We start from the raw sequence: 67,407 nt of genomic DNA, 5'->3' as shown, positions 1-67,407 counted from the left end.
CAATATCCCGTCGCCATGGACAAGGAATTCAGTACCTTCATCGATCATGGATGCAAGTTGGACCGCCAGGGTTATCCCCTTTACCCAAACGGATCGACTACTTTTGTGCTCTCTCCCGGTGCGGCCGTCGAAAACTTTGGAAATGTTGGGTACACAAAGACAAGTAGCAACGGTGCAAAGTCCGACGACTGGAAAGTAGTTCGAGTGTACTGCAAGGGAGTTCTAGTTTGTGATCGTGAAGGATGTGATTATACCGGCCCCCCACCAACTGGGAAAGGTAAAATTGATGAGCTGCTCAGCACGTTAGTCCCTTCTCTTCCATTTACCTCGTATCATTTACTGATTACCATGGTGTTGACGCCTTTAAATTTTATGTGATCTTGATCAGTAATCCCACCTGCAAAGGTCTGGCTGGTCGATGCCTTGGTAAGATTTACCAGCAGAAATGCTTGAATACGCAATGTTGCTTTGATTTTCATAAGAGGACCGGCTGGGGGCTCATGCGACACCGAGGAGTTCACGCGCATCCATGGCCATCTTCCAAGAAAGCAGAACCCCTCGCGAAAAAAGATCTAACCGAAGCAGTCCTGAAAAATCCAAAGGCAAGTTCTCTACAGCTCAAGGTATGTTCTCATACTTTCCTTCTCCTTGGGCTCCCTTTCTCCTTGGAAGCTGACCGCCCAATGCATCTCTCAGATTGGCAACACAAGCGGGCCTGGACAGGCAATCGACAGTGTGGTTAACATACATGAATCCTTAGGCAACTCAGACCGGCTGCGTCACCTTTGTCGCCAGATACTGCAGCAGATGGATCTTGGTTCGGACGGGGGAGACAAGTTCATGCATGACTTATTCCAGTGGCAACTGTAAGTATCTCGGATTTGGCCCATTTGTCAAAACTTCACGTTGTTAATTTTACAATCTCTGAACCTCACAGGAATGGTATGGAGGTCATATCAATCGCCTGCAAGCCAGGCCACAAACACATAACACTCCAGAATAATTGGATGTTGCAGCGGCTTCTTGATTGTGGCAAGGATGGCCATAACTTGTACTCTGGCGGATTAATCTTGGATGTTACTTACCGTTTCTTTGCGTCCGGATATCTGCTCACTACCTCAATGTATTGCGACGATATCGGCCGATGGATTCCCATACAACTTAGCTGGATCCGTGGTCTAAGAAAATCCTACTACACAGTTCACTTCACAGTACTTTTCCGTCAATTTCTCATTCCATCTCTCTTGCAACACAAGCGCAAAAACATGGCACGGAGTATCGTGGATTTCTCAAAGGCTCAGCAAAGAGGATTTGTGGCGGCGTACATGGAAGTCTTTGGCGAATCCAACCATGATGAAGCCCTGCGCAAACTGAAAGGATGTCAGGAACACTTCCGTCAATCAATCACCCAAGTCAAGCAAAACCGTGCTGTCATCATGGCTGACAAGCAGGTGAGATCTTATTTTATTTTATGTGTTTTCCTACTTTAATCTCATTCCAACTCCCCGCCAACACCCCCGCCAACCGTGACTCACATGTACATCCTCTCCAGGCGCTATTTGAATCCAAGTGCCTCGCGCTGTTGCAGCCGTGCAACAAGGACGGGCCTACTCACGACAAAAAAATAGATGAGATGCGTCGCAGATTTCCCAAGACCAAGGCGTGGCTGGACTGGTGGACAATGGCCGACATGGAGTCCATCTTATTTCCAAGCCGCCGCAAGATGCTGGAGGACTCACCCAATGGTGATGATGGTCTTCCAAGCTCAACCAATGCTCAGGAGAGCATGCACCGACTTGACTACATGTTCAGGTTGTTGAAGTGTCAATCTAGCACTGCTTAACACATCGTTGCTTACACATCCAATCACCATTGGGGCAACACCACACATCATCATAAGCATACATCTACTGTATTCAACTGCAACATAGCAATGTGTACTTAGCTCAATGGTTAGAGCATCACTCATGAATGCTGAGTATGTGAGTTCAACTCTCACAGTACACGAGGTTGTGGGTTCAACACCCACTTCACTTGGACCTTTCTTTTCACTTGTTCAATGCAGGTTTGTTTTTTTTATTTGTCTTTTACAATCTTTCACATTTGGATTGCAATTAATCACTAATATCTATGTATGTATCTTTACACTGTAGTGCGGGTAAGAAGACAATAATCACGGGGTTTTCCGAGCTCTATGCCTTTGTTAAGGCATTGGAAAAGGACCATCTACTTGTGATGCGGGGCATTCCCATCCGTTACGGGATCAAGGCCAAGGGTCAGCAAGACGTTGCCCAATTGATTGGGTGGATCAAACCAACCAAACAGCAGCGGGCTGCGTTGAACGATGGTTGACCACCTGACACCACTCAAGCCCTCCTCGATCATCCCAACAAGCGCGCAAAGTCTGGCAGGCCGCCAAATTCCCAGAACATCAACCGAGCGGTGCACACAACCTTTGTGTCATACGCCACTGAGAAGGAGGACCACTTGAAGAACCGGTGCTGGTTGGCGGCAGCTTTGGAATCTCTCTACGCGGTTTACAGCCCACTCTGGCTCCAAACCCCCGGCGGCAAAAAAACCGACATTTTCCACACTCTGGTCTTGCATTTCACCTCCAGGACAACTAACGAGCTCATCGAAAATAAAAATCTCAAGTCTTGCCTCACCCGCGGAGCTCACAAGCTATTTGAAGAGGCTTGTAAACTCCATCCACATTCGTTCATCCCTGGTGAGTATGCCTCATGTGATTTCTTCATGGAAATCCTCCTCGATCCCAAGTCAAACTCATCAAAGATCCTGCAAAGCCTGTTCTCAGTCCAAGAGTCCTGCGAATTATTGTGCCCCCAAAAGTTACACAACAAGAAAGTTACTCACCCCCGAGGCGAACGCCGCTTGGTTGCGCTCAAGCTCACTACGTCCATGTTTGCCGCCAATGGGATCAGCTCAACCAATGCGGAATCACTTATCACTCAGTGGACAACCTCTGGCCTTGCGGGAGCTTCTGGCTTACAATGCAAGATTTGTAACAACTCCCGACCCAAAAAAACTTGTTGAAGTCAGACCACCGATCACAAAGACCTTCCTCAGCCAAGTAGTTTGCTCGATGAAGTCTCACTTATATCGTTCCCTGATTCTCAAGCTCCACCTCACCTCTACTTCCACATCGACATATCATCCATTCGCAATGAAGATGAACAGCAGGATTTCATGGGCAAGATGATCTGGCCGTTCAAGCTGACCGTCTCAGGGGAGGTATATACCTTGATCTCACATGGATATTGGGGTGCAGATCACTATTGGGGTAAGGTTTTACATAACATTCAAGGAGTTACCGGTGTTTGGCTCCACAATGATCGAATCAATGCCGGCTTTGCTCAATTGGTTGATCCTCTCCCTGGAAGTATTAGTGGGGCGCATCCGCACACCAGCTGGTTGATTTACTCGCGGGGATGGACACACGATGAAGCAGCTTTTGTGGAACAAAGTGTTGAAAGGATCCGCCGCAACAACCCCAAGATCACATCTGTGATCCCGTTTTCTCACATGAAGAACCTTTTGAATATATCTTACAACGGTGATGTGACGGTGGACCACTTCAATCCGCCTACAACCTTTGAATCCCGGCCTCAGAAGAAACACGTATACCATGGCAATATCGGGGACAATATCAGTGATCCATCCTGCTCGAGCACCTCTAGCGAGGCAGCAACTGAAGATTCTGACTCTAGCGAGGCTGCCACTGAAGATTCTGACAATGGCAACGGTGAATCGGAACCTGAATCTGGCAGTGATGCCTCTGAATATGAAGCTCCCGGATGTCCACCAAGCCCGCCTAACCATAGCGAACCAATCAAGATACGGCTTCAAATGAACCAGACTCAGCCTCCTCAATTGAATCCTACGCCGCAAACCATTGCAGGGTCTGCCCTGGCCCCACCAATCACCAAATCCAAAAAATTCCTGCCTGGAAGGTGGCCACGCCCTACAAAAGCTCGGCCAGTTTCCCCCCCTGCATTGGATCCAAAGACAGCTCTTCCAGATTGTGGTATTGAGGTTCCCAGGTCCAGTCAACCCCTCTCTTCTGTCCAAAAACCCCAGTCTACACAACCGGTCAAGCCAACGTCCTCTGCAAAGAAGCCTGCAGGAAAACGGGGTCGTCCAAAGAAGGATCCAGCTGACGCTAGCAATGTCACCTTCCAATCGGCCCCGTTGACCGATGCTGACTGGGAACGCATTACCGCCCGTTTGGCGGCCAACTGGTCTGCTCATTGGAAATCAGAAAACGAGAAAATCCGGTTGCAGAATATTGGACAAGTGCGTGAATGCCCACTAGTAGAGGTAGGTCCGGGGCCTGGTTCGATCACCTCAAAATCTGTTAATACGGCCGCCACTCAGAGATTGTCTCAGCGATCGGAGACCGCTCAGAAAGACGCCCCCTCTCAGAAATTGCTTGCGGCTAAGAAAACAAAAGCACCCACCCAGCCAAAGGTGGGTATGCGCAGATCTTCTTGAAATGCAGCGGTTTGATTTGTTGTTCCTCTGCTTCCTATTGTTGTTCATCTGCTTCCTATTGATGTCACTTGACACTTGTGATTTTGCTTGGATAATTTGTTTCCCTTTCATTTTTTGGCGGGTTTGGTATCAATCTCTTCTTGTTTTTTCCCTCCATCTGGTTGTATGTTTGCTCTGTCTTGGTTTTTTTCAGGCTGTTGTGGTCTTTTTTTACAAGGCATTGTAAAAATGCACCTGATAGGAGAGAAATGTATTTTTACAATCTCTCTTTTACAATGTGCCCCCCTTCGTAATGGGATCTCATTGCAAAACTATTTGATTAGGGGCTATGATTCTTTTTCACATAGCCCATTTTTACAATGGGTGAACTTTGTAACAGTTAAGTTGTAAATTTGCAAAATGTATGGTGCCAGGTACATTTTTACAACTTAATTTTTGCATTGCATTGTTCTTCGGTCCCAGTAATTGTGCCCCATTATGTAAAATTAATTAATTGTGGGTTTATATGCAATTTTACAATTTCTCAATTTTACAATGTACCTACATTGTAAAAGAGGAATTGTAAAAATCAACAGCCCCATTATTAATCAGAACGGGGAAGTTAATTGAGGTGTGATGAGGAGGATAGTAGTGGGTGGTGTCTGATGAGTGGATTGGTTGGGGTTAAATAAAAGCAGATTGTGTTGATTGTGTTGTTTATATAATGTGTTATGTTGAAGGTTCAGATGGGTACAATCAGCCATTTTCAAGGTTATAGATGTGTAACCAAGTCCGATGAAGCTGATTTCTTCAACAGACTTGGTTGTTGGTGTGAAGCCAAGTCTGATGAAGCAGAATTTTTGTGGAAGTGGTTATCAATGACATTGAAGACAATTACCCAGGTGTGGATATCTTTCCAAGCAATCTGCACATCCCTAAGGGAACGCTGAACGGAGTCAAAGCAAGTCCATTGAACGGAGTCCAGGGATGGAGTATAAATTTATGGGGTCCTTCCAGCAGACTTGGAGTTGTCCACTCAGTCTTGATGGCCGCAGTCCTCCAGAGAGCGCGAGTATGCCTTGCTGAGGAGGTGTGAAGCGGCTCCAACTTCCTTCACCCAATGGCTGGTATACACCCAACAATCTGCTTGAACGGACTGGGTTATAGATGTCTCACCCTGTCTGTTCAGGCAGAAAGAAAATTGATGCCGGCATTACATGCATACCAACACCGGCGTTACTTGCATAGACAGATTTTTTATGGGTTTGTTTGGTCCCCAGACCCTATATCTTCAGTTATATATAGATAATGAGGATCAATAAGACCCCTTTGTATGGCAGCCTTGTTTTGTGCATTTTGAAAAGAAGATGAAAGGGAAGAAAATGCTGCAACAGATCATTTCCTTTTTCTGAATGTACTTTGCCTTTATGCTGCATAAGCTCTTCTCAAATGTTCAATGGATTTTTGCATTTTTGCAATGAAAAATGAAAAGATTTGAGAATCAGAATAGGTCCGTTACAAATCTGCTTCATCAGACTCAGCTGCACACCAACAACTGAGTCTGTTGAAGCAATCTGCTTTATCAGGCTTGGCTACATACACTCCAACAACTGACCATCAGACACCACCCACTTTGATGAGTATACTGTCCCACTCATCAATTCACACCTCAATTAAATTCAGTGGTTATCAATGTGTTCACTTTTACCGGTGACACATCTGGAAGCAAGTCCGTTCAAGCATCCGGTGCTGAACGGAGTCTCTTACAGACATGCAGTACGGATGGGTTGAACGGATTCCGTTAATCTTGCAGGCACACCATACAAAGTTGTGGGCGTGCCGCGTCGCCATTCCGTTCCAGAAGACTGGCACACATATTTCAGAGACACAGAGCTGGCTGCTGAGACTTGAGGGAGTCCGTTCAAGCAGTATTATTTGAACTGAAATGGTGATGTCTCACCCAAAGCTGCTTGAACGGACTCCTTAATACAAAAAGAGCATTGATGCCGGCGTTACATGCATACCGACGCCGGCATTACTTGCATGACATAAACTTGTACAGGATATTGACGCTGGTGTTACTCGCATGACATAAACTTGTACAGGATATTGACGCTGGCGTTACTCGCATGACAGATAACTGTACAGGTTTGTTTGGCCCCCAGAGGCTATTCCTTTAGTTATATGTAGATATATGTAGATGAGCCTGTTCCTATACACATGGATATTCAAAATGCACATGGACCAAACCACATTTGTTTGGGACCTTCTCTATTATCACCAATATCCAATTCTTGGGCGTGCTGCTACTTCCAGTCAATCACTCAATTCAAAGTTCAAGCCATGGATCCAGCCCATCCTCTCCTCACCAACATCAAATCAGTCTCATTCTCGCCCCTCTGGGCATCCGACATCCGCTCGATCTCAGTCCTTCAAATCACCAATCCATCCCTACTCGATAACAACAATGTGCCTTCAACTGCAGGTCTCTACGACCCTAGGCTTGGACCACTCAATTGGAAACATATCTGCCGGACATGTCATCAACTCAACACTCAATGTCCCGGCCATTTCGGTCATATTGAACTCAACATACCCGTCTTCCACCCACTATTCATGACACATGCATACCAACTCTTGAGATCAACTTGCTTCTATTGTCATCATTTCCTATGCTCCAAATTAGTTGTAAGTTGACAGTGAACCAATTTCCTTGTCAGATTTCTTGAACCATCCCGTTTTTTTGTCTTCCACTAAACTCAAACTTTCTATTTTTCAATCCCACCAATCCATTTTAGATTCTGTGATACGCTGCAAAGCTCAAACTTCTGGAGCATGGCCTAACCCTTGAATCAGACGCAATAGACAACTTTCCAACCTCGCAACCCATAAGTACTGGAAAAAGGGTCCCGGAAGAGGGTCCGGATCAGGAAAATGAAGATCAAGAAGCAGATCAAACCGCATTCAATCTCACCTTTTACCAAAATTCACTCTCAAAATTCGTGGCCAAATGTTTAAAAGCGCCTTGCACGAAGTGCAAGGCGCTTTGTGTCGTGCCCCCCGGCGGGCGAGGGACTTGTGATAAGTTTGATCAACAGCTGGACCAAGATGATCCCTAACCTAAAGCCTGGAATTTGGGGAGCTTAGCTAAGCCTCTCTGAGGCGGCGCAAAGCATCTCCAAAGGAGAGGCTTAGCCTAAATTGACTAAAGTTCCTCTCTATGTGGAAGGGGGACGCTGTCCCGCAGGGACCTCCGAAGGAAGGTGTAAACCCCCTCCTGTGTTGGGCTTACAAGATGTCACCAGATGATACAAGCCCTGTCACAGACTTGTATATAGCCCGTTCCCCTTCCTTCCTTGGCTCAGCAGAGAACTAACATGCAGTCTCTCTGAGCCAGGTAAGCTCTTCCCTTTTTTCTCTTCTTCCTCTCAAGGAGAGAACTGAAATGCAGTCTCTCTGAGCCAGTCCTAGCAATCAAAGCCCCCTGAGTTTGGTCCTAGAACTCCTCCTCCGCGCCCGTGCCATCGCTCCTCCGTCTCCAGCTCCAGTGAAGGGATTCAACCCTTACAGAGGGACTCATGCGCTACGTCAACCCTGCCTGCTGGCAGCAGGCAGGGAGTGCTGCTGGGGCCCCTAGTCCTTTGCATGGACATACATCCACAAGAAATTAAAAGAAGAGTTTCAAAAAGGAAGACTGAGAGAGGAGATAATAAGATGGTTATTTTTAGGTCTCAAGAACAAGATTATGTGTGGATGATGGGATGGAAGGAGATACAACAAAGATGGCCGGATGATACAGGTTTAGAACATAACAATGAAGTGATTTTGTTGATTTATTGTATAGCGGGAGATTAGGACTGAAAAAAAGTTGTGCAGCGTGTGTCAATACGCATATCCCACAAAAAATTGCACAAGGCAGAAAGGAAAGATCTAGAGATAATGAACCAAGTGATCCTGAGCGTTGTGTTGGGCATCCGAAGCGTCCTTCTTAAACAGACCGCCCCCGAGATAAGGATAGCCCATTCCCCAGGAGCTGTAAGGATTAAGCATGCCGTAGTTGAGCAGAGGGCTCATGCCGAAGAGCCCAAAGCTGTCCAACCCAAGCCCAAGACCCAAGCCCATGTCGTACCCGCCGCAGAATCCAGTGAGCATACCGTAGCACTTTGAGTCCGATTGTCCTTTGCCGGCTTGTGCAATGACGTCCGCCCGCGGAGCTAGAACTGGTGTGGAAGCGACAGTCTGGAGTAGTGCCAAGAGGCAACCGACTGAGAAGATGTACTGCATGGTGGTTTTGAAGGTGGGCACGGTTTGTTTGCGGAGGTGAAAGATTGGTGGAGTCGAGTGTATGGATCTGGAGTGTGTGGGGATGATGAGAGGAGGAGACTGGGAGGCATCAAGCGTCCCTTTATATAGCTTTCCGGTCATGCTTGACCAGCCCTTTGCTACTAAGGGCCTGTACCATACAAAATCTGTTTTTCCCGCGCGAGGAAAACAGTTTTCTTTTTTTCAATATTCAGTTTATCAAGAGGTAAAAACAGCCTCCCATAATCGTGTACCACAACTGCAGGCTTCCTGCACTTCTCTCCCAGCCCAAACTGTGTATGTACATACATAAATACATAACACATGGGTCCGGGGGGGATGGAAGGTCCTCAACACTAGACCGATACATTCATTGTGTATCGGTCCAAGATGAGATCCCATCAGACCAATACAATGTATCAATCTGAGGGGAACACTCCCCTTCTTCCTCTTGGACCAATTGTATATTGGGCAGAGAGGAAGAAGGGGAGGATTCCTCTCGGACCGATCCAATAGAGCGGTCCGAGAGGAAGGGGGAGAGAGCTACTCGATACATAGTATTGGTGGCAGAACCCTCTCTCCAACCGATCTAGTTGTATTGGTCGGAGAGGAAGGAGAGAATTCCTCTCAGACTGATAATATCAGTCTGGGAGGATAGACGGACCGAGTTGTTGGCTCGGTCCGAGGTGATCATGGGTTGGTCCGAGGTGAGAGATGGACCGATACATATGTTGCATTGGTCCGAGATGAGAGAGAGACTGATACACATGTTGCATTGGCCAAGAGAGGCCCCGGTGTCTTGGTTGGAGGGGGCTCAGCAGAAGGAAAACACACATGAGAAACAGGGTCAGACCTGTTTCTGGAAATTGATTGTTTTGAGCAAAAAACGAGTTCTGATTTCCCCCAGAAACAGGTGCTGTGGTACACGTTTTTGAGGGGAAACTGTTTTCCGTGAGGAAAGTTGTTTTCCGGCCAAAAAACAGTTTTTTGAGCCGCTATGGTACAGGCCCTAAGATTCGATATCCCGGGTTTCTCCCCCGGTCAGATTTCCTTTCCACGCGACTGGGTGGAATTTCTCATACACGGTGTGTGTGAAGGAAACATGACTCTGTCCTGCTGTCATTAATTCGGTTTATCCGTGTTCGATGTTGCCACAAGATGCCTTCGCGGGACCAATCGGATCCATCGGCGGCGGCCGGCTTCTCATCCTCACCCGTTCATGAGAGCCACCAGTTGAGGGACACTCCATCCGTCACCGCTTCACGGATCATGTGCCCTCAATTCAACGAGCCCGGATCGGGTTTGTTTGAACACTAGTGCGCGCTTGAGACTGCGAAGGTCAACTGAACAGAGCGCTCCTATCGGCGCCATGCTCCGGTGGCTTTGTTGAAACAGAGAGTCAGCTAAACACCGAGAGATACTGCCCTTGTGGGGATAGTTGATACACAAAAGCGGATATGGGAAATTCTACTACTTGCACAACACAGAATTTTGAACCACACTTCTTCAACAGAGCTTCAGCTGAAGGTGATGTGTGATCCCGGCGGCAGGCCGATGCCGGTGACTGTGAGTACCCAAATATGCCAGCAGAAAGCTATATAAAGGGAAGCTTGATGGCCTCCCAGGCTCCTTCTCTCTCATCATCCACACACACTCCAGATCCATACACTCGACTTCACCAATCTTTCACCTCCGCAAATAAACTGTGCCCATCTTCAAACCCAACAAACCCACCATGCAGTACATCTTCTCAGTCGCTTGTCTCTTGGCCCTACTCCAGACCGTTGTATCCACACCGGTTCTTTCCCCACGAGCAGACGTCGTTTCACAAGCCGGCAAAGGACAATCGGACTCGAAGTGCTACGGCATGCTCACCGGATTCTGCGGTGGGTACGACATGGGCTTGGGTCTTGGGCTCGGGGTGGACAGCTTCGGCCTCTTCGGCATAAGCCCGCTACTCAACTACGGCATGCTTAATCCTTACAGCTCCTGGGGAATGGGCTATCCTTATCTCGGGGGCGGTCTGTTTAAGAAGGACGCTTCGGATGCCCAACATCATACTCATGATCACTCAGTTCGTCATCTCTGCATCTTTGCTCTCTGCCTTCAGGATTGTTGGATATCAATATTGACACAAGCTGCATCCTGTTTCCTTTCATCAGGCCTAGTCGCCAATAAATCTACCAAAATATATTAATTATTCTATTTCAGACGTGTATCATCCCGCCATCTTTGTTGTATCTCCTTAAATCGTGTTTTCCACACGTAATCTTGTGCTTTAAAACTAAAATTAAGCAGCTTCCTAATCGATTTGTGTGAATTGTCAATGTCTGAATGAAAGAAAAATGTCCGTTGCAATCAGATTTCGCCATCCTTTTCTATTATCTCCACCTTGCCAAAATCTAATGCCCCGGGCAATTGTCCAGCGGGGAACGGCGGAGTCATTCCCGTTCCTACAGCCATGCCCATCAGCCGCCGACCCAGGGTTGTGCCCAACTGAAAACAAGTGCCCCATGTGGGACGCTTGCTGTGGGCCGCCCCTCTCACTTGTGCAGAAGTTCAAAACTTCGGATGAAAGAAAGAAATTGCAAATGGCTGGAAAGAAAATACTAAGCCTCAGCCAGCCTCCCCCTCAGTCCCTTTGGACCTTCCCCAGAGCCAAATGATACTTCTTGACCTCAGCTTTCTTTTGGCGCTGATCCCAGCAACCTGAGTCCCACTTTGGCTGCCCAGAAGGCATTTTTGGCCCGCAGCAGGTAGCCAAAAGGGCTACCCAAAAGGGCTACCAAAGCAGGCATGGGTAGATAAAAGCCACCCTTGGCTGCTCCCATTGGTAGCTTGGGCCTGTATCGGCAGCATGAGATCCACCTCGGTACTGCTCACCTCCTGGCAGGCTGCCAGTGGCACACAAGGGACTTTTAGTTCGGGGAATGAATATGCAGTATGAGTCTGTTCCTGTACACATGCATATTCAAAATGCACATGGACCGAACCACATTCGTTCGGGACCTTCTCTATTATCGACATTATCCAATTCTTGGGCGCGCTGCTACTTCCAGTCAATCACTGAATTCAAAGTTCAAGCCATGGATCCAGCCCATCCTCTCCTCACCAACATCAAATCAGTCTCATTCTCGCCCCTCTGGGCATCCGACATCCGCTCGATCTCAGTCCTTCAAATCACCAATCCATCCCTACTCGATAACAACAATGTGACTTCAACTGCAGGTCTCTACGACCCTAGGCTTGGACCAATCGATTGGAAAGATATCTGCCGGACATGTCATCAACTCAACACTCAATGTCCCGGTCATTTCGGTCATATCGAACTCAACGTACCCGTCTTCCACCCACTATTCATGACACATGCATACCAACTCTTGAGATCAACTTGCTTCTATTGTCATCATTTCCTATGCTCCAAATTGGTTGTAAGTTGACCGTGAACCGATTTGCTCGTCAGATTTCTTGAACTATCCCGTTTTTTTGTCTTCCACTAAACTCAAACTTTCTATTTTTCAATCCCACCAATCCCTTTTAGATTCTGCGATACGCTGCAAAGCTCAAACTTCTGGAGCATGGCCTACCCCTTGAATCAGACGCAATAGACGACTTTCCAACCTCGCAACCCATAAGTACTGGAAAAAGGGTGCCGGAAGAAGGTCCGGATCAGGAAAATGAAGATCAAGAAGCAGATCAAACCGCATTCGATCTCACCTTTTACCAAAATTCACTCGCAAAATTCGTGGCCGAATGTTTAGATCGGAAACAAACCCCCGTCAAGCCTCGATGCTCTGGCGAGGATTACAAGATTGGAATGTGCTTCGATCGTAGGCGGCAGGTCATTTCAGAACTGTTCAAACTGTTGCCAAAAAAGAAGTGTGAAAGTTGTGGAGCCTACTCGTCGCGGATGAGGAAAGACGGCCATACGAAAATCATGGAATACTCTCTCGTTCCTAAACAAGAAAAGTACCACAAACTCACCGGGAAAGTAAGGCCGAATGTCCTCAAGTTTTCGACTGGGTCAACATTGAGTCGGCGTTCCTCTTCCGTACAACCATCAATCTCATCAAGCAAACGACAGCGAACAGGTCCTGTATCCGAGAACGGCCACAATTTCAGCGACGTTAACAGTGACGCCGGCGCTTCGGCATGGGCTCAAAATAGTCAACCCGCAAGATCAAGTTGCGGTGATATCGCTTCTGAGAGTGACGAATCTGACGTTATTGAAGACCAGCAAGCAGCAAGCAGCCGTTCAGAAACCGAAAGCGTGGAAACTTCAAATAGCGAAGACAGTGATGACAACGACGTTCCGCAAGACAAAGGCACCAAGGCATCTAAACAGACCGAAAGAATGATGCTGGCTCAAGAGGCTCGGGCTCATCTGAGTCAGCTTTTCATCAATGAACCGGAACTCTGTGGATTGTTATACGGCCCACGTTATCCAGCATTGCAATCTCATCGTCAGCAAGCGTCAGCATCTGCCGACATGTTCTTCCTCGACGTCGTACCTGTGCCGCCTTCCAGATTCCGGCCGGCTGCCATGATGGGTGGCATGACTCTAGAATCGCCTCAAAATCAACTGTTGACCCAAATCCTCAGCCAAACCATGAAGCTCCGCGATCTCAATGACGAGCTCGCGACTACTAATCGGAGACTAAAGCTCGAAAAACACCTAAATTCCACCGAGTTTGAAGCACTCCAAGCCAGTCGAGCCAAGTTGTATCGACAAGTGTTAGAAGCCTGTGTCGGTATGCAAGTAGTGGTCAACAGCCTGATGGACAGTACCAAGAATCCAACTAGTATGGGTCCAGGCAAACTACCACCTCAAGGTATCAAGCAGTTGCTCGAAAAAAAAGACGGATTGTTTCGTATGAATATGATGGTGTGTGATTACTTGGGACACGTTATTTTTTTCTGACCTCAAAACTTAATTGGCTAATCATTTGCTGTTCCGATTGCGCAGGGTAAACGTGTAAACTACGCCGCGAGATCTGTGATTTCACCCGATATCAATATCGAAACAAACGAGATCGGAGTGCCGCCGGTATTTGCCAAGAAACTGACATTTCCGGAATTTGTCACCGAGCACAACCATGACCAGATGCACCGGCTAGTTTGCAACGGTCCGCACAAGCATCCCGGGGCGGTTTACGTTCAAGATGAAGATGGGACGATGATTTCTCTTGACAAAATGGACGAGGATGGCCGACGGGCGCTAGCTAATACATTGCGCCATTCATCGACTGATGCCGAGAACCCACCCAACACGACAAGGCCTGACATTGGATTGCCATCAACCCGAACACGAACGCGCGGCATTCGCGTCCATCGCCACTTGAACGACGGCGATATTCTCATTTTGAATCGACAGCCAACCCTTCACAAACCAAGTATGATGTGTCATCGAGCGCGGATCTTGAAAGGCGAGAAGACCATTCGGATGCACTACGCAAACTGCAATTCATACAATGCTGATTTTGACGGAGATGGTCGGTTTACAAAAATTTGAAAGATTTAATCCTCGTCAATCTGTTTGCTCATGTGACTTACGTTTCCTTCTTCCCCCTCTATCCATCCATCCACTCATCCTTGCCTTTCCGTTAGAGATGAACATGCATTTCCCACAAAGCCTGATCGCCCAAAGCGAGGCACGAATGATCGCAAATAACGATAACCAGTACTTAGTACCGACCTCGGGGAATCCACTGCGTGGCTTAATTCAGGATCATGTAGTATCCGGGGTTTGGATGACAAACAAAGACACGTTTTTTGATCGGGAGGAATACTATCAAATTATTTATGGAGCTCTCCGGCCAGAAGGGAACTACTCTGGCCAAGGCAGGGTCATAACCGTACCCCCGGCGATCTGGAAGCCTGTGCCTATGTGGACTGGTAAACAGCTAATTTCAACCATCATGAAAAACATTACTCCACTCGACGCCTCGGGACTCAACTTGAGGTCCACATCCAAGGTCCGAGGAAAATCATGGGGCAGTCACGTTTCAGAAGAAGAGGTCATCTTTATGGATGGTGATTTGCTCCAAGGAGTGATTGATAAATCCCAGATCGGTGCTTCCCCGTACGGTCTGGTACATTCTGTTTACGACTTGTACGGGTCAGAGGTCGCTGGAAAGCTGCTGGGTATCCTCAGTCGATTGTTCACTAAATATCTACAACATCGCGCATTCACTTGCAGAATGGATGATCTACAGCTCACAAAACGGGGGGACGAGATGCGCTCGAAACTCATCTCCGAAACTTCTCAGCGGGGTATCCGGGCTACGCTGTCGACCATCGGACTAACGGAATGGGAAGCGAAAACTCCTCACGGTATGATCGATTTGGAAAACCGACTTCAAGAGGTTTTGAGAGATGACATGAAAATGGCAGCACTCGACAATGCCTACAGCGGAGAGAATTCCTCTCTTCAGACCGCCATCAACAATCAGTGCCTGCCTTCTGGCCTAGCGAAACCGTTCCCCTGGAATAATATGCAAATGATGACTTCATCCGGTGCAAAAGGGACTCCAGTCAATGCATCTCAAATCTCTTGTCTACTTGGCCAACAAGCTCTCGAAGGCCGTCGGGTACCTGTCATGGTTAGTGGCAAGACACTCCCATCCTTTCGAGCGTTTGAAACTGCACCACGGGCAGGTGGATTTGTTGCCCAACGCTTCTTGACTGGTATTCGTCCCCAAGAGTACTACTTTCATTGTATGGCTGGACGGGAGGGTTTGATCGACACGGCCGTCAAAACTAGTCGATCAGGATATTTACAGCGATGCCTAATCAAGCATCTCGAGGGAGTCCGAGTTCACTACGACCATACCGTCCGGAACAGTGATTCTTCAATACTTCAGTTCCACTATGGAGATGACTCACTGGACGTAACAAAACAGAAACATCTCAACCAATTCGACTTCTCGCTACTGAATCGTAGTTCCTTGATCACCCGCTTCAATCCGAGTCGAATTGCTGGCCAAGTTGATTGCGATACCGCTCATGACTACACTGAGGGAATAGTTAAGGCTTTGAACAAGGGTCAACATCCACTACCACCGCCCACGCTATCTATCTTCAGTCCCAGTCGAAACTTGGGTAGTATCTCCGAAAAATTTGCCCGAGACGTGAAAGCCTACCAACTTGACAATCCACTCCAAATCCTGAAATCGAAGAAGAGTGTCCGGAAAAAATGGCCTGTCTATAGTCAATCTAACGAGCTCGTGGCTATGGATATGTTTAGTTCTTTGATGCACGTTCGATTCATGATGGGACTCGTCGATCCAGGAGAAGCTGTTGGCTTGTTGGCCGCACAAGGTGTGGGAGAACCTTCAACTCAAATGACGCTCAACACTTTCCATTTTGCCGGTCACGGTGCCGCAAATGTCACCCTAGGTATTCCACGTTTGCGTGAAATCGTGATGACAGCGTCGGCGAACATCAAGACTCCTACAATGAAGTTTCCGATACGGCCGGAGGTCACAGATGATGAATTTGAACGGTTTATCAAGCGAACGGCAAGATTGCATCTATCTCAGGTGGTTGATCAAGTAGTGGTGACGGAGCGATTGAAGACAAATGGAAGCAGTGCACAAATATTCAAAGTTTACGAAATCAGATTAGAACTTTATCCAGCTGAAGAGTATTGCCGCGAGTATAGCATCAACGTGCCAGCTGTTTTCAAGTCGATTGCTAAGGTTTTTGTGCCTACTCTGGAACGAATGATTACCCGTGAATTGAAGACATTGCAGTCAGATTTGAAAACTCAGCTTGCTGAGATAGGGAAAGGCAAAGCAAGTTCGGCACGCAAAGGCCAAGGGAGCGGTGCGGATGGTAGTGAGGACGGTGAAGAAGATGTTCCGGCTCGAAGAGTGGATGAAGCTGATATCGAAGATGGAGATGCTTATGATGAAAAACGGGCACGTCAACGGGGCGAAGTTGACTACGATAAAGATGGTGCCGAATCGGATTCAGATGAGGATTCGGAGGTAATGGATGATGACAAGTTACGAAAGATGACAGGTGCTGGTAAAACCGATGAAGATCAAGATAGCGATGAGGATACGTCGTCGAGCACGACCGCTTCGGAAGATAGTCGAAGTCGTGACGAACTAGAAATTTCTCAGGACGACGCGGATGAACTCGCAGATGAGGTCCAGCAGTTATCCAGCTATGTGAACTCGATTGAGTTTGATAAACATGGTGGTCATTGTAAGCTAGTAATGCAGGTCAGTCATGAGCCTCCCTGACTTAATCAGCTCAAATATTCCACGGCAGATTCGCTAAAGCTGATTGAACTTTTCTTCATCTAGTTTGCCTCGACTGCACCTAAACTGCTACTGGTCGGGCTGATCGAAGAGAGCTGTAGACGTGCTGTGATCCAAGAAATCAAGGGGATCTCTCGGGCCTTGGTTTCACAATCAGATGATAAAAATAAAGAGAGGAGATTTGGGATGACTGAAGGGGCGAACTTGATAGCCGCATGGGATTTCGGCCACAATATCATCGAGTTGGATGAATTATATTCAAATGATATCAATGCAATGCTAAAAACTTACGGCGTCGAGGCTGCTAGATCTTCAATCATCAAAGAAATCTCGGGCGTCTTCAACGTTTATGGTATCTCGGTTGATTATCGGCATTTAACAGTTATTGCCGACTACATGGTTAGTTCTATCCCTCGTGTTGGCCTTCTCTCCGTGCCAAACCAAAAGAGTATCAAGCCTGACAAACCTTGTTTTCTTTTTTCTTTCTCGTGCACAGACTTCGGAAGGCAGATATAAACCATTCAACAGATCGGGACTCGCGAACAACGTCTCTCCCTTCCTAAAGGCTTCATATGAAACCACTGCCACTATTTTGACTGACGCAACAATCTTTGGCGACTTCGACAACCTCCTCAATCCTTCCGCTTCCATCGTGTTAGGCCAAGCTCCAATGACCGGTACTAACTCTTTCGATGTCCTTGTTAAAACTTAGATCTTGATGTACCTTAGTTATAAAAAAACATAGCTGATTCGTTACAGCTTGGTATCTCCTATGTGAAGTGTTTTCGGCTCTCAATCAAAAATCCATCTTTTGTGGCCTTGTTTTCACAATTATCTCTTTTCTCTTATTGTTTCTGTTTTTGTATATTGATCTCCTTCTCTATGATCTATAAACATTGTCCTGAAAATAATGACTCCATGGATCGCAGGTATGATTATTTTCTTAAGACGGACGGGCGAGCGAAGTCAACATTCGTTCTTTAATTGTGCTAGCCATGCTGGTCATTCTTAAACCAAATAACAACAGGAGGCAAATTAAAGACTTACATGAACACAGCACAGTAAATATTGACGGAGGAAAGTGCTGCACCCATCAGCCGCCACCGGAGCAGTGTACATCTGTATTAGATGCCGGCTAGGATCTTTTGGGCGACGACCTGCGACGACTCGACTTGGTAAAAGTCTGTGGTCTGGATAATCAAGCACAATTTTCCCGATCTTAGAAAGTTCTATGTATTGTATGCATATTTTAAATGGACAGAGATGTGTATGTGTTCAAACTTCGTTAACATCGAGATGCATCATGCTATGTAGGGTCAAACATGATTCTCCAGTTCCCCCGCATCCCTCAACGTTTTGGACACGAGATGGAACGACTCTAAGGCATGCTCGGAGGACTTGAAAAGGAACTTTCAGGCAAAGTGAAGCCCACACAACGCTTGGGAAGGCTTGGGCAGGCTTGGGCGGTGCAGCCGGACCTCAACTGCAGCATTAACCTATCCCAATCTTCTTGCCAAGCACAATAAAGGAATCATCATGGCCGACTCGGGTCTGAAACATGTAGCAATTATACAATTGTCAAGAAGCCAAGAATGAAAAAGTCCCCGCTGAAGTCTGCAGAATATTTTTACCGGTACTTTCGGCACAAGCCAGTGGTCCTCTCCGACCATTTAAAATCAGGAGATCGTCGGTTGACTTTGCTTTCCATCGGCCGAATAGTGACTCCCTTGATCCTTGCAAACCATAGTCAATATCATCGATAGGTAAATCACCTATCTCATCTCCGAAATGTATACATATATACGGCTTACTGGAGCTTGACTCTTACACCCTTAATTCTTTTTATCTTCCCTTTGCTACGTTTGCAATCGCCTTTTCGCTAGTTAGCTTTTTAGAACTACAGTGTTCTAGGTTCCATCTGGCGGGCATCAATATGCAACGGTTGAAAGCAATCCTTTTCCTGTTAGCGGCACTCACATGTTTGGAATTTACACTTGCGGTGCCGGAGAAATTCGAGTGTCTAGCGAAGGACAAGCCCGTCGGGATTTGCGCGGCAAACAAGCCCAGCCGACACCACTACCAACGTCGCAAGTACTCGAGGGTAACAAGTGGAAAAGGAAGAAGAAGAAGAACCAAGTCCAACAAACATACGAGCAGTCAATCAGAGAGTACGTATATATATTTCATTAAACCTTAAACGATAGAGGTCCTCGAAACCAGCTCACCGACTACAAATTCTGCCTGTAGTTCTACCAGCCCATCAGCCAGAACCGGAACATTTGTTGATATACAGATGCGATAAAAATTCTGATATCCAGTGGTGTTGCCCGACAAACAAGTTCGCTTTTTATGTGAGTAGTACTAGTATGGTTCACAAATTCTCCACTTTGTCTCTTTCTCGTCAGAAGTTTGTGCCTAATTGCTTTTGAGTACGAATGTGTCAATGATTTACAGGAGCCACCTACATCAATGATCGTAGACACCTCAACGTTGGATGAACACTGCCACAAGGGCAAGGTAATCTAGCTGTATTTCAGTGCTGAACACGGGTGTCGGTGATCAGTAGAAAACATTTGTGACAACTGAGCCCCTCTTGTTGGGACTTACCGTATTTCTTCAATACTTCAATCAATGGTGAAACAGCTCGGCTGTGAAAAGGAGAACGCAGCGGAAAGGGAATACCAATCTAAAGTACCTGTTGATGAACAAAATAAAACAAAATCAGTTATTATAAGAATCCTGGTTCAAGAGAATTGATTCAAAAAAGTACCAACCTGTTGACGCCGCCGTTTGTTGCATCGTTGTTGTGGCCGATGATGCCAAGAAAAGTTAAATCCTACCCTCCCATCAATCCCAATCAATTACCCTTCGCGAGAACCCCATGTCTCAACAGAGTCCGGCAAAAGGTTTGCCAAATGTATTGCGTTCCATCTGGGCGATTTCCTGGAACAAATCAGGATGAGAATTCAAGAGGATCGGTAATCGGCATGTCCGCATTTGCCAACGTAAGCTTTAAATTGAGAGTTTGTTCCAGTATTGTAAGACCACAAGCGTTGCTGCTACCACTGCTACAATCACTATACATAATGAGTATATCGTCATCCTTCAGTCAATCAATACAAGAATGCAGACAACTTCATAGATTGTATTTTCATTGGAGTCTAATCTTGTTCGAATCCAAGAAAGAAGAAAAAGGCTCTTGCCTAGGAGCAGAGATACAGGCAACAAAAAGAGGTAACAGTAGATATGAAATAACAAGACAAGAAAAGCTGTGCAAGGAAGGCAAATAGAAACTTAGACCAAAAATACAACACATTTGAATAGGGGCAATGAGCCAAAGAAAATATGAGAATAATTGTATTCAATAGTAGTGACCGAATGTGGGCCGCTAACTCCTTGATTTGGCCCATTCATGCAGGATTTTGATAGAAGTGGGATTTGCCGCCCATCCAGGGAAGGTCGAATAAGTGATGCAATAATATTTCAAGATTTTTTTCAGTAAATATGCTGCTGTTTTGGAAGGAGGAGACAGACGGGGGAAAATAAAAATGGAACCAAAAAAGAAGTAGGGAAAAGGAAGGGAGAACAAATCATACAAGGTGTAAGGTAGGAAAAGAGCTGGGATATGGAGTGCGTGTTGATGTACAAATTGACAAAGCCAAAAAATCTGAAGGCATGCGTTCTTTGGATTGGACTACTTCTGTACATTTCTAGAACGGAAAGTGGAAAGAGCTATATTGAAAATCTGGAGGGATTTGTCGAAATACATCGTCAATTATGTCATTCTCGAGTAAAGGATTGTGATTCGCTTTCCTATCCAGTTGGGTGGTATCTTTTGTGTTGGTAAGAGTCTCATCAGTGTTGGGGTTATTTTCTTTACTAAGCAAGTCATCTTCTTTGACTACTGTGGCCTCGAGATTTGGGGTATGGCCGATTCCTCTCGACGGAGGTTCATTGACTGTTGGAGCAGCCCCGTTGTCGAGATGTGGATTGTAGAAGTTTTGTGCAACTAACATCCTAACATGTTCCTCAACACTATCAAGATCAAACTCTCGAGCGTAATGACCGGGCGGTAAATCGAGAAGTGATTTATTTAATCTGAAGATCGAATTTTGAATTCGTCTGGTGAAGTCATTCAGCATCGTCTTGGCAAAATCTTGTTCGACAAAAGGGGTCTGTGGATCGCTTTCTATGGCAATTGTATCATCTTGATTACGGTTCGGCTTCGAATCCACATTGCTACGGCTTTGATGGTTGATGGACATAATGGTAATGTCAGAATTCGCGTGTCCCGGCAAGTCGGAGCGGCCGTTCTTAAAACAAAAAGAACCAGGATTCGCTCGGTCGAAATTGGACGGCCCAGGTATCAAGTTAGTGGGACATGAGCTCTGACGATAGTCGGCCTCATCTTTGCACGGCAGTGGATTTTTCGGGGTGGTATTGGCTCGTTTGCTGAAGGGTTTGTCATCTGAAAGCGCAATCCCCTCATACTCGCTCAATTTTCTTTTGGCTTGAGTTTTTTTGATTGGAAGGGGTATGTCTAGTTGGTTTTCGACAATGGTTTGTATTTCAGAGCTCATTTGATGTTGGCCTCTAGACAACAGTAGAGTTTCTATACATTGATTGTTTTTAGTTGCTTTAACTCGGGAGATTGATCGATCTTTGTTGATAGCGGGGCCCGGTAAGCTAGGTGGGTCGTCAATCATGTGCCTTGTGGGGATCCAAAGATTTGTGCCGGTAGTAAATGGTGTCGATTTTCCATTTCGATTATTGTCTATTTCATGCATCGTAGGCATAAGGCGGTCATGGGACTTGGTCAGCGGTCGTGATAGTATAAATGATTGAAGGTCCGTCATTTGTATTTCTGCTTTGGGTTGATTTTTCCGTTTCGGTATCGGAGAGGGTGTATCTTCGCTATTTTCTGGTGTTTCAGGAGTTGGTTGGTTTTGGCCTGGGGATTTCAAGTTAGATCTGTCACCTTTCATTTCTCTTTGATCCAGTTGATCGACATGCACTGATTGACTGAGCGGTTGTTCACCCTGCGACCTTTCAACCTCTTCTACCACGGATATTAGTTGGGCGTCATCTAGCAAATCCTCCGATACTGTGGGAGATGATCCGCCCAACAGAGGATCGATGTGTAATTTGCTGTCTGAATGAGACTTAGAATCCCATCCAATAAATGTTCGGCCGTCAAGAGGGTTTATCGTTGTGGCTTTCTTCAAACACAGCGATTTAACCCGGTCACTGGAAATCAGATCTGGGATTATATCCGCCCCCTGTACGAAGGAGGTCAGGCGTTCTCGAGAGAGTGCGTCCTCGTCAGAGAGTACGTCTTCGTTGGAACTTCTTCTTTTGTAGAGGAACACGGATTCGCTGGGGGATGGCTCGGGTGAGGGACTGGCTCCAGAAATAAACTCGATGGAGTCTGGAAAAGGAAAGAAATCCCTTGCATCCAAGAAATCTTCTTCCTGACTGTCGCTAAGAAAATCAATGATCGACAACGATTAGTTGATTTGGCGCACCCCCGGATGCCTTCAATCATTACTCACGAGCGTCTTGATTCGTGCAAAGACTTGTAGAAAGCCTTCACACTCGGGTGACATTGCACTCGAGTCGACTAGAACCACAGAGTTGACGTTGTTAGATAGTGAGTAATACGAAAAATGAAATAAACATTGTGCGTACTTTCCACCCAGTGATTTGTAGTCCATCTAAACTTCTGGCTCTGGAAAGGGCAACATAGGCTTGACCATGTTCGAAAATCCCAAATAAATCGACGCATAGTCTATCAAGAGTCTGGCCCTGAGACTGTAACAGCGTCCCAACGAAAAATCAACCCTATGGGCGTCGGTTTTTGAGGCAGTGGAGAAATAAGCCATGCTGCCTACCTTGTGAATTGTAATTGCCCACGCCAGTGACAGTGGCAATTGGGTACGAGATAGTGTCAACGATGCATCGATTTCGATGCTCCACACGAACGGTTCAATCTAGAGGTGCGGGGGATTAACAACAGCACACAAACGAAGTCTTTTGAGATATAGCAATACTCACCAACATGACGCGGCCATCCGAAAACAATACCTTAGGTAAACACCTGTGGGGTTGCTTCGAGCACCAATATAGTTTTTTCATGTCGTCTGGGTCTCGCTGTTGTGACAACACGGATGATAACTGGTAACTCGGGCTTTCTACCCAATCAATTACCACACCACGTCTTGAAAAATGAGGTTTGGGAGGGTTAATCAGAGCAGCGCATATCACCGAAAGGAAAATATAAGGACGTACGATCCGTTCACCAGTCTACTTTTAATATCCAGATTACACAAAAGCATCACTTGGGCCCCGATCTAAAACAAAAGCGATGGTCAATGATATGCAATGATTCAAAAATTGATCGCCAGGAAGGGCTGGAGTGAAATGGAGTATTACTTTCAATGTTAACTTTTTGCGGGCCTGCAAATCGTCTAGTCGAGACAGACTGAGTTGAAAAATGCAAAGAGATTAACACTCTCAAGCTTGCATGTGAATACATCATGACGAACGGCACAATGTTTGACTAACAATGTATGGGCGTAAGAAGCGTTGCCCATGGTCTGATCTGTCGCAGAAAATTCGTACGGTTTGCTGTCCAGTAGATTAAACTGTTTCGCGTTCTCCGAGTGCACGTTGAGATTCCTGGCATATAGACGAGTTGGCTATTATTTTTGATGGGGTGGAGTAGACGGCAGATGTGAGAATGAACCGATGAATATTATGAACGTTATGATTTGATGACTTGGGGAATTTACATGCTGAAGAACAGAGCGCACACCTTAATCTCATGTGCTTCAAGAGGCTGGCTACGCGACACTGCGATTCTTTCAATCTCATCATCGACTGTGCCCCAACGGATCTATGTTTTTCGGAGCGCGAAAATAATCAGTTGGATCTTCGTTCAACAGGTCAGGTTTTTGATGTACTTACCTTATTTAACATATCAATGAAATGTTTATCTTCTTGTCTGAAAACCTACGTAGCAATGTTACCATTAGTACATCTGATGAGAATTTGGATATTTTAAGGAATGTGGTTATTGTGCAAACCTTGGTAAGTTCGATTACTTGAAGGTTGAGCTGCCGCCATGTCTGGAAAAGCGACACATGAACACAAAAACTACTATCCATCAAGTCAACAGAAATGATTTCTGAGCTGAATCACTCACTGTTGTTTCGAAGCAGAAGGTGTACTCTCTTCGGATTCGACCACAGGGCTTGTCGTCCCATTTCTTGTGAAGAGGCTTGACGCATCGTATCTTGCCACTAGACCCCACTCGTTCGAATTTTGGACATCCACAATACATGCAAGTGAAGTCGTCATCTTTGGTCACTGGAGGTAACTGGAAGAAGTCGCCAGAGAGGATGATTTGGATTCCACCGAATGGCTTCTTTATTTTGCGGATGGCCTGGCACAGAATCGAAATTTTCTCAAAAAGATCTGGATGTAGCTATTGCGCATGCGGTAGAAAAATGGGGGTTGAATTTGATGTTTGAGATCGTCGCATCCATTAATTCGTATGGTTTGAATATTTACTGTACGCACCATGGAGGCCTCATCGATTATAAGCACATCTGTATTCCATATACGGTTACTGTCGCCGTCTCGATCAAATCTTTCACTTTTAAGCTTTTGTCCGATGAGCTTGTTGTAGATTGTATGCACAGAGCCGTGACCAAGTCCAACCTTCGCCCAAGAATGGATTGTACAGCCGCCAATGGCCAGCGCGGCGATTCCCGTGGGTGCAGTGACACTAACGCGACGTTTGTCAGATTTTAGCATCCGTACCACCTCATGGAGCATAAAACTTTTTCCCACTCCAGCTGATCCAGTGAAAAATACATTGCGCCCAAGTTTAACCTAGTAATTTTTACCAAGACCTTTTAAGATGTCACACAAGCAAGTTTGAAGAGAGAAATATGTTTCTTCTTTCTTATGAACGAAGTGAAGCCACATACCAAATCCAGCACTTTCAGCTGTTCCTCTGAACATCTCGGGTCTGGAGAATATGGCTGAGGCGGCAGTTTAGGTTGCAACAAGAAGTTAGGATCAAGTTCAATTGCATGATTGAGTTCCTCAAGAGTCTTGAAGTTGGAATTAGTTGACGAAGAATGCGGCGTTTGTTTTGATGTGGATCCGATCCCGAACTCTTTCAAATATTGTTCTCCAGCGGCGCGTCTGTTGGCCTCCAGAGCTGCTTGCTCCTTGCTCCTTTCCAATTGTTGTTTTCTTGATCTGATTTCCTGCGCTCGTTTCCGATTCTCCTCTATCCGTGCGCGCACTTCTGCTGACATTGGAGTCTTGCTTGGAGAGCGCTGGAGGCTGGTATGACTTGGCTTTGCAGGCGACCGGGTGGGTGTACCAGCTCCACACGAGCTATTAGGCGACCGAGTGGGTTGGGAGCTGAGTTCCATCTTGACTGAATGTACGGATTACAAGCAAATATAAGGGTTAATAAGCAATTGAGTCGATGCGAGACAATGAGAGCAATCCACAGTGTGACTGACCTGCCTTGTGGGCAACGACTAGACAATATTCACCACTTCCTTGTAACGGTCAAGCGCGTGGGTATACGGGAAAAGGGTCCGATAAGATGATACCGATGAATCCAGGTGACCGACGCTCTTGAGGGGCTCGCCGAAAATAGTAATGGTTGTGAGTCTCGCGCTGATATCCTTTGGACATGGGATCTCATGAAGATATGCTATGTACATATACGTTTGTGACAGGTCAGTTACCTGTTCCAGGGTCCAGATAGTCCCCGTCTCCAAGGGCGATGTTTCTTTTCCTTACGATTTTCACGCATATTCAGATTCTTCATGAGAAGAAGACCATCACAGATATTCCCGAGTTGAACCCTGTGGAACCTTGCTCGCCCCCATACTAAAAAAGAGCAATCAGCAAACAACAAGTGATTCCCGAATCTCGGCATATGGCATGTAGCGCAACAAGTCATATCCCCTCAGGCTCGTTTATAGAATCAACCTTTCATGACATCCAGAGCAGTTGGACTTATATGTTCCTTTTACTCCGAAACTTAGGGCCTCCCGTCCCTTTTTAACTTACAAAAAGAAAGTCAAACTCTGTGTCTCATTTGATTTTTGAGTGGGTCTTTGGCTGTCTTTGGCCACATATGGGTGAGGACGGGCCCAGGGAACCCCCGATAAATGGAGGTGACCAATACGTATGAATTGTTTTTGGGAAAAACCCAAATGGTATGCTCAAAAGTGGTATGAATGGCCTGTTTTGGCCTCAATGGCCAGCACTTCAAATGTATAAATTTTCCTGGGGAAGGGAGGCCTGTAACTAAAATGTATGAAACTCTTGAGAGTCCGCAAAAAAAGTCTGCAACCCACAGCAGCACATCCTTGGCTTATTTTTGGGTAGTGCAAAGACTACCGCTGCATAGAGTCGATAACCAAACTAAACATGAGTCCCTGTTGACGGGTTCGCGTAGCAATCAGATGCTTTCGCAAAGATGATTGAGACGTTTGATTGCGCTGCGTCACAATAAGACCGTTCCTTCTCAATTTCCTTTAGCCGCGCGGCAGGCAGGTTTTTCGGTATCAGCTATCCCGGGGCGCGTGGCACGTTCCGTGGCCAGCCTGGCCGCCTCATATATCCAGCCAAAAGCTGAAAGAGCCCGGACGATCGTCGCTGGCTACCCACGTCGAACAAACCAGGCGGTAGGATGCTGAGAAAGATGGGTATCCACGACGAGTGTGGCATTTGTTTTTCGAACATAGGGATGCTGTTCAGTCCCTCTAGCCAAGCCAGTCAAAACGCTACTGGTTGCTCTCTTTTGTATCTGCCTATCCCAACCCGGTCCCTTTGAGTCGCGAGGATGTGTCCTTTGGACTCTGGATAGAGAACATATCTTCATCATAAATGAACCGATCTCTCAAATATTTTCGTGCTGGAATCTCCATCTCTCTCTGATTGAGATATTCCCGGGATCCCCTCATCAGATTTATCCAGTTCGACTTCGGTTCCAATCTCTGATCTCGAGAATGAGCTTTCGATCTCCACCTATGGCCCTCGTCCAATGTGTCTTACAGCTCTGGTTAGCTGTTGGACCCTTGGCTTCATTGGAATCCTTTTCATCCTTTCCGCTGGTTGGGTTTCAATTTCCAGCTCTCCCGGCTAGTAATTCGATCACCACTCCGATCCGGTCGATAGTGCCTAACGAGCAAGAAGACAATCATAAAGTCGAATCTCCGTTTAAATCACGACATTACGTTTATGATTACAGTCAAGTAACCGAGATACCAATCGAGCCCTCTGACGACAATCCGTCCCAGGACGGTTTCACCAAGCAACGTTGCTATCCAGGTTCAGACCCTACAGAAGAACAATATTGCGTTTATGCCAATCCATCGTTTGGAGAGGACCGGGGAATGGTACTTTACATCCGACCATCGCACTTACTAAAGAAGCTGGACTCGTTTACGATATTCAAGCACGACTCTCACTTGTTAACAGATAAAAGACGAGCAGAATTTCCTTACAAGCTGGTCCACATGCCCACGAAAGGCGGGCTCGGAGCAGTCGCAGACAGGAAAATTAACATTGGCGAGGTTGTTATTGAGGACTACTCATTGATCGTGATCACTGCCGATATTTCTGAAATCGACCTTCAGGAGTGGGCACCAAGACTCAAGTACATGGTTGATTTATTGCCAATCAAGGGTCGTAAGCTAATAGCGAAACAACACGGCGTAGGTGAAATTGATACTGCCTGGATTGTATCTGCATTCGAGCGCAATGTATTTTTAGCTCAGCGGGATGATAACATTGCTGGAGGTTGTGCCTTTGCTCCGGAACCAGCTGTGAGTTTACATCCTTTTTTTGTGGTCAAGTTCATGATGATTTGAGACACTTCTTTACTGATATTTATCTTGCTCTCGCAAGTGTAAGTAAAAACGTGACCCTTTCCTGAAACTCAATATGCAAGAAAGTGTTCCTTACCCTTTTTGATCTCTTTTTATTTTTACCGCTGCCCCACTTACCTCAATGAATCAATAAGACTTGAACCATGATTGCCGTCCAAAGTAAGTTGGGGCTTATAGCCATGGGACCATCTCCATGAAAGTCTTACTTTACTTATTGAATACCGACGCTTCTTTTTGCAGCGTGGGCTACGTGTTCAACAACGTAACTCTTCAAGTTGAGATGCACGCACTGCGGGAAATCGCGCCAGGGGAGGAATTGACTATTTCTTGTGAGTTGCTTGCAGATCTATGGCTCATTTATAATAACGGCATGCTTCATCAGTTGAACTGACAATTCACGTTTTCTTTTATTTTCCCAAGATATCAAATTGGTCCAATCGCGTGAAAAACGACGCGCAAAATTGCATCATACTTACGGCTTCCACTGTGGTTGTTCCCAATGCTCGTTGTCTGATGCTGAGAGTGCTGCTTCCGACCTACGTCTTGAAAAACTTATTGAAATGTGGGATGTTGTTGCTGACTGGGAAGCTACACCACCTCCTTCGCCAGCCATGGCCGAGGAAATCATTGAGATTTTCAAAACAGTAAGCTGTAATGCTTCTTCCGCCTTTCTTGCTAATACTCACGGTCTAATCCTCTGTCTGTACAGGAGCGCATGGATGTGGTTATGGAAGAGCCTTATACGATGGCAGCCCTGGTTTATAACTCATGGGGCTTAACTCATGAGGCCCGAAAATATGCGTCCCTGGCGATTTCTTACGGGGCATACGTTAGTGGCAAAACATGGATAGAAGAATCACCTCATTTATCGCTTATCTACGACCCAGAAAACCATTGGTCGTACAATATCAGAAAAGAGATGGAGTCTGGAGAAGCCCTGTCGAATAGTGCCAATCATATTCATACTCATGCTGAGCTATGAAGATGACAACCTTACAATCAATGGTCTAACCCAAACACCATCTATAGCGAAAGTCTTTTAACATTCTTCTTGTTGTCTTACAGCTGATTTGAAAAAAATTCTCATATGATCTGAGAATATGAGAAGCACTCATCTGATTTATTAATAAGTAGGATTTTCTTTTTCTTCAGGATAAGAGCCAATAATGACTTGTTTCGTGTATGTAAATGTATCAATTTAATGCGAAGATGTTGAGAAAACACAAGTGCCCGAATCCACCCAGCTCTGGCTTAGAATTAATTGAAGGTCTGACCGGAAAGGCTGTACATACGCAAATCACCCTAACCCAGTCTGCAGGTCATGACACAAGGGTAATGATCAAAATTTCGAGCCGCTGTGAAGCCAATTGAATGAGCTCAACATGACTTGGTTTGTCAGAAAATACACGATTGATCATGTGATGATGGACGAAATAAAGGATAGTCTGCGCCTCAAAGCGCTTCAATTGATGGAGGATGGGCTTGATCTGATCATGACCCCCCAAGTGAAATGTACCGTGAGTTCAAGTCACGTGAACTTGTTGTTCAGCTGACTCGGGAGTCGACGATCCCCCGGGTGGTCCTCCGCGGGGGCTGCTCTCTTTCGTGGTGATATTCAGCCTCGAGCCCGTCTCCGCCAAACTCTAAACCCAACAACTGCCACCACAAACCCAGCATGCCCTTCCTCAAGTCGGCAACAGCAGCACCAACCACCACGAACCAAGCCTCGACCTCATCTGCCTCGAAACCAACCTCGGTCTCCGCCACAACCAGCATCCCTTCAAAAAACCAGACCGGCACCCGCTTACCCACCTCCCCAAGCGCACTCAAGAGCCTACTGGCCCCCTTCAACTCAATCCCAACGACCGACCAGACTGCTTTCGACCCACCAGCAGCACCCACAAATCAACACATCCCATCACCATCCAAGCCACAGCCCTCATCGCCCAAACCCGCAGCATCCCATCCCGTTCATTGCCACTCCGTCCAACCACCCACCTCGGATCAAATTACTACCGACGCAGACCAAACCGGTGGCCCCGACTCAAGCCTCATCCAGGCTAATCATCTTGCTAAATATAGTCCAGCTGCCAGAATCCCTGGCACCAATCGTATCGGCATCGATCTCGGTCAACGGCCGGCTTCCCCTCAAATCTCCGTACGAAATGCTTGGCAGTACCTTCCATTCCTCACCAAACAAGGTTACTTTTATTATATAATCTCCAGTGTAATAAAAACAACAACGAAAATACAAAGCAAAAAATGCTGATGCTTGCATTTCAACTTTGTTATTTTCAGCCACCAACATTGCCAGCTCATTTGTTTTCCATCACCTTAAGGGACCACCCAAAAAGTCATGGGGAATTGAAATGACGATCTTCACGGCGATCGTCCGAGAGATGGCCAATTACACTCATCTCTCATCGATCCACCAACTACGGACACTGATGGACTTTGGACAGATCCTACCCACCCCAAAGGACGGGATCATCACCCCGGTCTCATTCAAAGTCAAACCCAACAATCTCACCGGCTTCTTGAAGGAGCTCGATCAGGCCGAGAAGGGCGATAGGATCTTGACCGGAGAATGGGTCGTCAGCAAGAAGACTTGGAAACGTTTGCAGACCGAGAGCCTCGCCAGACGGACCCGCGATCGTGAACAGGGTAAAGATTACGGGTTCGGTCAACCAGCCGATCTCCTCCCCAACCCTCATCATCAGCACGGTCTCGGGCAGGATAAGGTGATCTATTTCATCCATGGCGGTGCTTATTTCATCATGAGTGCTTCCACTCATCGTCCGCTCACCATCTCGATTGCGAAATATACAGAATGTCGTCTATTTGGTATGTCTCCCTCACCTCCTCGTCCAGCCCGATACAATGCAACTAAGCAAGCCAACTCACTCTATCCTGATTAAACAGCCATCAATTACAGACTAGCGCCTGAGACCAAGTTCCCTGGCCCACTGCACGATGCCGTGGCAGGCTATTTCAGGCTACTCAACGATCTTTGCATACCCGCCCAAAATATCGTCGTTGCAGGCGATAGTGCTGGGGGAGGTCTCGTGATGGCCTTGTTGATGTATTTGAGAGATGAGGGATATCCTTTGCCTTCAGCTGCAATGCTCTACAGCCCTTGGTGCGATCTGACGATGAGTTGCGATAGTTGGGAAACAAACCAGGTAAGTATCCCACAGAAGCAGAAAATTGTGTGTACATTGATATTAATCTCGCGCTTTCTCTGCCTCAGCCATATGATTTCTTACCCATGCCCAAGCCAGGTAGGTAATTAGGTTTGACGTCATGTCAATTTTTTTTTGCTCAACAAAAAAACATTTTATCCCCACTAGATGATCCATTAAATCCGGTGAAGTGCTACCTCGGAGAAGACGGAATCAAGAAATGGATCACCCACCCATACGTCTCCCCATTATTTGGAGACATGCACGGCCTACCACCGCTCTTGATCCAAGCTGGCGATGCTGAAGTGTTGCGAGACGAGATCACACTACTGGCTCACAAAGCCTCCTTACACGGGGTCAAAGTGATTCACGAAATTTACGAAGATTGCGTGCATGTTTTCCAGGCATTTTTATTCTTAGAATCCAGCACAAAAGCCCTGCAATCCATGCGAAATTACATCCGGCACGTTCTCCCGAAGATGTCACGTCAATCGGCTCACTCCTCTCACACAGCTGTTGCAGACACCTATCGACCACGAGTCCGCTCGCCGAGCGACGATGACCCGTCAATCTATGCTAACGGAGATCCCAATCAAGGAGCAGTCGATCGGGAGATTTCGAGGGACGCCCACCTGGTCGATGACATGAGTCAAACAATCAAGCAAACCCTACCCCCGACCCCCGCGGTCCCGAACCTGCTTGGGTCGGAAGATGACGAGGCTTCGGATAGTGAGGAGGTGCTGTCAGCTGACGAAGACTCTGGCGAGGAAGATGAAGTCTTGGATGCATCGGCCGAAGCAGCTGGTCCATCGCAAGCTCACGAACAACAACCCACAGATCCGCTCGCATCCGGCTCGGATAGTCTGGCGCCCTCGTCGTCATCGAACCTACGACGCTCGTCCTCCACTTTGAGTTTATCCCGCACAGCAGAGAATCGGAAGTCGGGGCTCTCGCTCCGAGGGCGTCTCCCCCCAGCAATGGACATCGAGACGATCCAAAACCTGATCCTCTCGACGCCGCGCCACGAGGTCCCGCCGGACACTGCAGCTGAAACAACCGAGGAATCCAGCGGGTACCGGTCACCGACGAGTTTGAAGGAAGATCTGCGCAGGTTGAGCGTCAGCAACTCGACCGCCTCTTCCCCGCGTCGGACGTCCTTACAGCCGGCGCCGATGATTCCGATCCACTCCAATGCAAGCTCGCGGGTCTCGCTCGGCTCCTCATCCGAGCAGCCCACCTCCCCGGGCGGAGCCAACCATGCCCGCAGAAATAGTGCCCATCAAGCCGGCTCCCGGCCGACCCACTCGCGCAAATACACCGCCTCCAACGTCGCCCTGCTCACCCCAATGGTCCGGGCTCACGATCATGGCGGACCAGCGACCGTGAACGCTGACCTCCAGGCGATCTTCCATAACCTGATCACCACCCCCTCCGAGCTCAAGACAACGGTATACACCCAAAGCGACGACGAAGAGGAGGACCAAGAGACCTACTTCCAGCCCTTCAACCCGCTCCGAACCAACCTCCACCCCGATCAGCAAAATCTTCAGCAGCAGCAGCATGTGCGCTCTGCTAGCCCTGCTGACACTGTTACTGCCTCCGATAACGTGCCTGCAGCACACTTGCCTTCCAACCACAGGTCAACGTTGAATGCGAGTCGTTCCCCGCCCGACCAGTCCCCCCTCATCGACCGAAATCAACTCGTCGCCGACGACTCCGAATCCGACGATCTTCCCCCTCCTTCCCCTGAATTCGCTTTCCAAACCCCCGGATACGGCTTCTCTTAATCTTCTTCCTCTTATTCTGTCTGTACTTGGCACCCAGCAATATCTGTATGTATTTATGTAGCCTTTTGTATTTTATCTTATTTGGTTCTCCCTCCCTCCCTCTCTCTCTCTCTCTCTGTTTATATTTTACTTATGGGTCAAGGAATCCTTTTTCAAAGCCTAGGTGGTACAATTAGCCTTACATGGACAAATAAGAATTATCTTCAGTTGACATGCGCCGTCAATTATCTCCAGTTCACTGTACTTGTATTTCCTTTTATTTCTTTGTTTTTGTGATGTATACATTGTTGTTTGTTGTCTATATCTCTACATAGGATCAAGTCAGACATAAATGCATCCACATATTTTGATAGCTTCACGTTGAGAGAAAATGTTCACTGGTCCCCACAAACTCATTCTTGATTCAAGCTGCCTCCCAATGCTGAACTTCAGTGAATGGCTTTCAACGTCATCTTTGGTTTGGCGTCCTTGGAAGAAGGGAGAAGATTGCATCCTATTCTTTATCCAATCACAAATCGTCCACCTCCCCCAAAATCATCCTCGCCGTTTGTGCACCGGCAAGATAGTCTATCCCATGATATGCTGAGGCCTGACTCTCAACAACTGCTCCTTCCAAAAGCCAGATCACCAGTGCGGTAAGGTGCTAGAGCTTAGATTTTTTGCTGTGTTCCATGCACACCATCTGCAAGCGGAACAAAGACTAGAATGCTAGGGATTGATGCAACTGCAAGCTGAGTTATGGAGGACTTCCCTTCGATTTACACGGCCATGTAAGGTCAGATCTGGCACTTGTAAAGCCAGATCTGACTCACCTTGTAATTTTTAGCTTTAGAAGCTTTTCCGCAGGCTTGAGATGCCAGAATACCTGCCAGATTTACAACCCCAGGTATTCCAGCAACTCGGGCCTCATCCCTCATTGTTAAACCGGTCATCGAGAGTACACAACCCTCTCGATGGCCGGTATAGACCGGTCATCGAGAGGGTTGGATCCTCTCGATGGCTGGTCTATACCGGGTATCGAGAGGGTTGAATCCTCTCGATGACCGGTACAGACCGGGCATCAAGGTTGCGTACTCTCGATGGCCGGTCTGTACCGGGCATCGAGAGGGTAGAGTCCCCTCGATGATCGGTCTGTACCGGGCATCGAGAGGGTTGTGTACTCTGGATGGCCGGTACAGACCAGCTATCGGGAGGGTTGTGTACTCTCGATGACCGGTCTGTACCGGCCATCGAGAGGGATGTTCTGGTTTGATCTAGCCGCTGAAAAGTACTTGTAAAACCAGGGTGTAAAAATCTGGCTTTACAAGTGCCAAATCTGACTTAACACGGCCGTGTAAATCAAAGGGAAGTCCTCACTATTGTGGTGTTCAAAGTTGGTTTGCATAATTTTATGCATGCATAAATCATAAAATCATAAAAATATTTTGGTGAGGAAATTTTGTATTACATAATCAGACAGTTGTGTCCCATGCAAAAAAGATTTTAAGATTTTAAGATTTATGCATGCATAAAATTATGCAAACCAACTTTGAACACCATATATGTGAACAACTCATGTTGCAACTTCAAGTACATACCATAATTTATGTAAAGATGATTTTTTGACAAGACTCACAGGGGCAGAAAAGGAGGGAAGTGAACAAAGAATCTCTAATAGAAAACAAGCAGCAGTGATGTGTTCTTTCACCAGGGAGGAATCGGGATGCCGGGGAATTTGAGGTTCAGGGGATTTCAAACAGGATTTACCTCCTGACCGGTGGCTGGCTTGCGGGCCTGAAGCTTGAAAAATAATTCAGATATGTAAACCGTGGGGTTTACATCCCCAATTTACCTCCAGCGGTGGATATGCTCTTACACAGTCAACCTGCTTGTTTCAAGGCGCCCAATGTGCTGATCTGCTGTGGAGATGTTCAATTGTTTAGGAATCATTCAGAGTTGCAAACCTTTGTGGCTCACATCAAGTACCACCAAGTGGGAACATTTTGGCAATATTATAGTGGAGAGAAGGTGCGTTTTGCTTCATTGAGACCATCTGTTATCCTTGAGCTTTGGGCGAATACTTCCTGATTGAGTTTAGCTTCCTTTTCCCTTGCAAAAGTTGCCTCACCAAAGTTAGCCCCAATCTTGACAACATTTGTTGGTGAAAACCACGAAGCCTCAGGTTATTTATGGGAGCTGTAAGCTCATCTTTCACTCACTCTCACAGCTCCCATCTCTGCTTTGGCCAGTTCAATTTCTTAATCCAATGTGATACCCTTACTTTTTGCCTCCAAGCTATTGCAATTGGTGGGTTGCGCCCAACATCTATTTCTTAGGTTCTGGGTGCTCTTTGATACTTTTTTAAGAATTGCCAGATGGATCAATTGACTCTATTCAAACCAGTGGTGCGAGTGGGATTTACAAAAGGCATGATTGCACTTCTGGTTAGTAAACTTTGATTGATGATTCAATTTCTTCATACACTTACAAATGAACTCTATCTGGTCTAGGCCACTATGAACGTCTTCCCTATTTCAAGGGAACGATTCACTCCATCTATCATGTGCACAAATATGATATCTTCCGAGTTAGCCAACTGCCGATTGCAACTTCAAGTGACATCTCTCTATCCCATGATTGGCCCGTCGGTATTGAGCAGTATGGGAACATAGCTCAACTTCTCTGGGCAGAACATTTTTTTAAGGATGAGGTGTGCTTGCTTTTAATTGCCTCATAAGCATGCGTCTGATGCAAGCGAGGATCCTGATTTGATTCAACAGGCGGCAAAGGTTGCTTCAAAAACGCCTGGCTGAACCAAGGATTATTCAAAACTTGGATGACAGCACAGCCAAATTGTTTTTTGATCCGCACCGGCTTGCTATTAAACGGGTGTTCCATCCCTTTCTACCACTAAAGCAGTACGGAAACCCTCAACTGCCCACTGATCCCATCACAATAAAAAAACTGATCAGTTGGGAATTGGAGCGGGTGAAACACAACATAGAACCGGAAGCCCTTGAGGTAAATAATATACAGCAGTTTACAAAAGCTGCATCTGGGATTTGTGATCCGGGTGGTGAACAAACTGGTCAACATATGTTGAATCATCACTAAAATTTGATTTTTTAGCTTCTCTTGTCTGGCCGCCAGCCAACATACAATTTTAAAGAGTTGGTGTGTAACAGATAGGCGCAGTTGACACTGTAGGTAGAGTCAACACAGCTGACCTAAAGTCTGCCTCTTTTCTACTTATTACATATGAAATTACTTCATATCTTTTTCATCTTAAGAGATATCATTGTTTTGACTTCATATAATGTTTCCTCATGCAATTTTAACCCTAGTTACAACTTACCAATTCTTTGTAACTATACTCCTTCCCTGAGTTCTTGAGTTGTGGCGCGCATGCGCAGTTGTGATGTGTCAGCGCTACCAAGTGCGCCAAACCACATGTACATATGTAATTACATAAGCAAACTGTGAAAATTTTCAAAGTCAGGATCCCCCTTGCCTGAGGAGGATCTACAGACTTCAGCACACCAGAACTACACCCCAGATAACCCAGGATCACCTCCAAAGAGAACACCACGCTCCCAGTATACCTACTGTCACAGGCGCCTAGGATATTGACAGTAAGTAAACTCTTCCTGACAGCTCTGTTTATGAAGCTTGTGGCAGAAAAACCGTCAAAATAAGGGTTTTGGGCCCTAGTACTATAACTGTACTGGTTTAAACACTGGTAATTTAAATTACCAAACTTGTTACGTGGCAAATATGGCCATTACAAGGGTTTCACACTCTGTACCAGAGGAGGGATAAATTATGTAATTATTAATTACAGGGAATTAATTTGGCGTAAAAAGTAGGTGGTAAGTGCTTAAAATGATTGGCTGCTTGACAGAGGCGGTGGTCTTACGGCAACTACTTATAAGGATAAAGCTTTAAATATGCTAATAAGGGATTTTTGATGATTTAAAGGGTTTAATCCAGTGAATTTTACGTGCTGGGGATGGTTTATAAGGAAAAGTGGCTACAATAGTAGCAGAGGAGAATATTCACAACAAACTTACAGTTATGGGTGGTGAATGGTCTGGGGGATCTTTTCCTGAGGGCCAAATAGGCCTCTATTTATAGAGGGGACCTCAGTGGGCGTAAACACTGAGTTCTTTTCTCCCTATGGGAGTATCCAGGGGTGTAGTTGTGAAAAGGGCTTGGCTGTGGGCAATTTAATTGTATTGTAATAGACTAATTTCCCTGACTCTGTCACATGACATATTTATAACCAATTGTCATGTGAAAGAGCTTCAGTAGAAGTCTACATAATACTTTCACGGGGTATTTTTACACGAGTAATATTACTCATTACTGTACAACAGTCCATTTTTATGTACTTTATTTGTTTTACTAAATTTTTGTATGTAATACTATTTTTTGGGCGCTTTCTGGGGCCAATTCTTATTTATACAATTAGTACATGAAGGAATAGGAATAAGGGGGTACTTTGATTGGGTGACCCCCCTTAATTTATGATGAGGAATCTGATTCTGCAATAATAATTTAATAATAATTATTATTTACCAAGTTATTGCAGTCTTTTGGATACTTGATGTATCTCTAAGGCTGACACTTTCACTGAACCTTGCTTATCCAGAGTGAAACTCTGTTGCTCTTGATTGTTTCTTCTTTTCTTCAAATCTTCCAATCATAAAAGATCAAAAGGTTATCTCTGGTTAAGACCTATAAAACCAGAGCAGAGTAGTAACCCTACTTCTGAATCCCACCAACGTTTCCTTTTTGTGAGTGGAGGCTGTTGCACTCTTCTTTGGCCTGGCACAGCTGGCATCCAACTTTTCCAGGTTGAGAATAGCCCAGATCAATTTATAAAGACTTAAAGTCTAGGCCTGATCTTCTCTTTTCTCTCTCTTTCTCTTCCTCTCTCTCAGTTTATATTTCTTTATCCCAAGAAATCCAAACTATTCCCCCTTCTTTCTTGTGTCCTGCTGTCACATAAGAGACACAGGCTCACAGTAGGGCTATCTTACCACCGCCAGAATAGGCGCAAAACCATTAAATAAAACAATGACTTCTACAAGAGCTTTGTTCTTAGGATTGAGTTTTGGCTGAGAAATTTGGTAAAGTTTTACAATTGACATTAATGGCTAACCGCCAGTATGATTAAAAAAAGTAATGGTGGTGCTTGTGTTGTGATCTAATTGTGATGGAGATGAGCGTGGGCTGTGCTCAACATCTGTACAACTTTGAGTTGGAAGAAGCAAGTGGTGTTAAGGAAAGGCTTGACATAATTCTTAATGACTGCAAGCCATATAACTTTTACATAAATCCCCAAACAAGATGGGGAAAACTTCTATATTAATTGTGGAGATTCCAGAGGTGATTCTGGGTTTTCCGGTGGTTTTGCCAATTGTATACTGGTGCAGCAACACCTCCATTTGTCTTGAGGCCCCGCAGCGGCGCAGCTGCCTTGGCCTCTAGTTTCAACAAATTTCAGCAGGAGTGCATATTGGACAATGTGCAGTTTGGGGAAGTCAATTTTCCAAAGGAAAAAGGAGGAAAAACACCCTGTCAAATCTCCACAAAACCTTGTAAATTTCAACCTGGTAGTCATTGCTATTGATTTGTGCAACACATATTTTGCTTGGTGTACTGCTTCCTCAAAATTTGTCTTGTAAAATTCAGGATTTTGCTGCGAACATGCAATTTTGCAAGGTACTTTTTTCACAAGGTGGCACTTTGTAAAAAAACACCAAGTAAAATTCCACATGGAAGACCTCAGGTATAATTTTACACGGTTGCTTTTACATTACAAGGTGGGAATCTAGCCAACACATTGTAAAATTACACATACCCCCCCTTAATGTGTACTTTTACAAATAAATTTTTTACAGGGACTTGTACCTTGTAAAAAACATTTTACAAAATTAACCCACCCCATATGTTATGTAAATAGGGACTGAGACGTAACAGGGGATAAACAAGTAGGCTGTTGTGAAGTATCTCCCATTCCCTGCTAAGGAACACACACTCCATTGCATCCCATGCATGTAACAAATACATATTTCTCATTCAAATCAATTTCATGCAAAAAATTGGATTGCACAAGTCTTTAATTAATCTGAATAAGTCAAGCCCTGATGTTTCTGTGAGACTGCTTAATATATAGCAAAAACAATTAAAGAAATCCAAGGACACATTAGTTATGATTCATCTAATCACTTCATACTCCTCCATATCCAAGCAAGCTCTGTCCATGATCCCCACCATTCTTGTGTGACCCGGTCTGTCTGTAGTTTTATCAATGTTGCTAGGAGGAGGGCCCCAGGGAGAAGCATTGGGAGTGGGGGCAGCAGGGATTGCCATTGACACTTGCAAGTTGGTCTGTGCAAGTACCACCTGCACAGGGGCAAGGGGTTTGGTCAGAGGGGGCTGAAATTAACTAAGTCCCTCCTCCGCCTCCAAAGGAGGGACTTACAAGAAAGAGTTTTCTTTTCTTTTTGGCATGACAGGTTTGCTCAATGTATGTACATCAACAGGCAAGAAGCCTGCACATCTATCAGTATTTGTTTTTTCATATAGCACCCCGCCCTAATTGTTAAGAAATCAGCTAGAAAGAAAGCCCCATAATGGGTCAGACAGGGGTCCCTTATAGGAGCATTGTCTCACAGATTGAAATCCATTGGATGTCAGTGTCATCAAAAAAAAGCAAAATTGCTTTTCATCCTCTGTACATACACCTTTCAGAGCTATGGAAAAAAACAGACAGATGTGTCACTTTTTTGCCTCAAAGGAACTGTGTGTATGTGAGCTGCGGCTCCCGCGAACTCACAGGAAGTATCACAAGGGATATCACAAGCCACCATTGAGCGCTGCACTTAGTCCTTCCAGTCCCGCCTCTCCTAGCTCAATAGGGAAGTACTGAGACTTCCCCCGAGCTAGGTGAGCACCTCCCCTTTTCCTCTCTTTCTTCCTTTCCCCTTTTTCTCTTCTCAATGGTTGTATGTAGAGGGTGTTGTGACACTACGGTACATCTTGACTGCGACACCTGTCACGAGTATTTGTACATAGGATACTTAGTCTCTCTTCCTTTCTTTGCATGTAATCTATTGATTCCTTGAGCTCTCCATCCAACAGGTTATGAGCCTCTCGCCGGAGTAGCTCAAAAAAAATTCTTCAACAGTTTATACATCATACACATCCGTAGCCGGCACCAAGACGAGCTTTCTTCCAGTGGTTCTCATTGAGAACGAGTATCGTAGTCACCCCAGACGAGCAAACGTAGTCCGCCAGCGAGTCACTGAAAATCACCACCCATTTTCCATCTCAACACTTGATTTTTTTTTTCTCCTTCTATCCAACTCTCAACAACCTTTGCATCCCATACCACAAAGAAACAATATCAAAAAATAAAAATAAAAATAAATAAATAAAAGAAAATACAATAGTAATAACAATCCCGTAACCAAATACCTCCTCATCTTTCTCTCTTCTCTCTAACCAATTATCCGACCAAACTTGACCTTGGGAGTTTAGTCCTCTCGTAAATCCTAGTCTTGTATGGTAACGCTCGCGGGTATATTCTTTGTTTGCTACTCCTTAAGCAAGCCCGTGGTGAATATCCTGCAGATATTTACGTTGGACTGATCACCCATAGCCACGGCGCCGCTGAGGGAGAAGCATTCTTAGTTTAAACTTTGTGTGTAGCCCAGCAAGTCGGGTAGTGGTTCTACTCAACCTTGGAACGCCTACGCCAACCGTGGACAACTCCCCCTTTTTTTTTTCTTATCTTACTTCCATATCCCTTGTCCTTGGATTCCCATCGGTTTTCCTCTCCCAAACAACATGTCCGACATCAAACTACCATCGGGACGACTGTACCCCAAACCCCGTCTAGGTGCGATTCCGGGACTAAAGACTATTGAACGCCAGACGCCGAAGAATCCGACAATCAAAAGCGTCCTTGGTCCCCAGCTCTCGACAAATGATTTCTTCAAACGTCGCCTTGGTCGCATCCCTTCCTCAGACTCCCATGGTGAAGGCACGTCTTTCCTCAGGACCAACAGGGCGGCTGATCCCAATGACAACTCTTTTCTGCTTCGGAACGCAAAGGGAAAAGGCCGCGAGGCCTCAGACAACGTGCCCAAAGAAACAACCTTTCAGCCTTGCTTGACTGATCGAGTCCTGGGTTCTTCCTCCATCAACTGGAGGCGCACAGAGCCACCTCCCCATGTCAAACCTAACCCGGCCGTCCAACCGCCCAGCGAACCCCAGCAGACCGGGCAAGTTGACCTCAACAGCCTCATAGCCGAGATGCGCTTTCAACGCGAACTCAACCAGGCTAGACTAAATGAAGACCGAGCCCGACATGAGGAAGATCGAGCCCGTTGTGAAGCTGAAGAAGAACGCAACCAACGGCGTCGTGAACTCGACGAATCAGCCAAAATCTCCGCCATCATCAACGCGGCGATCAACAAGTTGGATTCCAAAGACATCCTTAAACCGGACGGTTCAAATATCAGACGCTGGGAAGACGCTCTTCGACTCACAGCCTTCAAACGCTTCCACAACCAGCATTTCTTTACGCCTGGTGAGGATACAACGGTCAATCCCTACTATGAGGCGATTGCACGAGGGATCATTCACTCATCTGTACACAGCGATCTATCATACAATCTTGTTGATTTCGATAACTCGGCTGCAGTCTACGAGCACTTGGTTTCGAAGTTTCGCGTTGTCAATCGCGCAAGACAACTCCACACGTGGGAAGTGCTAAAAAAAATCTCTTTGCGCGACTACAGCAGCTCGGCGGAGGCGATTGCAGCGGTCGACCAGTGTGCCAGATCATTCCAAGAACAGGGTGTTGAGCTGACCTGGGACACCATCATCAGCTTCATTTTCCAGGGTAACCTCAACGACCACCTTGGACCGGTAGTTGATCGAAAGGTGGACCTCTTCATGGAGACCCACGACTTCGAGTTGCCCACCTCTGGCAACATTCTTTGTTTTTGGGAGGCCGCACGCACGGAACATTGTCTAGCCGCCGAGTCCGGACGATCAGATTCTTTGGCCCTTGCTGTCACCCTAGCTAGCCGCAATGATACTAGCGTTTCAGGATCCGTTTCAGGAACGAACCTAGCGACCGATGAAGAACATCAAGTCAATGCTATGGCGCTGAACAAGCCGCCTACATGCTACATATGCAAGCAGACAGGACACTATGCGACCAACTGTCCAACTAGCCGGAAAAATAACCCTCATCAACACCCGGCAGGTAATTGTCCCAACCCCACCTCCCAGCCCCAATTTCCCCCATGCTCCGTCACCTACAACTTTGACCGCATTCCCTACATCAAACCGATTCAGCCAGAGCCTAAACCTTCTGGTCCTCCCCGCTCATCCACGTTCAACTCCAGCAAGCCTACTGGATCTCCGGCCCCGACCAAAAAAGTGGAGGCCAGGCAGATAAATCCTGACCTGTTCGCAGAAGAGGACAAAGATGAAGCTGAATACATTTTTGAGACTGAAAATCTGTCTGCGGAACCATCTGGACACCGTCTCAACCTCCGGGAGCTAGTCGTCGAACGCGGAGGTCAAGAAGTGCTATGGGACTCCGGCGCCTCTGACAACGTGACCGGTGATAGGTATGCACTACACAACTTCACCACACTCAGTCGACCGATTGCAGTCAAAGTTGCCACTGACTCAGCTTGTGATTACATCACAGGCATGGGTACCTTGCGATTTTTTGGGACGAACAAGGCAGTCATTGTAGTTAAGAATGTTTACTACTGTGAGCAGGCCCGGTCCACTTTGATGTCCATTGCAGCTTTCGAAAACGCCGGAGCTAACTTCAAAGTAAACGGCAATTTTGATTCAATTAATCTAGTCTCCGACAGCGGTCGGCTCCTCTTGCGTAGTGTTTTCGACCCTCACCATAACACGTGGCCTCTTCCCTGTCCCTTACACGCCACCTTCGCACGGGTTTCTGTTACTCCACCTCATGAAATTTGTAGTAATCTATGCACAGCAATTGAGACAAATTCTTTTTTCAAGTCACCCAACCTAGTTGAGCACAGTCAATACACGTGGAACCCTGAAGAATTGACTGCTGATGAGAAGACAATCCTCTTCTGGCACCACCTGTTTGGCCATGCTAGTCTGCAAAAGATAAGACGCTTAGTGAAATTACAACTGGGATATGGTCTACCTGAGAAAATGCCCACTGGGTCCATTAAATGCCCAGTGTGTTCAATCTGAAAAGCGACCAGGACCTCAGCGCTAGGGCCCACAAAGAGGTGCATTGACAAACTTTCAGTTGTATGCGTAGATCTCATGGGTCCGTTTGACACCCCGACTCTGTCTGGTGGGAAGTATGCGCTCACAATTCGTGATGTCTTCACATCTTATAGTGAAGTCAAGATTCTCAAGGCAAAGAGCGAAGCGGCTGAACTTCTGATGCAAACCATTACTCAATGGGAGACTCAAGTCGGGACCAAAGTCAAGATAATGCGCTCCGACAATGGGGGCAAATTTGACTCCAAAGTTTTTGGTAAGTATCTACAGGAGAAAGGTATCATAGCGGAGCGCTCACTACCTTATCATCACTTTCAGAATGGGGCGGCTGAGCGCTATAACAGAACGGTATCTGATATGGGACGCAGCATTCTCTACGATAGCGAACTGGGAAAGGAATTCTGGGGCTACGCATTCATGTGGGCGGCCTGGATGCTCAATCACATTCCAAATCGAATAACAAAGGAGCGGACACCTTATGAATTCTTCTTCGGTGACAAACCTCAACTCAATCGTACGAGGGTTTTTGGTTCTAGCGCGTACATCCTAGTGGCTCCGGAGAAGCGCAAGAAGTTAGACAATCGCGCTATTCAGGGTCTAGTCGTTGGACACCTTCCCGAGTCAAAAGGATGGATATTTTGGATCCCTAAGTCAAAGAAACTCGTGTCGTCAGCCTGGGCTGATTTTGGCAGGAATGCTCTACCGGACACCCCTAAGAAGACAGGCGTTGCGTCCACGACTCCGGACAATCCTCCAGATCCAGTACCCGCCGCCGGGGAAAGCTTTCAACACCTTCAACTCAACGATTTCTCTCAAAAGAAGCTTGTGGAAGAACAAGAGAAAATGGTCGATGAATGCTTACGCGAGTGTTCTGACAAATCTGACGACGTCCCGGCCACATTCAAAGCGGCGATGCGATCCCTGGAAGCTGCTAATTGGAAAGCCGCTGTTGACAATGAGCTGGAAAACCTACGGAGAAAACAAGTTTGGACTGTCCGTCGCTTGCCTAACAATCAACGGAAACTGGGAGCAAGGTGGGTGTTTGCAAAGAAGACGAATCCAGATGGCTCGGTCAAATATAAAGCCCGATACGTCGCAAAAGGTTTCAACCAACGGGAAGGGACGGACTTTGCGCACACGTTCGCGCCAACTGCTACCTTTACGTTGATGAGAGTTCTCCTCTCTGTTGCCGCAAGACACAATTGGCCCATCTACAATTTCGACTTTGTGGCGGTATACCTCAATGCCCCTATTGACGAAGAGGTTTGGGTGCAGGCGCCTGAAGGTTTAGAAGTGGGCGGCGATGAAGCTTGTCTTCTGCAAAGGGCACTTTATGGAACGAAGCAAGCGGCACGATGCTGGTGGAAGCATCTCAGTAGCACACTAGCCGACCTGGGCTACATCTCAAGCTATTACGACTCGAGTGTCTATACGCTAAGTAACAAGGACAACAAGTCGATCATCTGGGTCCACGTTGACAATGGGATTGTCACCGGTTCATCTGATGCGGCCCTCAAACTACTTGAATCTCAATTGAAAGGCAGCCTAGAGATCAAGTGGAATGAAGGCCTGACAAGTATGGTTGGTGTCAAAATCTCCCACACCGCTGAGGGTTTCGAGCTGACCCAACCAAACTTGATAGAAAAAATCCTCAAAGAACGGTGGGACGGTGTTACTCATCACTTGTCACCGCTCCCTGAAGGCTACACCGCAAACACCAACCCTGAAGGACAAGGTATCAACAGCAGAGAGTTCTTATCGACAATAGGGGGTCTTAGTTACGTTGCAGTCGGGACGCGTCCAGACATAGCCTACAGCGTGAACTATCTAGCGCGGTTTTTGAGCAAACCATCAACTATTCATTGGAAAGGTCTAAAACACCTTCTTGGATACCTAGCTGACACCAAGACTACCCCTCTTCGAATTCACCCTGACAAGTCACAATGCGCACCGGTGGAATGCTATGTTGATGCAAACTGGGGAGGCGCCAACTCTAGATCAACGTACGGCGTTCTTATTTGACTTTACGGGGCGCCCATAATGTGGGTATCACGTTGTCTGATCACGGTGGCTAGCTTGACGTGTCAAGCTGAGTACATGGCGCTTGGCCATGCAACGAGACACGCCCTATGGATCAGGAATCTCCTGTTTGACATTATCGGTGTCCACTTCCCGGTAACATTGTTCTGCGATAACCAATCGGCAGTTAAGATTGGATGTGAAGATGCGTTGTGGTCATTATTCCTGTGTTTGTAGGAGGAAAATTCAAACTTTTATGTGTACTCACAGAACGCCGCAAGATACGGCCAAAAGGACATCAGAAATGGAATCTAGGACCAAAATAACCCCTAGTCACCCACTGAAACCACCCTCATATCTCTACCGGATCAGAAGATACGCAAATCACCCCTTTCACGCACCAGTCCAAATGGGTTCACACACAGACTCAACTCTTGGCTACCATACTTGGCATAATGCATACGGCACATGAATTACTTTTCTTCCTTCCTTTTATCAGTCCTCACCTCCTATTTTCTCTGTGCATATGTTTGTTTCTCATTTGCATACCTATGGTCTTGGAAAATCCTTGTATGAATATATATGATCCTGTTTGCATATCAAAGGGACGCATTGTAGATAGTCTAGCTAAATTCCCTCAGTTTTACTTTCTCACCAGCCAAATTCCCTCAAAGCTGCTCCCCTGGAGCTAAATTCCCTCATCATTGTCTATATAAGGAGGCCTCTGCCTGCCAGTTGTTTTCTCCTCATCCCATCAGGGGACATTCCCCCTCAGATCCTCATGCCATCCGGCAGTCTATATTCTCTACTCACTTATCACTCATATTATCTATCCATATCACAGTTATCAGCTCACATCACCACTCAGTTTCACATATCTTTCACACTTTATTTGAAATTCATATCACCGCTCAGTCACACACCTTTCACCAGTAACCAGTCCCCGGTTCCACTCCTGGTTGAGCTTAGCTCCCTCTCACCCTCATCACTCCTCACTTTCTGAACTTATATACCCCCAGGCCAAGGACCTAGGTTCAAGCCCCACTCGAGACATCAAGTCACCGTCACCTATCACATACATCAGTAACCCCATCAACCTCGGACATCGACAACAATCCTCTTATATATCTCATCTTCGAACATATCCTATCACAAAATAAATTGCCAAGCTTACCTTGGTGGTCTTGTTTTCTGATATACAGAAAGGCAGAGCTTGCACCTCATCCATACCTTTCGCCATTCAGCAAAAGGGTCGCATGACATCTTTTGAGTCTTACAGCGTCCAACAAGAGAACCCACCACATAGAACGGGAGTTCTACGTCACAAACCAGGCGCTCTACGAGAAGAAAACAACCATCAAATGGATTCCGGGTTCTGAACAAATTGCCGACGTCCTCACCAAGGCGCTGGGCAAATCTGCACATTCAAAATGTGGCGCCATCATCCAAGGTTTCTAGGGGCGAAGTTTTTTTTTATTGTTATTCCTTTTTCTATTGTTAACCTTCTAGTTTTTTTTTATTTTTTTTTTTACTTTTCTTTTCTCCTATAAACTCTACTACTACACAATGGATCCCTACATAGTTTTTTTCATATATATGTAGGTTTCTTGTTGAGGGGGGGGGGATGTTGTGACACTACGGTACATCTCAACTGCGACACCTGTCACAAGTATTTGTACATAGGATACTTAGTCTCTCTTCCTTTCTTTGCATGTAATCTATTGATTCCTTGAGCTCTCCATCCAACAGAGGGAAGTATTGAGACTTCCCCCAAGCTAGCTCCCTTGCCCCATCTGCAATACAATCAGAGGTTCTAGAACTGCTCGCGCCCTTGTCCTTGTCATTGTCCCCTCGCCTCTCGTCCTTGCCCCTTGTCCCAGTGAAGCTCTCCGTGTCGAGAGCTTAAACTTTTTTTTTCTTGAACCTCTACCTTGCTAATCACCTTGACCACGCATACCTCGCGAAAGCTTCATGTCCACCAGACGGAGGACCTCTTCCGATCAACTTCTTCCACTAACAGACACCGAGGCAGTAATTTGAGCCGCCAATAAAGCCAAGAGAGCAGCTGCCGCTACAGAAAAACAACATCACACGACTCTACCCGTTGAACTGCCACCAGCCCCGCCAGCGACCTCACACCAAACGCCACTCTTGACCTCGCAACCGGATACCGCAGCTGTTCCAACCCTAGTCCCCGGCCCCGTCAAAACTCACTCCTGCCCCCCATCCTTATTGACCTCCCTAATCCTTCCGCAAGTGGTATGATTCCCAAGCAGCCCAACAACATCCTTTTTCTCGGCTGACAGCAACGTCCCTCCGATCATTTGAGCGTGGTCCCCAATTGAACCGACGGCTATAACAGCACCCCCTCCACCAACAAAACCCTTCACCCCATTGCTGTCGACACCACCAACCCTCCCCCCACCACCTCAACCCCATCTAAAGCCAGAGCCTTCCACATCTCGCGCCCTGACGACTGCCTCCCCAGACACCCAATGTCAGCCTTAGAGATACATTAAGTATCCAAAAGACTGCAATAACTTAGTAAATAATGATAATAATTAAATTATTATTGCAGAATCATATTCCTCATCATAAATTAAGGGGGGTCACCCACTTAAAGTACCCCCTTATTCCTATTCCTTCATGTACTAATTGTATAAATAAGAATTGGCCCCAGAAAGCGCCCAAAAATAGTATTACATACATAAATTTAGTAAAACAAACAATGTACATAAGATTAAACTGTTGTACATTTATGGTGTTCAAAGTTGGTTTGCATAATTTTATGCACGCATAAATCATAAAATCATAAAAATATTTTGGTGAGGAAATTTTGTATTACATAATCAGACAGTCATATCCCCTGCAAAAAAGATTTTATGATTTTATGATTTATGCATGCATAAAATTATGCAAACCAACTCTGAACACCATAATTAATGAGTAATATTACTCGTGTAAAAATACCCCGTGAAAGTATTATGTCGACTTCTACTGAAGCTCTTTCACATGACAATTGGTTATAAACATGTCATGTGACAGAGTCAGGGAAATTAGTCTATTACAATACAATTAAATTACCCACAGCCAAGCCCTTTTCACGGCTACACCCCTGGATACTCCCATAGGGAGAAAAGGACTCAGTGTTTACGCCCACTGAAGTCCCCTCTATAAATAGAGGCCCATTTGGCCCTCAGGAAAAGATCCCCCAGACCATTCACCACCCATAAACTGTAAGTTTGCCGTGAATATTCTCCTCTGCTACATTTGTAGCCACTTTTCCTTATAAACCATCCCCAGCACGTAAAATCCACTGGATTAAACCCTTTAAATCATCAAAAATCCCTTATTAGTATATTTAAAGCTTTATCCTTATAAGTAGTTGCAGTAAGACCACCGCCTCTGTCAAGCAGCCAATCAGTTTAAGCGCTTACACTGCAAAAAAAACTTGGTCAACTGCTTGCAGTTGACATGCAGGATACTCAAGCCAAGCTACCATTGTAACTCCACCTGAATGCACAAGTGCCTTTGTTGGCACAGTCACTGTGCAAGGTGCACAGTGACTGTGCATTGACGCTTTGGTTGAGTCAAACCTTGGGTAAGGCTGGTGTAACACCACAAGCTTCCTCAGAGTTACCGCATGTCAACTGCTCACAGTTGACACAGTTTTTTTTGCAGTGTTACCACCTACTTTTACGCCAAATTAATTCCCTGTAATTAATAATTACATATTATTAATTACATAATTAATTTCTCCTCTGTTACAGAGTGTTAAAAACCTTGTAGTGGCCATATTTGCCACGTAACAAGCTTGGTAATTTAAATTACCAGTGTTTACATCAGCACAGTTATAGTGCTAGGGCTAAAAACCCTTATTTTGACGGGTTTTTGCCCTAAGCTTCATAAACAGAGCTGTCACCCAATCAATCACCATGGCACATGGAGAAAGACCAGGCGCAAACTCTGACCCGCCCCCGAATGCACCGCAAGCCTCATCATCAGCCCCCGGTCCTCAAGCGGAAAACTCTTTCGTGGCACAGCTACAAAGTCTGATGTTGACACTTCAGCAGGCCAATCTAGATGCGCAACCTGCCGCGGACACCAGAGCGCTGGCTGCGCAAAAAGCCGCAGAGGAACAAGCGAGAGCACTTCCAAATAGCTCAAGCGGCCGCGGAGGAACGGGGAAGGGCAAACGAAGAGCGCTTTGCCCGACTGCAGGAGACCCTGATCCGTACAACAACTCAACAAACAGCCCCACCACGCCCAACCACCCCACCAGACAACTGTATTGACCTCCGTAGGTTCCGCAAATCCGACGGCCCATCCTACATAGGGCCCTACCAAGAGACCAAGGCATTTTTGGCCTGGATCCAGGCACTAGAGATTTTTTTCAACACCAAAAAGGTTACCGTTACCAACAATAAGATCAGGATCGCCAGCACGCTCATCAAGGAAACAAATATCTTATTGGTATACTTGAACAAAGCAAGAAAGCACCTCAAGAAGCCCTGGAACAAATTCAAACAAACTTTATTTGAGGCGGCTCTCCCGGTACGCTGGCGCCAGGGACTCACTACCAAGATGGATGAATTTGCGATGTTGTATATTGATCAATTGTTTTTTATTCCTCTTGGTACCTTTGTCTGTGTTCCATGTCTCCTTAATACTCTTCTATAATCTCTCTCCTTCCCCCTGTATTTGCTTCAAGCCACAGGAATCTTTTTTTTTTTTTTGCCTGATAACATTCATAAATTTCTACATACACCATTCAATTCTTCATGAAAAAAAAAACGTTGCAAGTTTTAGGATTAATCCAGGGTGGCTGAGGGGTCTCAATTATTTTTCTTTTTTCTTACTTCAACGCTTGATGTTATCAGAAGTCTCCAAATCTACTTTTTTTCAAAAAAGGAAAAACAGACCCCTGACCTCTCTCATGATACCATCCTGCACACATTGTTAATTTGGTTGGTTTAACTTCCTCAAGATATTGCACATCATACTTGAAGTGCTACATGCATAGAAGGCCTTTTCAAAATTAGTTTACAAATTACCATGGTTTAGCATATTTGTGTCAGGTTCTTTTTTTTATCTACTTTTTGTCAACCACAGATTAATGAGGAATATTTCCACATAAAATTTCATTGAACAATCGTTCTGCATAGAAAACCCAGAAATATTGTGTTTGGGGTCACATCCATTATGCAGCAGCTACAGTCTCATCAGTTCCCAAATATCACTACTTTGGTAGTTTCTTGGTGTTTCTGGCACTATATCTCATTAGGGTTGATAATTGGGCCGGCCCATACTAGCCCACTCAGTTTTTGTTTGGCCCGACAAGGGTCCGAACACAATTGGATGGGCCAAGATCCGTGGGACTCTTGGAATGGCCCAACCCAAAACGGGTTGGGCTGGGCCGGGTTACTGATTTCATTGGGTCGGACTCGGGTCAGACCCACAAACGAGCACTTGTAGTTGTGAGCTCAGCCAAGATCCAGGATTCCGACTTCGACTCAAGGCAAGTACCCCTTCACCTCCTGCCCTTCCAAAAAAAAAAACTGTTATAGAAAGAGAGAAAGCAAGATCTGATGGTGGCTTTCTTCTCTCTTGATATATATTTTTTAGTTGCAGATGTTATTGCCTTGCCAAGTCTCACTATCGCTTTATCTGACACCCGGATTAGCCTACCAGATCCAAGTCCCGACGCATGGCAAATTACCAGCCAAAGAAACCAAGCGTAGGAAAAGTCTATAGCAAGTGTCCACTCAACGCGAAGCTTGTCCTTTGCGATGTGTGCCTCAGAGCGTTGTCATGTATGGTTTTTGAGAAACACACCAGCTCGTCAAGCGGCTACTCCCCCTCATATCACCTGCCACGATCTTCGGATCTAATCAGGTCTTTGCCGAAGAATGTAAATAGATACAAATAAAAAAGGAAATTTCACAAAGAAAGATTGGTTGAACAAAAACCAGAAAATGATTGTAATACAATGAACTCAATCCTCCTCACTGAGAACATCAACAATATTTGCTGTGTTGGACTCGTGTCTCAACCAGTCTTGGGCACAGATCAAGGCTTCAACCATGGTTATATGAAGCTGACTTCTATACTCATCCAGAATGCGACCACCAGTTGAGAAGGCTGATTCCGAAGCTACAGAGGTCATTGGTGCCGTCAGCAATGTCTTGGCGAGTTCGGAGAGGTGAGGGAGTTCAGACTGATGGACTTTCCACCACTCAAGGATGTTAAAGTGCTGCCCCTTTGTGACTACAACATTGGGTTGCTTGAGGTAAAGATCAAGCTCGGAGGTGAGAGATGTTGGGTTTGGGGTGCCTTTAGTGGTAGCAAGAAACTGAAGAAATTTATCATCTTCATCATCGTCGAGAAGATTTTGTGAATTTGCAGAAACATTCTCTCTAGGGAGAATACTTTCTGGTTTGGGTGCGTAGCTGGAAAAATATTCGGTGAGGAGCTCTCTGATGCGAATTAATTGCACTTTGCTTGCATCTTCTCCGAGTCCGAGATTGTTCAAGAAGTAAAACCAGAGAAAATCAAGTTTGTATCGTGGATCAAAAATGATTGCTAGGGAAGCAAAAGTTTGCAACGGCTTCCAATACTTGTTGAACTTTTGATGCATTGATTCTGCAGCAATTCCAATCAATGAGCTACTCCTATCATTCAGAGGGCCAAGATCCTTCGGAGCGGTAAGACCGTTCAAATCAGTAAGACCGTTCGGAGCGTTAAGAACGTTTGGAGCGTTAAGAACGTTTGGAGCGTTAAGAACGTTTGGAGCGTTAAGAACGTTTGGAGCGTTAAGATCGTTTGGAGCGTTAAGATCGTTCAGAGAGTGATAATTGTTTGGAATGTTCAGAACATTCAGAGTGTTAAGAACATTCTGAGCTTTGATAATACATTTATTGAGCTTCGTCATTATCTTGAAAATAAGATTTGAGGTTGGGTACTGAGTACCAGAGAGATCCACCGTAGCTTTTGCAGAAAAAAAGAAAACAAGAAAAGTTACAATTTGCTCGTAATGGTATTGCTTGAAATAGAGCTTACCCTTGTGAAAAATCTCCAAGAAGTCTCGCATATGCGTCAATTTCACCCACTCAGCGGGGGTTGGATATGAATTGTAGGAGGATTCAGTCACAGAAAGCCTTTCGAAAGCTAGCTTAAATGGCAGAGCTGAGTCAATCATGAAAAATGTCGAGTTCCATCGTGTAGCAACATCGAGTGTAGGGCGTCTTGTCACGATTATACCACACAAATCAACAGCTTCTTCAAAGGCCTGTTTTCTAGCAGGAGAACTTCGGATGTATTTCACCGAAGCACAAAGTTTAAGTAGCCCTTGATGGACGGATTGTAGTCCGTCTTTCACCACTAGGTTTATGACATGTCCAACGCATTGAACATGGAAGTAAGCACCTTGAGCATCCAGTCCTCCAGGAAATCGATTGGAAATTATCTTCTGGAGCCTTCGGACTGCAGCATCATTGGTTGAAGCGTTATCAAGAGTGATGAAGCTGCATTTTTCCAGAAGATTCCACTCTAACATCGTTTCGTGCATGCGATCGGCTATCGCCACGCCAGTGTGAGGTGAAGCAAGGGGCTTGAATCCAATGATTCACTTTTTCAGCTCCCACTTGTCGTTGATGAAGTGAGCCATGACCACCATGTATCCAGTTTGATCCCGAGACGTCCACAAATCAGTTGTCAGTCCAACTTGTCGGATGGATGAGAGTTCCTCCACAATGGATTGTTTAATCTGATTGTAAATCTTCAAGCAATCATTGCGCACCGTGTGTCAACTGAGCATCTTGAATTCAGGGTTCAAAGAGCAAACAAATTTGACAAAGAAGTTGTGTTCTACCAGCCGGAAAGGATACTCATGCACAATGATCATTTTTGCCAGAAGTTCACAAGAAATTTCTTGGGAGAATTTCCATTTTGTCTTGCTAGATTTGCTGTTTCCTTGGAACAACGGACTCTGCTTGCAATTGAGAAGGTGACGTTGGAGGTGACTCGTTCCCAGAGATGTACGCGCAGAAAGGTCAGTCGTACAGTATCTACAGATTGCTCGTTTGTGGTCACCCAAACCTAAAAAAACAAAGGAAGACACATCAGTAGGCACTAGGCCGTCATGAAGCTCATGAATGTTTCAAAGTGAAATAAGCACCTTCCACATTGAAATGTTCCCAAACATTGCTGGTATGTCGGCATTTCTTGGTGACCTGGCTGATACTGTTTTCATCACAAGGCTGTTGAGTTGAAGACGGGGTAGGGGCGATAGAGTCGGACATAGCTTTTTGGGTGTTGACTTGTTGAGTTTTGAATCTTGATTCAACAACACTGAAATTCCATGGGTGCCCAGGGGCTGCCCAAAACCCGCTATTCAAACTCAGGTGCCCATTGGGCAAGCCCATTTAGGCGTGGGACCTAAAAAAAACACAACCCGCACCAACCCGAGAGCTCTGGCGCGGGTTGCCCATGGGCCAACCCGGCCCAATTCTCAAGCCTATATCTCATCCCAGCCGGGGAATCCTTCTGCAATATGGTTACCAAAACATTTAGAGGCCCCCAATAATTCATTATGTATCTTTACTGACCACAAAACCCCCAAATGTAGCAGCTACAGTCTAATCAGTTCCCAAATATCACTACTTTGGTAGTTTCTTGGTGTTTCTGCCACTACATCTCATCCCAGCGTGGGAATCCTTCTGCCATATGGTTACCAAAATGTTTGGAGGCCCCCAAAGACTCATTATGTACCTTTAATCACCACAAAACCCCCAAATGTGGCAGCTACAGTCTGATCAGTTCCCCAATATCACTACTTTGGTAGTTTCTTGGTGTTTCTGCCACTATATCTCATCCCAGCGCGGGAATCCTGCTGCCATATGGTTACCAAAATGTTTAGAGGCCCCCATAGGTTCATCATGTACCTTTACTGACCAAGAAACCTCCAAATGTAGAAGCTACAGTCTGATCAGTTCCCAAATATCACCACTTTGGTAGTTTCTTGGTGTTTCTGCCACTATATCTCATTCCAGCGTGGGAATTGTTCTGCCATATAATTGTCCAAATGTTTACAGGCCCCCAATGATTCATTATGTACCTTTACTGACCAGGGGCTTGTAAACATTTTGGTAACCATATGGCGGAAGAATTCCCACGCTGGGATGAGATATAGTGGCAGAAACACCAAGAAACTACCAAAGTAGTGATATTGGGGAACTGATCAGACTGTAGCTGCTACATTTGGGGGTTTTGTGGTGATTAAAGGTACATAATGAGTCTTTGGGGGCCTCCAAACATTTTGGTAACCATATGGCAGAAGGATTCCCACGCTGGGATGAGATATAGTGGCAGAAACACCAAGAAACTACCAAAGTAGTGATATTTGGGAACTGATCAGACTGTAGCTGCTACATTTGGGGGTTTTGTGGTCATTAAAGTTACAAAATGAAACTTTGGAGGCCTGTATACATTTTGCTAACCATTTGGCAGAAGGATTTTCCGGCTGGGATGAGATATAGTTGCAGAAACACCAAAAAACTACCAAAGTAGTGATATTTGGGAACTGATGAGACTGTAGCTGCTACATTTGGAGGTTTTGTGGTCAGTAAAGGTACACAATGAAACTTTGGGGGCTTGTGTACATATTGCTAACCATATGGCAGAAGGATTCCCATGCTGGGATGAGATATAGTGGCAGAAACACCAAGAAACTAACACAGTAGTGATATTTGGCAACTGATTACATTGTAGCTGCTGCATAATGGATGTGACCCCAAACACAATATTTCTGGGTTTTCTACGCAGAACAATTTTCCAATGAAATTTTATGTGGAAATATTCCTCATTAATCTGTGGTTGACGAAAAGTAGATAAAAAAAGGGGCAGGCTAAATCCACACCAAAAAATTACTACATCCACTCCAAAAATGGAGTGAACAGTAGTCCACTCCAACTTTCATTGGAGTGACCCATAGTCTACTCCAAATTTTGTTGGAGTGAACAAATTTACACTCCAAAAAAGCCTGTTTTTTGGAGTGGAACCATGATGCACTCCAAAAATTTTGGAGTAAACCCAATTCCACTCCAAAAATATTTTCTCTAAGGTAAAATGATTCATTTTTTTTGGAGTGCACAGATTTTCACTCCAAATTTATTGGAGTGTTTTTCAACAGTATTGCAGTAAAAGAAGTCAGGGTTCTTAAAGAGGAATGAAACCTTATGTCAGCATCATATGTGTATTTGAAATACATCAAAAATGATGTATGTAAGATGTTTTCAGTTTCTACAATGACTAAAACCTGAACCAGAAATAAATTCAAGGGGATTAAATTTGGTTGGTTCATGTCACCTGCCTACTACTGCCCTAAAGTTTTCCTGGTACTCCACCTCAAGAACTTGGAATATACATTTTTCAAAGTTACATGCAAGTTTCAATTGTACAGATTTAAAATTGCATTTTTTTAAATTTGAGAAACCTTAATCCACTTCAATAAATTTGGAATGAACATCTGTGCACTCCAAAAAAAAAAATGAAAAAAAATTGCTTGGAAAAAATATTTTTGGAGTGGGATTGGGTTTACTCCAAAATTTTTGGAGTGCATCATGGTTCCACTCCAAAAAACAGGCTTTTTTGGAGTGTAAATTTGTTCACTCCAACAAAATTTGGAGTAGACTATGGTTCACTCCAATGAAAGTTGGAGTGGACTACTGTTCACTCCATTTTTGGAGTGGATGAAGTAATTTTTTAGTGTGGATTTAGCCTGCCCCTAAAAAAAAGAACCTGGCACAAATATGCTAAACCATGGTAATTTGGAAACTAATTCCAAAAAGGCCTTCTATACACGTAGCACTTCAAGTATGATGTGCAATATCTTGAGGAAGTTAAACCAACCAAATTAACAATGTGTGCAGGATGGTATCATGAGAGAGGTCAGGGGTCAATGTTTTCCCTTTTTTGAAAAAAAATAGATTTGGAGACTTCTGATAACATCAATTGTTGAAGTAAAAAAAAAAGAAAAAAAATTAAGACCCCCAGCCACCCTGGATTAATCCTAAACCTTGCAATGTTTTTTTTTTTTCATGAAGAATTGAATGGTGTATGTAGAAATTTATGAATGTTATCAGGCAAAAAAAAAAGATTCCTGTGGCTTGAAGCAAATATAGGGGGAAGGAGAGAGATTATAGAAGAATATTAAGGAGACATGCAACACAGATAAAGGTATCAAGAGGAATAAAAAAAAATTGATCAATATACAACACCGCAAATTCATCCATCTTGGTAGTGACTGAAGGAAAAGATCCAGTCCCTCAAAATGGAGGCCACGGAGACCTTTGCACAATACAAGATGAGGGCCCGAACCCTCCAACGCATGATCAACTACGACTCTGACCCCTTGAAGATCTCGGATCTTGGCCTCGCCAAATGGCTAAGCGGCGGGCTACCCACTGAGATCCAAGCCGACGTCCTCAAATTTGAGATACTCGAAACCATGCCGTTCGATTACAGGCGTTTTGCAAAACGTGTTCGCATCTTCTTCAACACTGTGGAACTCCGTCCGTGCCAGGTGACGGCAGTTGTTGGAGGGGAAAGGTTGGGAGAATGCCCTCCGGGGATGGTTGCAAAAAAAAAGGGGGGGATCTGTTAGCAATGAGGTAAGGGGGGTGTTTGATTTACGACAGCGTTGAGCGCGCGTCGGCGGGGTTGTATTTATTGAAGAGGAAGGGGAAGGGAGCTGAGAAAGATGAGGAAGATTCGCGAAGAGAAGATCGTCGAGGGGCGCCGGAAGGCGGGGTCAGAGTGAGGGGGATCAACAGAGAACGCCACGTGCGTGATAAGAAGGTATCCCAGATTGTTGGGAGAGATAAAGCTCTGAAGATGCTCAAGACAGCAATGAGTAACCGTGATCAATAAAATTTTGATGGGGAAAATATGGTTCAGAGTGTCTCCCATGCCGTCCCATCATCTAAGTTTGGACAGAACTTAGACTCCGGGCGCAGCACGCAGCGGGACCTTCATCATACACCCATGCGCGCAACAAACCCAACAGAAAGAAGAAACAAACAAAAAGAACAAAACCAAAACAAAACCAACAAAACTCAGACAAAACCAACCCACCACATAGCCAAACCATCCAACACGCGCAGATAAGAAACAAAACAGTAGACAAAGGTAGAAATAAGGAAAAGAAAGAAAATGAGAAAATGGACACAGAACTACATATAAGAGGAAGAGAGAGCCTGCGCGCCAATCCGCGCGCCATTGTGCATTTTGATCTTGACACCGCGTGTACCGGACTGAACACCACAACGCTCTCCTGGCTCGAGCACCGACAAACCAACCCAGAGCGCAACCGACAACGGCATCCACAAATGTTACTGCAACCACCGAACCTAGAGCCACGGGGACCTTGTCGGACAATCTGCGCTGGCAAATCCACTCATACTTGGATTTGATGGGCCGCTGCCACTGGTGCAGAGGACACTGCGGCATGCCGAATGGATCTTGCACCAACAAACACGCCAGAGGGAGGGTTGAATTCCCTCCATCCTATGTAGCGCCACTGAAACCACCGAGCTACACTGCCCCCCTACCATGGAGCTCTGCAAGAGGCCCAAGCCCCCGTCCCCCTAACGCCACGGCGGGTCAAGCGACCTCGCGACCAGCTGGAGTGGCAAGCGTCTTGGACGAGCCAAGCGACCTATACTCAAGCATGACGGTCACATTGACGGCGGCCATCAAGGAATTGGACGACATTGTTGCCCAAGGATACAATGAAGAGGAAGAGATGGTGACTGAAGACAATGAAGCCACCACAATCCAAACGTTTGAGGCAACTGAGGTGTTTGACAAATCACTCAACACCCTGATCTCCAACTCAATCATAGGGCCAACTGAGGGGTATGTGTGCAATCCCCCTAAAACCCACAAGACCCTGCACCTCCTCCATAAGGGACGTGGCTTATGAGGCCACATTTCTACAGTGAAGAACCCAAGACCAATAGCCACTCATCCAAATAGCGGTTTCTGCCCAATGATGCCCCATCTTCCCGTTAACACACCACAACCAGCTTGTCTGATCGCCGCTCACACCCCCACCCAATTTCCCGTCCTATTTTCATTTGAAGAATACCCAACAATTTCACGATCTGCCACTAACTATCAAGACCAACAACATCAGGACCAACCAACACAACAAGACACCACTCTTTGCTACTCAACCAGCACGCAACTCAACCCAAGATGTACATGGCCAAGGCCAACGCTCCAAACAACCACCAAATTATCACCCTCACCGTTCAGGATCATCCATTTTTGAGGACTGACGCCACCCCCCATAGTCATCTTTTATAGGTGGGGGGTATGTGAGCCGCGGCTCCCGCAAACTCACAGGAAGTATCACAAGGGATATCACGAGCCACCATCAAGCGCTGCACTTAGTCCTTCCAGTCCCGCCTCTCCTAGCTCGATAGGGAAGTACTGAGACTTCCCCCGAGCTAGGTGAGCACCTCCCCTTTTCCTCTCTTTCTTCCTTTCCCTTTTTTCTCTTCTCAATGGTTGTATGTAGAGGGAAGTACTGAGAATTCCCCCAAGCTAGCTCCCTTGCCCCATCTGCAATACAATCAGAGGTTCTAGAACTGCTTGCGCCCTTGTCCTCGTCCTCGTCCCCTTGCCTCTCATCCTTGCCCCTTGTCCCAGTGAAGCTCTCCGTGTTGAGAGCTTACAGTGTACTTCACTGTTTTGGGGTACCTGGTGGAGTGTCTCACAGGTCATCTTCTGATGCTGATTTTTTTGTTGAAGGAGGGGTGGTACATCCCCAAAATTTTGTGAGTTTATAGGCCAAGTGTAGACCTTCATCATGGTCTTTACGGTGCCAAAATAGCTATGGTTTTGAAAAAGTTATTGCAGACTTAGGATTTTCTCTGCAAAATCTGAAAAACTTGTCACACCAAAAATGTCCACTGATTGATAAGTCCCCCCTTTGGAGGCGGGCGCAAAGCGCCCAGGAGGGACTTTTGTAGCTAAGTTTGGGAGGGGGCCTTTGACTCGCAAGCGGTATGGCAGGGTGGGGGAGTCAAATTCTCACATCTACTCTTGATGACCGGTCTGACTGGTCATCGAGAGGTGGTGAGTCCCCTCAATGACCGGTCTGACTGGTCATCAAGAGGAGATGTGAGTCTCCTCAATGACCGGTCTGGCCGGTCATTGAGAGGAGATGTGAGTCCCCTCAATGACCGGCAAAGACTGATCATTGAGAGGAGATGTGAGTACACTTGATTACCGGCAAACACCAATCATTGAGAGGAGATGTGAGTACACTTGATGACCGGCAAACACCAATCATTGAGAGATGTGAGTCCCCTTGATGACCGGCATAAGAATCAAAAGTGGTAATGAAACCCTTTTGCTGAATGGTGAAGGGTATGATGGAGTTGAAAGCCCTGCCCTTCTTTTATCAGTCAAAAAGACCCACCAAGCTCAGCTTGGCAAGTTTTATTAGGGTCAGCCTAAATGCACTCCATAAATTTACTTCATGCACTCCAAAAGTGAGTTGATGGAGCATGCACTCCAAGAAAGTTGGAGTGTGGGCCCCAGCAAGCCAAAGAAATTGGAGTAAGCCACCATGCACTCCATTTGCCACCAAATTTAATGAGTTTCCCAGTAGTTCACTCCATACAATTGGAGTGCATGGACCCAGCACTCCCTTTCTGATATTTTACTCCCTGAAAAAGGAGTGCCCCCTGCACACTCCAGCATCCAGTGGAGTATACTTAATGCCAGCCATCAAGTGTGTATGTACACACCCCAATCAATGACCAACCATCTATTGGAGCACACCCCTCCTGACCAGTCATCTTGTCATGCGAGGTACACACACCAATCTATGGTTAGTCGTGGAGTGGGATGTGCACTCCTAGAGTGACCATACTGCTCAATTGCTGGCCATTGACAGACACATTCCACTTGATGGCCGGTCATTGGGCAGAGCACACGCTTGATGACCAGTCATTGAGTGGGATGTGTACCCCAATGACCAGTCATCAAGCGGAGTACACATCTTATTTGCTGACCGGCCATTGAGTGTGATGTTCACACTCAATGGCCGGTCATTGAGTGAGATGTGTATTCCGCTCAATCGCCGGTCATTGAGCCAATAACACACCTCACTTGATGATTGCCAATCAAGTGCACATAACACTCGCCGGTCAACCAGCGGGGTGTGCTCCGCTCAATGACCGGTCAACCAGCGGGATGGGTACCCCACTCGATGACCGGTCATTGAACGGAGCACACACCCCCCTGGTTGACCGGTCAACAACTGGGATGGGTTGACCGGTCATTGAGTGGGATGTGCACTTGATGACCAGCCATTGAGAGGAGTGCACGCCTTGCTCAATGACTGGCCATTGAGTGGGGTACACATCCCGCTGGTTGACCGGTCATTGGATTTGAGTGGGATGTGCACTTGATGGCCGGTCATTGAGCAAGGCATGCACTCCGCTCAATGGCCGGTCATTGAGTGGGGTAAACATTCCGCTGGTTGACCGGTCATTGAGTGGGGTAAACATTCTGCTGGTTGACCGGTCATTGAGTGGGATGTGCACTCAATGGCCGGTCATCAAGCAAGGTGTGCACTCCTCTTGATGGCTGGTCATCAAGCAGAGCACACACCCTGCTGGTTGACCGGTCATCAAGTGGGATGTGCACTTGATGGCCGGTCATCGAGGGATGTGTACCCCACCCAATGACCAATAAACCAGCAGGATGTGTCCTCCGCTTGATGACCGTTCATCTTGATGACTGGTCATCAAGTAAGGTCTCTACTCCTCTTGATGGCCAGTCTGGGGCCGGGTGGGCACTCCACAAAAGAGTGGAATGGAGTGTACTCCAATGCACTCCAGTTGAAATTGTGCCAACTGGAGTGCATAGCCAAAACCCTTTGCTCAAAAAGTGAGTGTTTGGGTGTATACTCCATTTTTTTTGGAGTGTATCTAGCTGCACTCCCTTATTTTCGTAAGTTTTGGCTTACCCTGGCCTGTAATCCAACATAAATGGAGTGCCCATATGGAGACTCCATGAATTTGGAGTGCAAAATCACAGCACTCCAATATTTTTGGAGTACCCGTTACCCAAAGCCAAAAATGTGGAGTGCATGAAGTAAATTTTTGGAGTGCATTTAGGCTGACCCTTTTATTAAGTGATAGGTCTGGTCTATTCCAGATGAAATCTGTTTGACTGGCAATGTGTAAGTGTTTTAATTACTTTTTTATAAGGGTTGAATTATTGTTATAAGGGTTGAGTTATTGTTATAAGGGTTTTAGGATTTGAGTGTGGATGAGTGTTGGGTGACTTGTGAGTTCTGGGTGAGGAACGGGGGAGCAGACCACTGGGGGTGGAGAGAGCTCCTTTTATAGAAAAAAGGGGAGCCCAAAAGGGGGCTTGTGGGTTAGGGTTTCAGCTAATATAGACAACAGGGCGAGGGATTTTAGCTGGTGGGAGTAGATAAAAATGATGTCATAACCCCTCAGGGGCGCATGAATGGTGTCAGAATATACAACAGAACATTCTAAACATGCCAGGGGTGCATACATGATGTCAGAATATATAACAGAACATTCTAACACATGCATAAGGTGACAGTAGACTGCATGAGCTGTCATACAGGGTTAATTAGTGTATACACAAAGTCTGAGGCTGCAGAAACAGTGTAAATGATGTCATTAAAAACCAAGAATTGTCAGTTCTTCGTAGGTTTTTTGGGCAGCAGTCACCCCGCGCCATTCAACTGAGCAGGCGGGCCTTGGCCCAATAAACCCAGCTGAATGGCGTGCTTGAGGGGTGGAACTGGTTCGACAACACTCTATCTCTTTTATGTCCGTGGAAACTGCGCCAATGGATCTTTCAACCCATCAGCATTTCAGCTCAGTAACTCAATCTTCCTGACTACATGGCGGTCGGATCCCGCCACAACTCCATTTGACTGACCCATTGGGTGGATGGATCTCTCAGAATCTCTCAGAATCTCTACGGTTAGTAGTTTCCCACCTGACATAGCCCTTTCAATTTCTGCTCTATCTGCCTGTTGCATGTGTATATCTCTACAGAATGATTGTTACGGACACCAACACCATTTTCCCCGACTATCACATGGCTAAAATACTCCTCCAAAACTCAATTTGACCGACGTATTGGGTAGATGGATTTCTTACAATTTCAGCAGTCAGTAGTTTTCCACCTGTACCGCTCTAGATCCTTTTTTATTTGAGCTCAACAACTGAAGTCGCTTGAATATTTTTTGGATGGATCTCTCCGACAGTAGGATCCTGCCCCAACAGTCATATTTCACCCATCTCCAAGAAATTCAACCCCAACCAAACAATTTCGTTCGGCGACATGAGCACCGCACAGCATTTGCAGCCATACGATATCTGCAACTCAGCCATGTGGGTATTTCCTTCAATTGACTTCCATGTGGCTCCCAAACAACTCCGAAACCAAGTGATTATCTGTTCCGTTTTCGCTTAGCTTGCTGCAGCCACTGTTTACTACCACAAAAAATCAAAATCAATCGACAATGGCTGCCAGAGCAAACATGGTCAGACGAGTCAGCCACCCAGTTTTAACCTCCGGCCCATATGATATCATGAAGAATGTATGTACCCTTTCCAAGAACCAGATTAGATCCACCACTTGCATAATATATATTTTCATCGGCTAATCTGAATGTTTGATATGCTATCTCAGTTAGGAATGGCACCCAGCGAAGGACAATTTGGCCAGTTTACCTACGATACCACCATTAGATTCACCGACATTGTCACCGGTGAAGAAACCAACATTATGGTGAAAGTCAGCTCTTACGGATCCGACGCAACAGCCCTACTCCCTGATCATGTGTATATTCTCCACGGTCGATTCATTGCTCGCAACGAGGACAACACGCCAATCATGTATTTTGAGCAAGGAATCACTTTGCCCATCGGCGATAGCCCCACCTACATGTCATCATTAGCTAACAAAGTCTCTGTCAACGGACTCGGGATCGTCGTACACCGTCAAGAACTCCCAGGCATAGGCCTTGGCAATAGTGCTCAGACCGATCTTCATGTCACGCTTTGACATAGCAATTATGACAATACTGTAAGTTTCTCGCAAGCAAATGATCTTCGACTCTCAACAAATTCTTCATATGCTTACACTGTGTGATGATATCCTCAATAGACTCGAGACAGAGTTGAATTCAACATGATCTACATCATCCCCGGTAACAAGGTCTTAGGTCAAACTTTCTCCCTGGCCAGAATGGGGAAAGAAATTGTCATCTACGGGTACATCTGTGGATACAACAACGAGGCAAAGACCTGGGTTGCAAAGGTATGTCTCCGAGCTAAGCCCAATCACCCAGTTTGCAACCGCTGACCAGAAAATACAACAGGCATATGGTGTTGCGCCAACCTCTGGTGACCAGCAAATCACAGCTGCACCACCCGTCATGAGAGGGTCCGCTGCTAATCTTGGACCCCGCCGTCCAGGACTGTAAGCCATTTCAACTCTCACAATCATATCAATCAGTTCCCTAAACAGTGTACTTTGAAACACTCAGTCGACAGCTCGGGAACGGTTCCACCACTAGCGTTGCTTCCACCACCACTCCGGGAACTTCCAAACCAAGCGGTGGTAGCTCTCAAACCATCCGTTCTCAATTGGGCACTGGCGGCCAATCAACCAGTACTACGCTCAAGTGGAGATACCCTCCGAAGACGCTGAGACTTCCGCCGATAACTTACCTGAAAATACCTACGGCAAGCAACCCACCAGCAAGGCCTCCGTCTCTGATGGCAAGAAACGATCCAAAGGAACCTAGGCTGATCCGTCCATCTATGTTCCAGCTTCTTGGTACTTTCACCTATTTCACACTTCACCTCAAGAAGTTATTTTTACTTTTGTACAGCCATCCTCATACACAGATGTTCCAAGTGCAAAAATCCGCCAAGTAGAAATGCAAAATGAAAATGTGCAGCCCTCGAAGATCCTGCCACGTTGCAATGTGCCTGTCTCGATTACAGATGTCTGAAATTGATTTGTTTCAGTTGTGCCACATCGAAGTGAGTCGGCCAGTGAACTCCATCACCTATATAAGACACACCACCAATTGGTAGTATCTTTTGCCAACTTGCCCATTTGAAACAGACTACCAATACTAATAATAATTCCAGAAACTAAAATAAACAAGCCTCACCACAAGATTTTGATTTGATCATCTCTGTCTCCTCTCAGTCCTATCAGTTTTACAATTATAATAATCATAATAATAATCATAATCATAATAATAATAATAATAATTCTCTCAACTTTGACTCTTGCACAAAAATACCCAAAAAAAACTTCATAATCTATATTTCTATTGCTTCATTTTTTGCACTCGATTCCGCCATTATCCATTCTACTACATCAACCAATCAGAAGTATATTAAGCAGTAAGATTTCCTTTCATTTCGTATATAGATGTATATTAATGTTCAATCTGACAATGCAATCTTTTACTTCGACTTACTTTTTTATTAAAAAACATTGAATCTACCACAGGTAATACTCGCTCCAAAAATGTCTAGCTCAAACACGAACACCCTCCCAGATATGGATGCGATCACCACTTCCGAGACCAAAATCAACAATCAGTTTGGTCCAGTGGTCCTATTCGACGCCGGAAGTATGACCGATGTTTGCGAATATTGCGGTGTAGGGACTCTTGTGGGACACTAAAATGTTTATTTGGTGAAAATATCCTCTGAGGGGGAAATAAATTGCTAATAGGTTGAAAGGCTATTACAACTTACGGGTGGTTTGAAAGACCTGCCCCTCTAATGGTACTATGCAAATAACTAAGAGTCTTGTAATCAATATTTATAAAGATGTGGCTGATTCCAAGATAGATCTTACTTTTGTATAGTAATCTCTATCAGACCTAGATTCCTCAAATCACTATTCTTGCAGATCTGTTACAACTTCTGATGCTGGAGGGATAATGTAATCCAGTGGGATCAATTATGTAAAATACAATTGTTGTTGATGTTGGGTTGTTGATGAGAAGGTTGGTAATGATCTCTTCCTTAAGCAATCTCTTGATAAGGCACTTTAATCAATACTAGAGCTCCTGGTTGCTACTACACTACTACTACTTGTTATAATTGTTGTTGATGAAGTTGGTAATAATCTCTTCCTTAACAATCTCTTGATAAGGCACTTTAATTACTACTAGAGCTCCTGACTACTACTACTACTACTGACTCAAACTTAACACTACCACTACCACTACCACTACCACTAAAATACCACTAAACTACCACTGTAACTAAACTAACCACTGTGACCAAACCTCTGTAGGCTGATGGGGAAAAGATCTGATGAGGGGGGGAAAGAGGCCTCCTTATATATTGAAGGGTGAGGGAATTTAGCTCCAGGGGAACTCCTTGTGAGGGCTATTTTCTGCAGGGGATATCAGTTGCACAGCAAGATATGCATGTGTTGCACTGCCTGCCAAACAATTAGGTAATGGATTCTGCAGGAGGGGATATCAGTTGCACAGCAATATATGCATGTGTTGCACTGCCTGCCAAAGAATGATGTAATTGATTCTGCAGGCAGGCTCCTTGAACACCTTATCTGCCTGCATATGCTGCACTGCATGATATCATGTGTTGTTAGGTGACCCAAACAACCTTCCGTAACCTACCATATGCCTGCATGTCCAGCTGTTGCCTTCTTCCATCCAGAATATTGGGGGTCAAAGCCTCTCCTCCCACCTTGCTCCATCCTTCCTTCTTCCTCCTCCCTAATTAATACTTACATCCATATCCCATCATACTGAATCCTAGACCCTTATAAAGTAATATACCACCCTTATAAAGATAATATACCCTTACACAAGTAATATACCCTTATAACACTGCCTTACTTGATACACCACACCATCCTCCCTTCCATTCCTGGTTGAGACATGTGCTCCCAATACCTTCCACCTCTTCTATTGATAACATCCTTCCACCTCCCTGCCATCCTACCTAGTCATGGTCCTCCATTCCATCCCTGATCACGCCGTCCATCCTACATGATCCTAGTCTGCCGTTCCGTCCGTGCTAACACTATCCCTCATCCATCTGTCTGTATCTGTAATGAATCCATTCCTCCCATCAACACATACACTGCTTGTATTATATATAACTTCCTCCTCTTATAATGAATGATAGCTGTATCTATGCTGTCTCAATACCTCTGCAATGTGCTTTTGGCATTGTCACGCCAATGGAGCACCACAGCGGAGCACTTCACTGGAAGTTGGAACGAACCCGGGCCGACAGAAGGAAACTAAGTGCCGGTTACTCAATGTGTTGCCAAAAGGGTTCGGCAATTCCACCCGTACGATACGACAATATTGAATACCCTGATTTCTTGAGAATGTTGCTTCTTGGTGTCGATGCAGGTTAGAATTCCCTTGAGATGTGTGATCCAAATTTAATTCATCACAATCTGATTTTTTCTATTCCCTCGCCATCCATTCATCAGCATCTACAGCTTTCCAGCAACAGATACGAGGATACAACAACGCATTATCGTTTGCCTCCTGTGGGGCCAGAGTTGATCGATCTGTTCAGGGCCAAGCCGGAATCTATACGTTCAGGGTTGCGGGTGCCCTGTTCCACGACATTGGATCCGTCTTGCCACAAGGCCAAAGCAGTGCTGCCTTCTCCCAAATCTACGTGGTCGGTGGAGGCGATGCGCAAGAAGCAGATTCACGAATTGGACAAGCACAAGCCCCACTCAACCCAGCACTCTTGCTCCAAATTCAACAGTACCTCACCGAAAACAACTCATACGCTAGATTCTACCGCTCAGTTCAATCTGTCTTGGCGCTCAATCCCGCTGCCAATTTTGTCTTAAGGAACATCCTCCGACCTGGTCTTGATCTCCGAGTCTACAACCGGCCAACCGTTGAAGAAGTTGCAATGGTCATTGATCATGATAACCCTGACGAGATTTCCCCCCGCGACATCCTTCTTCGAAGACAGACCGGGGGTCTGGAGCACATTACCGATGGTTTCAGCGGCTACCTCCCGCTTCGTTACCC

General features: G+C 45.8%; 7 protein-coding genes across 7 annotated transcripts; 6 read left to right on the top strand and 1 right to left on the bottom strand.

Annotated features, from left to right (window-relative positions):
• Positions 1-6,834: 6,834 nt before the first annotated feature.
• PtA15_8A364 (uncharacterized protein) lies at positions 6,835-7,298 on the top strand (the record flags this gene model as incomplete). The annotated part of the gene is made up of 2 exons (XM_053171786.1): positions 6,835-7,179; positions 7,290-7,298. 2 exons carry the CDS (start codon positions 6,835-6,837, stop codon positions 7,296-7,298), a joined length of 354 nt encoding a protein of 117 aa, XP_053023015.1.
• A 4,581-nt stretch (positions 7,299-11,879) lies between these two features.
• Positions 11,880-17,775, top strand: PtA15_8A363 (uncharacterized protein; the record flags this gene model as incomplete). The annotated part of the gene is made up of 6 exons (XM_053171785.1): positions 11,880-12,224; positions 12,335-13,678; positions 13,760-14,285; positions 14,401-17,024; positions 17,109-17,462; positions 17,560-17,775. The coding sequence occupies 6 exons, from the start codon at positions 11,880-11,882 to the stop codon at positions 17,773-17,775; spliced, it is 5,409 nt and encodes a 1,802-aa protein (XP_053023014.1).
• A 1,221-nt stretch (positions 17,776-18,996) lies between these two features.
• PtA15_8A362 (uncharacterized protein) lies at positions 18,997-19,589 on the top strand (the record flags this gene model as incomplete). The annotated part of the gene is made up of 4 exons (XM_053171784.1): positions 18,997-19,154; positions 19,221-19,231; positions 19,311-19,414; positions 19,518-19,589. 4 exons carry the CDS (start codon positions 18,997-18,999, stop codon positions 19,587-19,589), a joined length of 345 nt encoding a protein of 114 aa, XP_053023013.1.
• A 1,184-nt stretch (positions 19,590-20,773) lies between these two features.
• PtA15_8A361 (uncharacterized protein) lies at positions 20,774-25,513 on the bottom strand (the record flags this gene model as incomplete). The annotated part of the gene is made up of 14 exons (XM_053171783.1): positions 20,774-22,544; positions 22,616-22,683; positions 22,752-22,874; positions 22,955-23,053; positions 23,118-23,280; positions 23,352-23,413; positions 23,496-23,544; positions 23,628-23,761; positions 23,878-23,958; positions 24,030-24,074; positions 24,149-24,190; positions 24,268-24,549; positions 24,645-24,959; positions 25,058-25,513. 14 exons carry the CDS (start codon positions 25,511-25,513, stop codon positions 20,774-20,776), a joined length of 3,690 nt encoding a protein of 1,229 aa, XP_053023012.1.
• Positions 25,514-27,109: 1,596 nt separating this feature from the next.
• Positions 27,110-28,973, top strand: PtA15_8A360 (uncharacterized protein; the record flags this gene model as incomplete). Its single annotated transcript, XM_053171782.1, has 5 exons — positions 27,110-27,791; positions 28,126-28,150; positions 28,232-28,320; positions 28,412-28,635; positions 28,701-28,973. The coding sequence occupies 5 exons, from the start codon at positions 27,110-27,112 to the stop codon at positions 28,971-28,973; spliced, it is 1,293 nt and encodes a 430-aa protein (XP_053023011.1).
• A 693-nt stretch (positions 28,974-29,666) lies between these two features.
• PtA15_8A359 (uncharacterized protein) lies at positions 29,667-35,752 on the top strand (the record flags this gene model as incomplete). Its single annotated transcript, XM_053171780.1, has 13 exons — positions 29,667-30,192; positions 30,290-30,835; positions 30,914-31,173; positions 31,242-31,272; positions 31,342-31,659; positions 31,885-32,034; positions 32,551-32,812; positions 34,820-34,967; positions 35,122-35,137; positions 35,235-35,246; positions 35,315-35,383; positions 35,450-35,649; positions 35,720-35,752. 13 exons carry the CDS (start codon positions 29,667-29,669, stop codon positions 35,750-35,752), a joined length of 2,571 nt encoding a protein of 856 aa, XP_053023010.1.
• A 26,923-nt stretch (positions 35,753-62,675) lies between these two features.
• On the top strand, positions 62,676-64,279 carry PtA15_8A358 (uncharacterized protein; the record flags this gene model as incomplete). Its single annotated transcript, XM_053171779.1, has 6 exons — positions 62,676-62,725; positions 62,808-62,934; positions 63,027-63,389; positions 63,504-63,656; positions 63,718-63,818; positions 63,886-64,279. 6 exons carry the CDS (start codon positions 62,676-62,678, stop codon positions 64,277-64,279), a joined length of 1,188 nt encoding a protein of 395 aa, XP_053023009.1.
• Between the last annotated feature and the right edge of the window lie 3,128 nt (positions 64,280-67,407).

The sequence above is a fragment of the Puccinia triticina genome, chromosome 8A (assembly GCF_026914185.1).
Source record: "Puccinia triticina chromosome 8A, complete sequence".
NCBI lineage: Eukaryota > Fungi > Basidiomycota > Pucciniomycetes > Pucciniales > Pucciniaceae > Puccinia > Puccinia triticina.
Note: the sequence above shows the minus strand (reverse complement) of the source record. Positions and strands in the feature narration are given on the sequence as shown.